Here is a 71,597-nt window from a genome sequence, read left to right as displayed (position 1 = left end):
GAATCAAAAAACCAAACTCGTTGCTGATGAGTTCATTCTGACTCAGAGTGACTGTATAGGACAGAGTAGAACTGCCCCACAGGGTTTCCAAGGAGCAGCTGGTAGATTGGAACTGCCTACCTTTTGGCTAACAGCTGAGTTCTTAACCACTGTGCCACCAGGGCTCCATGGCCTGTAAGAGTAAGCCTCAAATATTCCTATGCATATGATTCACCTGGGAGGTCTTGTTAACATGCAAAATATGATTAAGCAGGCCTAGGGCAGACCATTATTAACTTTTTTTTTTTTTTTTATAACTTTTATTAAGCTTCAAGTGAACGTTTACAAATCCAATCAGTCTGTCACATATAAGTTTACATACATCTCACTCCCTCCTCCCACTTGCTCTCCCCCTCTTGATTCAGCCCTTTCAGTCTCTCCTTTCTTGACAATTTTGCCGGCTTCCCTCTCTCTCTATCTTCCCATCCCCCCTCCAGACAAGAGTTGCCAACACAATCTCAAGTGTCCACCTGATATAATTAGCTCACTCTTCATCAGCGTCTCTTTCCCACTCCCTGACCAGTCCCTTTCATGTCTGATGAGTTGTCTTTGGGGATGGTTCCTGTCCTGTGCCAACAGAAGGTCTGGGGAGCATGGCCCCCGGGATTCCTCTAGTCTCAGTCAGACCATTAAGTTTGGTCTTTTTATGAGAATTTGGGGTCTGTATCCCACCGATCTCCTGCTCCCTCAGGGGTCCTCTGCTGTGCTCCCTGTCAGGGCAGTCATCGATTGTGGCCGGGCACCAACTAGTTCTTCTGGTCTCAGGATGATGTAGGTCTCTGGTTCATGTGGCCCTTTCTGTCTCTTGGGCTCTTAGTTGTCGTGTGGCCTTGGTGTTCTTCATTTTCCTTTGCTCCAGGTGGGTTGAGACCAATTGATGCATCTTAGACGGCCGCTTGTTAGCATTTAAGACCCCAGACGCCACATTTCAAAGTGGGATGCAGAATGATTTCATAATAGAATTATTTTGCCAACTGACTTAGAATTCCCCGCAAACCATGTTCCCCAGACCCCTGCGCTTGCTCCGCTGACCTCTGAAGCATTCATTTTATCCCAGAAACTTCTTTGCTTTTGGTCCAGTCCAATTGAGCTGACCTTCCATGTATTGAGTGTTGTCTTTCCCTTCACCTAAAGCAGTTCTTATCTACTGATTAATCAATAAAAAACCCTCTCCCACCCTCCCTCTCTCCCCCCCTCGTAACCACAAAAGTATGTGTTCTTCTCAGGTTTACTATTTCTCAAGATTTTATAATAGTGGTCTTATACAATATTTGTCCTTTTGCCTCTGACTAATTTCGCTCAGCATAATGCCTTCCAGGTTCCTCCATGTTATGAAATGTTTCACAGATTCGTCACCATTCTTTATCGATGCGTAGTATTCCATTGTGTGAATATACCACAATTTATTTAACCATTCATCCGTTGATGGACACCTTGGTTGCTTCCAGCTTTTTGCTATTGTAAACAGAGCTGCAATAAACATGGATGTGCATATATCTGTTTGTATGAAGGCTCTTGTATCTCTAGGGTATATTCCCAGGAGTGGGATTTCTGGGTTGTATGGTAGTTCTATTTCTAACTGTTTAAGATAACGCCAGATAGATTTCCAAAGTGGTTGTACCATTTTACATTCCCACCAGCAGTGTATAAAAGTTCCAGTCTCTCCGCAGCCTCTCCAACAATTATTATTTTGTGTTTTTTGGATTAATGCCAGCCTTGCTGGTGTGAGATGAAATCTCATCGTAGTTTTAATTTGCATTTCTCTAATGGCTAATGATTAAGAGCATTTTCTCATGTATCTGTTGGCTGCCTGAATATCTTCTTTAGTGAAATGTGTGTTCATATCCTTTGCCCACTTCTTGATTGGCTTGTCTTTTTGTGGTTGAGTTTTGACAGAATCACGTAGATTTTAGAGATCAGACGCTGGTCGGAGATGTCATAGCTGAAAATTCTTTCCCAATCTGTAGGTGGTCTTTTTACTCTTTTGGAGAAGTCTTTAGATGAGCATAGGTGTTTGATTTTTAGGAGCTCCCAGTTATTGGGTTTCTCTTCATCATTTTTGGTAATGTTTTGTATTCTGTTTATACCTTGTATTAGGGCTCCTAGGGTTGTCCCTATTTTTTCTTCCATGATCTTTATCGTTTTAGTCTTTATGTTTAGGTCTTTGATCCACTTGGAGTTAGTTTTTGTGCATGGTGTGAGGTATGGGTCCTGTTTCCTTTTTTTGCAAATGGATATCCAGTTATGCCAGCACCATTTGTTAAAAAGGCTATCTTTTCCCCAATTAATTGACACTGGTCCTTTGTCAAATATCAGCTGCTCATACGTGGATGGATCTATGTCTGGGTTCTCAATTCTGTTCCATTGGTCTATGTGCCTGTTGTTGTACCAGTACCAGGCTGTTTTGACTACTGTGGCTGTATAATAGGTTCTGAAGTCAGGTAAAGTGAGGCCTCCCACTTTCTTCTTCTTTTTCAGTAGTGCTTTGCTTATCCGGGGCTTCTTTCCCTTCCATATGAAATTGGTGATTTGTTTCTCTATCCCCTTAAAATATGACATTGGAATTTGGATCGGAAGTGCGTTAAATGTATAGATGGCTTTTGGTAGAATAGATATTTTTACTATGTTAAGTCTTCCTATCCATGAGCAGGGTATGTTTTTCCACTTAAGTATGTCCTTTTGAATTTCTTGTAGTAGAGCTTTGTAGTTTTCTTTGTATAGGTCTTTTACATCCTTCGTAAGATTTATTCCTAAGTATCTTATCTTCTTGGGGGCTACTGTGAATGGTATTGATTTGGTGATTTCCTCTTCGGTGTTCTTTTTGTTGATGTAGAGGAATCCAAGTGATTTTTGTATGTTTATTTTATAACCTGAGACTCTGCCAAACTCTTCTATTAGTTTCAGTAGTTTTCTGCAGGATTCCTTAGGGTTTTCTGTGTATATAATCATGTCATCTGCAAATAGTGATAACTTTACTTCTTCCTTGCCAATCCGGATACCTTTTATTTCTTTGTCTAGCCTAATTGCCCTGGCTAGGACTTCCAGCACGATGTTGAATAAGAGCGGTGATAAAGGGCATCCTTGTCTGGTTCCCGTTCTCAAGGGAAATGCTTTCAGGTTCTCTCCATTTAGAGTGATATTGGCTGTTGGCTTTGCATAGATGCCCTTTATTATGTTGAGGAATTTTCCTTCAATTCCTATTTTGGTAAGAGTTTTTATCATAAACGGGTGTTGGACTTTGTCAAATGCCTTTTCTGCATCAATTGATAAGATCATGTGGTTTTTGTCTTTTGTTTTATTTATGTGATGGATTACATTAATGGTTTTTCTGATATTAAACCAGCCTTGCATACCTGGTATAAATCCCACTTGATCAGGGTGAATTATTTTTTTGATGTGTTGTTGGATTCTATTGGCTAGAATTTTGTTGAGGATTTTTGCATCAATGTTCATGAGGGATATAGGTCTATAATTTTCTTTTTTTGTAATGTCTTTACCTGGTTTTGGTATCAAGGAGATGGTGGCTTCATAGAATGAGTTGGGTAGTATTCCGTCATTTTCTATGCTTTGGAATACCTTCAGAAGTAGTGGTGTTAACTCTTCTCTGAAAGTTTGGTAGAACTCTGCAGTGAAGCCGTCCGGGCCAGGGTTTTTTTTTGTTGGGAGTTTTTTGATTACCGTTTCAATCTCTTTTTTTGTTATGGGTCTATTTAGTTGTTCTACTTCTGAATGTGTTAGTTTAGGTAGGTAGTGTTTTTCCAGGAATTCAACCATTTCTCCTAGGTATTCAAAATTGTTAGAGTACAATTTTTCATAATAATCTGAAATGATTCTTTTAATTTCGTTTGGTTCTGTTGTGATGTGGTCCTTCTTGTTTCTTATTCGGGTTATTTGTTTCCTTTCCTGTATTTCTTTAGTCAGTCTAGCCAATGGTTTATCAATTTTGTTAATTTTTTCAAAGAACCAGCTTTTGGCTTTGTTAATTCTTTCAATTGTTTTTCTGTTCTCTAATTCATTTAGTTCAGCTCTAATTTTTATTATTTGTTTTCTTCTGGAGCCTGATGGATTCTTTTGTTGCTCAATTTCTATTTGTTCAAGTTGTAGGGACAGTTCTCTGATTTTGGCTCTTTCTTCTTTTTGTATGTGTGCATTTATCGATATAAATTGGCCTCTGAGCACTGCTTTTGCTGTGTCCCAGGGGTTTTGATAGGAAGTATTTTCATTCTCGTTGCTTTCTATGAATTTCCTTATTCCCTCCTTGATGTCTTCTATAACCCAGTCTTTTTTCAGGAGGGTATTGTTCATTTTCCAAGTATTTGATTTCTTTTCCCTAGTTTTTCTGTTATTGATCTCTAGTTTTATTGCCTTGTGGTCTGAGAAGATGCTTTGTAATATTTCGATGTTTTGGAGACTGCAAAGGGTTGTTTTATGACCTAATATGTGGTCTATTCTAGAGAATGTTCCATGTGCGCTAGAAAAAAAGTATATTTTGCAGCAGTTGGGTGGAGAGTTCTGTATAAGTCAATGAGGTCAAGTTAGTTGATTGTTGTAATTAGGTCTTCCGTGTCTCTATTGAGCTTCTTACTGGATGTCCTGTCCTTCTCCGAAAGTGGTGTGTTGAAGTCTCCTTTTTTTATCTATCTCACTTTTCAATTCTGTTAAAATTTGATTTATGTATCTTGCAGCCCTGTCATTGGGTGCATATATATTTAATATGGTTATGTCTTCCTGATCAATTGTCCCTTTTATCATTATATAGTGTCCTTCTTTATCCTTTGTGGTGGATTTAAGTCTAAAGTCTATTTTGTCAGAAATTAATATTGCTACTCCTCTTCTTTTTTGCTTATTGTTTGCTTGATATACTTTTTTCCATCCTTTGAGTTTTAGTTTGTGTCTCTAAGTCTAAGGTGTGTCTCTTGTAGGCAGCATATAGATGGATCGTGTTTCTTTATCCAGTCTGTGACTCTCTGTCTCTTTATTGGTGCATTTAGTCCATTTACATTCAGGGTAATTATAGATAAATAAGTTTTTAGTTCTGTCATTTTGATGCCTTTTTATGTGTGTTGTTGACAATTTCATTTTTCCACTTACTTTTTTGTGCTGAGGCGTTTTTCTTAGTAAATTGTGAGATCCTCATTTTCATAGTGCTTGACTTTATGTTAGTTGAGTCGTTACGTTTTTCTTGGCTTTTATCTTGAGTTATAGAGTTGTTATACCTTTTTGTGGTTACCTTATTATTTACCCCTATTTTTCTAAGTAAAAACCTAACTCGTATTGTTCTATATCGCCTTGTATCACTCTCCATATGGCAGTTCAATGCCTCCTGTATTTAGTCCCTCTTTTTGATTATTGTGATCTTTTACCTATTGACTTCCACAATGCCCTGTTATGTGTATTTTTTTTTTAATTAATCTTAATTTGTTTGTTTTTGTGATTTCCCTATTTGAGTTGATATCAGGATGTTCTGTTTTGTAACCTTGTGTTGTGCTGATATCTGATATTATTGGTTCTCTGACCAAACAATATCCTTTAGTATTTCTTGTAGCTTTGGTTTGGTTTTTGTAAATTCTCTAAACTGGTGTTTGTCTGTAAATATCTTAATTTCGCCTTCATACTTCAGAGAGAGTTTTGCTGGATATATGATCCTTGGCTGGTAGTTTTTCTCCTTCAGTGTTCTGTATACGTTGTCCCATTCCCTTCTTGCCTGCATGGTTTCTGCTGAGTAGTCTGAACTTATTCTTATTCTCCCTTGAAGGAAACTTTTCTTTTCTCCCTGGCTGCTTTTAAGATTTTCTGTTTATCTTTGGTTTTGGTGAGTTTGATGACAATATGTCTTGGTGTTTTTCTTTTTGGATCAATCTTAAATGGGGTTCGATGAGCATCTTGGATAGATATCCTTTCGTTTTTCATGATGTCAGGGAAGTTTTCTGTCAGGAGTTCTTCAACTATTTTCTCTGGGTTTTCTGTCTCCCCTCCCTGTTCTGGGACTCCAGTCACATGCAGGTTATCCTTCTTGATAGAGTCCCACATGATTCTTAGGGTTTCTTCATTTTTTTTAATTCTTTTATCTGATTTTTTTTCAGCTATGTTGGTGTTGATTCCCTGGTCCTCCAGATGTCCCAGTCTGCATTCTAATTGCTCGAGTCTGCTCCTCTGACTTCCTATTGCGTTGTCTAATTCTGTAATTTTATTGTTAATCTTTTGGATTTCTACATGTTGTCTCTCTATGGATTCTTGCAACTTATTAATTTTTCCACTATGTTCTTGAATAATCTTTTTGAGTTCTTCAACAGTTTTATCGGTGTGTTCCTTGGCTTTTTGTGCAGTTATCCTAATTTCATTTGTGATATCTTTAAGCATTCTGTAAATTAGTTTTTTATATTCTGTATCTGATAATTCCAAGATTGTATCTTCATTTGGGAAAGATTTTGATTCTTTTGTTTGGGGGGTTGGAGAAGCTGTCATGGTCTGCTTCTTTAAGTGGTTTGATATGGATTGTTGTCTCCGAGCCATCACTGGGAAACTAGTTTTTCCAGAAAATCCGCTAAAAAAAAAATGCAGTCAGATCCCTATCAGAGTTCTCCCTCTGGCTCAGGCTATTCGGATGTTAATGAAGCCACCTGTGGAGGGTGGGGGAGGGAACAGAGAGATAGCAGAGTAGCACCTCAGAATATAGCCAGAGTTGCTTGTCTTGCCTGGAATGACTATTATATCTGAGATTCCCGCGGGCGCGTCGCCTATGTGTGCTGGCTGTGTGGAGATTGCCCCCGGGGGGTCTGGCCCGCTGGAGTCACGGTCAGATCCTCAGCTTCCAGCCCCATGCCCAGCGTCAAGGCTCCCCTACTGGGACGGTGCACTCTTGACTCCAAAATCAGTCGCTGCCTCCCGGGGACTTCTCGTCCCTCCAGCCGCGTGGCCGTGCCGCCCCTGACAACCAGTTGGGCCGCCTCCCGGGGTTAGTTCAGATGGGTGGAGCAGCTCCCCGTGCTTGTGCCGTGACCGAGGGTCCCGGCTGGGACGCTGTTCTCCCCACTCCAATACTAGTCGCTGCCTCACGGGGACTTCTCCTACCGGCTGCGTCCCACGCCGCCCGCGCGACCCGGCTGGGCGCCTTCCCGGGGTTAGTTCAGGGGGGTGGAGCAGCTCTCCGTGTTTATGCCGTACCTGCGTCCAGTCCAAATCCCGGCGGGACGGTTCTCCGGCTGGGACGCTGCTCTTCCTGCTCCAAGACCAGTCACTGCCTCCCGGGGACTTCTCCTACCGGCTGCGTCCCATGCCGCCCGCGGAACCGGCTGGTCCCCCTCCCGGGGTTAGTTCAGGGGGGTGGAGCAGCTCTCTGTGCTTGTGCGGTACCTGACTGGTACGCTGGCTCCAGGCTCTGGAAACAATCGCTGCTTCCCCGTATTAGTTCGTTCTCCGTCTCTAAATCTGTGTTTGTTGTTCAGGGTTCGTAGATTGTTATGTATGTGATCGATTCACTTGTTTTTCCGTGTCTTTGTTGTAAGAGGGATCCGAGGTAGCGTCTGCCTAGTCCGCCATCTTGGCTCCGCCTCCCCATTATTAACTTTTTAACAAGCTCCCAGGTGATATCTCCACTACTGGTCTGAGGATCATACTTTGAATAGTAAAGGTAGCAGACCCTGATAATTTCCTTGGCACAGCTGAAATTTTACCTGCAACAACTATCTATAGTATTCTGTTTGTAACACATATTCTTTTGATTACTGATCATGATAAATATTTATTGAGCACTTACTTTGTGCTAGGCAATATAATACTCTTCACACATAGTACTATCTTATTTATTTCTTACAATAAGTGAGTAAATGAGGTATTAAAAACGACATCCAACTTATAAATGAGGACCCTGAGACACAGACAAATTACTCAGGCTGGTTCAAAGGTAATAAATTCTCTTGTTTAAATGACAGGTTATTAGGATGCCTTTACCTTCCAAAGACTCAGAGAAGATATGTCAACTGACAGAGTCTGGCAAGTGAGAATAGCTTAAAAATGGAAGTCCCCCCATGGACAAGAAATGAAAATAAGCAAATTTTTATGTACTTACACTTATCTATGAATGACAATTTAAAGTAGATTCCGTGAGTATTGGTTTTATAGGATACTTTTATTACTGTCTGAAATCCTAGTGCTAGGGAATTCATCCAATGCTCAGGTTTATTATTTTGGAATAAAATATAATGAGAGAAGATCAACACAATGACGGAAATTAGAGATGATCTTAAAATTCGTTTTAAAAAAGACCCACTGTACACCTGGAAAATTTATCTGAAATTGTCAACTCTGAGACACATTTTGATGAGTCCATTAAAAATTAAAGATAAAGAAAAAAAATTCTTTGGTCTACAGACACAACAACGCCCCTCCAACAAACAAACAAAAACAGCAACAACAAAAAAGAAAGTCTGGCATTATACTTCTTGACTGCAACATATAGAACAAATAAAAGCAGAGCAATGTTTTTAAAAGAAACTCAAGGAAAGAAAGTATGATCTGAAATTTTATATCCAACTAGCTTGTCTTTGAACATCAAGGATAGAGAAAATTAATGTTGAACAGTAAAAAAAAGACCTGGAATATTTTACCTGTACACCTTTCCTGAGTAATCATGGTAAGGAACAAGTTTCATTCAAACAAAAGGTGACTGGGGAAGCTTTGGCAAAAGGACTGCTGGTGAATAATAAATATATTTGTTATCTAAGATTTAAAAATCTGAAGCAAGGGTAGAAGAATATTAAGCAAATATTATATATTCTTACAGGTGGAAAAAATGCAAATAAAAATGAAAGGAGGAGAGAGAGGAAAAAGTAAAAATTAGTTCATTGATTGCCATATATGTAATAGGCAGAAATCAAAAGATATTTAAAACCGACAAGCAAAATAGAAGACTAAAATAATCAAAAGGAGAAATAAAGCTTATCATAAAAGGTGTTAATATAAAGATATCAAATAGAATAAAAATATGAGCCACCTGTTTGTGGTTCTCTAGAGAAGCAAAACCAGTGAAGTGTGTGCATATACATATATGTGTGTATGTATGTATGTATACACACACACCCACATAGATCTCAAGGAAATGGCTAACATGCTTGTAGAAACTGGCAAGTCCCAAGTCTGTGGGTTGGGCATTGGGCTGGAGGCTTCTCCTGACTCACGTAGCTGTGGAGGTTGATGAAGCCAAGATTGGCAGTCAGATGGCAGGCCACTGGCTCACAGGCTGCAGAGGCCAACAAATTCCAAGATCAGCCAGTAAGCTGTTAGCTCAAGTCCCAAGAACCAGAAGTCAGATGATGATGGGCTGTATGCAGGATCCAGAGCAAGAACCTTGCTGGAGCATCCATTTATATACTGGAGGCTGCCTACACCCCCAAGAAAACTCCCTTTCAACTGACTGGCTGCTCATAATAGATCTCATCATAGAGTTGACACCATTACATCACTGAAATTTTATATCCAACTAGCTTGTCTTTCAATATCAAATTACATCATAACCGCCGAACCCCTGAGACTCATGGCCCAGCCAAGTTGACACACAACCATCACAGTCCATCCTTGTCACCTTAGCACCTATACACATCTCCTTAAACCATACATATAGTCTCTAAATAAAGATAAAGTCATACTTGCACATCACATAATGCAACTAACACATGTACAACCCAAAATCTGCTAGCTCCGCTTACATCTTATATTTTATAAGAAAACAAAAACATTTGATGCACACGTACAAGGAAGAAATACTCATAACAATTACAGCCCTCATTTCTACAACTGGTTACGTGGTCATGGCTGATATTTAGAACTACCTTCTTCTACCACTCATTCCATATTCCCCTTACCCTCAGCAATGCCTCAGCTGGTCACGGTTCTTTGCCTGGTAGAGGACCCAAACCTTCATTCCTGAGGGGTCTGGGACATTAGTAGTCATGTCAGTATTGGGTTGCTGTAGTTTTCCACTGACTTTAATCACAGGGCATGGTAGTGCTAAGAGACACCGTAAGGGATAGCCTGTATTCCAGACATACTCTTCTTTATCTCCATTACGAATATCAATCCAACTTCCTCTTGGTAATCAGGATCAATCACACCAGCCAATATGGTTAACTCTCTTCTTTTCCTGTTGATCCAGAGGCATGAGGAGCCCAAAGTAGCCAGGTGGCATTCTGAACTTCCAGTTCAATGGAATCAGTGATATGTCTCCAGGTGGGAGCATTCCTCCCTTTGGAACTAAGACCTCTAGACCTGCAGTGCATAGGGTTGTGGGGAGAGAAAACAAAAATCTTGTGAGTCACTATTAGTGTCACTAGGGGTAATAGTGAATGCTATCACTCCCATCTCCACTCCTTGAACCTTGGACCCATGAGTGCTGGTTATGGGAGAAACAGTGCCATATATTGGACATGTTTAGAGCATATACAGCCTCCTGGAGAAGGCCGGAGAATATTGCCTCAATCCTTCAAGGTATTACCACGTAGTTGGTGCCATAAAATTGTGTCATTAGAACTCCATTCCATTATCCTATCAAATCAGCTGCTTCAGGATGGTGGGAACATGGTAAGACCAGTGAATTCTATGAGCATGGGCCCATTGCCATACTTTATCTGCTGTGGAGTGAATCCCTTATCAGAGGCAATGCTGTGTGGAATACCATGATGATGGATAGGGCATTCTGTGAGTTCATGGATAATAATTTTGGCAGAAGCATTGTGTGTAGGGAAGCCAAATCCGTATCCAGAGTAAGCATCTATCCCAGTAAGAACAAAACATTACCGTTTCCATGATGGAAGCGCTCCAATATAATCAACCTGCCACCAGGTTGCTGAGTGATCTTCTCGAGGAATGGTGCCGTATCAGGGGCTCAGTGTTGGTCTCTGTTGCTGGCAGACTGGGCACTCAGCAGTGGCTGTATCCAAGTCAGCCCTGGTAAGTGGAAGTCCATGTTGCTGAACTCATGCATAACTTCCATCCCTGCCACCATGGCCACTTTGCTCATGAGCCCATCGGGGAATGACAAGAGTGGCTGGGAAAAGAGGATGACTGGTTTTCAAAGAACATGTCATCCTAGCCACCTGATTATTAAAATCCTCCTCTGCCAAGGGCATGAGATACAAATATTTTCACTTCTGTGGCCCATTTGGAAAGGTCCATCCACATGTCTCTTCCCCATACCTCCTTGTTATCAATTTTCCAATTATGTTCCAAGTCCTTGAACATCCTGCCAAACCACTGGCCACAGCTCATGAATCAGTATACAATTACACACGGCCATTTCTCCTTCCAAGCCCAGTGAACAACCAGGTGCATTGCTCAAAGTTCTGCCCATTGGGGGGATTTCCCTTCAACACTGTCCTTCAGGGAGGTCCCTGAAAGGGGCTGCAGTGCTGCCCTGTCCACTTTCCACTGCTGCCTGCATTATTATGCAGACTGATCTGTAAACCAGGCATGCATTTTCTTTTCCTCAGTCAGCTGATCATAAGGAACTCCCCATGTAGCCATAGGTGTAGGCTGGGACAGGGCAGGTAGTGTGACAAGAATGGAGACCATGGGCATTTGGGCTACTTCTTCATGCAACTTACTTGTGCCTTCAGGTCCTGCCTGGTGGGCCTGATCCTGTATATACCTGTCACGGATTGAACAGTGTCCCCATGATGCCCAGTATTATGTGGTTGTCCACCATTTTGTGATCTGATGTGATTATCCTATGTGCTGTAAATTCTAACCTCTTTGATGTTAATGAGGCAGGATCAGGGGCAGTTATGTTAATGAGGCAGGATTCAACCTACTGGATTAGGATGTATCCTGAGTTAATCTCTTTTGAGATATAAAAGAATTGAGCAGAGAGGAGAGGGACCTCATATCACCAAGAAAGAAGAGCCAGGAGTGCGGTGTGTCCTTTGGACCCGGGATCCCTGAGCTAAGAACGTCCTAGATCAGGGGAAGATTGACGACAAGGACGTCACCCCAGAGCCAACACAGAGAGAAAGCCTTCCCCTGGAGTTGGTGCCATGAATTCAGACTTCTAGCCTCCTAGTCTGTGAGAGAATAAATTTCTGTTTGTTAAAGCCATCAACTTGTGGTATTTCTATTACAACAGCACTAACTAGATAACTCAGACAATACCACTTCCATTTAATGATGGAGTGCTGTTGTGAATGTCCTACTTTAAGGCTCTGTAGGTCAGGCATTACTCAGTTCACAATGGGCATATTAAGCCACATGGTGACTTTGTGGCCCATGGTTAAACATTCAGTCTCTACTAAGATCTAGTAACAAACCAAAAGCTGTTTCTCAAAAGGAGAGTGGTTACCTGCAGAGGATGGCAGGGCTTTGCTCCAAAATCCAAAGCATCTAGGCTGTCATTCACCAATAGCGGCCTGTCAAAGACTTCAAACAGCCTCTCCAGTGGCCACTGACACTGGATCAGCTGGATCAAATGGCCCAGGTGCCAGAGCAGCTTATAAGGCAGCCTGAACCTGTTACAGAGCCTTCTTTTGTTCTGGGCCCCACTCAAAACCAGCAGCTTTTCAAGTCACTTGATAAATAGGCCAGAGTAGCACACCCAAGTGAAGGATACGCTGCCTCCAAAATCCAAAGAAGCCCACCAGGCATTGTACTTCCTTTTTAGTTGTAGGAGGGGCCAGATGCAAGAATGGATCCTTCACTTTACAAGGAATATCTGTGTATGCACCACACCACTGAACCCCTAGAAATTTCACTGAGGTAGAAGGTGCCTGAATTTTTGCTGGGTTAATTTCCCACCATTTAGTATGCAAATATCTTACCAATAAATCTAGAGTCATTGATACTTCTTTCTTACTATGTCCAGTCAGCATAATATCATCAATGTAATGGACCAGTGTGATGTCTTGCGGAAGGGAAAGGTGGTCAAGGTCCCTGCTAATTAAATTATGACATAGAGCTGGAGAGTTGATATACTTTGAGGAAGGACAATGAAGGTGTATTGCTGGCCTTGCCAGCTGAGGCAAACTGTGCTTGGTGGTCCTTTGAAACAGGTATAGAGAAAAAGGCATTACCCAGGTACCAGGAGATGTATTAATTTCCTAAAGTAATGAAACCACGTCTGGAACAGCAGCTGCAATTACAGTCAGCACCTGGTTAAGTTTTATATAATCCACTGACATTTTCCAAGATCTATCCATTTCTTCCACAAGTCAAATAGGTGAGTTGAATGGGGATGGGGTGGGAATTACCACCCATGAATCCTTCAAGTCTTTGATGGTGGCAGTAATCTCTGCAATTCCTCCAGGAATGTGGTAGTGCTTTTGGCTTACTATTTTCTTAGGTACGGGCAGTTCTAATGGTGTCCACTTGGTTTTCTGTACCATAATAGCCCTTACTCCACATGGCAGGGATCCATTGTGGGGGTTCTGCCAGTTGCTGAGTATATCTATTCCAATAATGCATTCTGAACTGGGGAAATCACTACAGGATGGGTATGGTGGCCTACTGTGAGATGGACATACACTAAGACTGTTAATAACCTGACCTCCATATGCCCCCACTCTGGGTGGTGGGCCACAGTGATGTTTTGTGTGTCCTGGAATTAGTGTCAGTTCAGAGCCAGTGTCCAATAATCCCCCAAAAGTCTAATTATTTCCTTTTCCCCAATGAACAGTCACACCCATAAAAGGCTGTAGATTCCTTTGGGGAAGGCTGGGAGAACGATTAACAGTATACATTTTTGGAAGTGTAGTGGGGTCCTTCCTCATGGGCTCCTGGCCTCCTCTTCATTCAAAAAGTTGTAAATCTCTAAACTTGATCAAGTCTGGGAACTGACTGAAGGTCTGTGACTCTCTGTTCTAGTGATTCAAGTTAGACTGCCGTTTTCTTCACCTAGAATTCTTCTCCTTATACAGATCAAGTAAATATTTGGTAGATTTCCCATCTATGTCACTCCTAGTGACACCATGACTAAGTAACCAACACCAAAGGTCCTTAGGAGTCAGACTATTCTTATTACTGTTTTGGCTCTGCTGTCCGTTATGGTAACCATGTTCACCCTTTCTTCATCAATTGAGTGCGGTCATTTGGCCCTTACCACCACAGGGTCCAATCAGCCCCATTGTAGTTCGGTGTCTTAATTCAGTTAGGGCAGCTCCCACTTTCAAATCTGACTTACATAAAATAGCAATCATTGCTATCTTCACAATTTTTTTCTTCACCATTTTGGTAAAAGTTGTGTCCTCTGGGCACTCTATGTGTGGGTATGTGGGTACTAACCTGATAAATCTACTCTAGCTTGCCAATTTCCCTAAGCATCTGCATACCTTCTTCTGCAGTATACCAGGGTAGGTCTGGTAATTCAACTTGATTTAATGTAAGGCACTGCATAATCCATGCTTCAGCAAACCAACCAAATAAACTATTAGATCTTTTCCTAACCTCTCCAGCTGAAACACTGAATGATGGATCTATGCTTAGTGGGCCCATATCAATAAACTCACAGAGAGAGGGAGAGAGAGAGAGAGAGAGAGAGAGAGAGAGAGAGAGAGAGAGAGAGAGAGATTCAATAATTTATCTTAAACGAATGGGTCACGTGGTTGTAGAGGCTGGAAAGTCCCAAGTTTGTGGATCAGGTGTCACGCTGGAGGATTCTCCTGACTCATGACTCTTATAGCTGCAGGGGCTGAGGAACCCAAGAGAGTGAGACAGCAGGACAGTGTGAGAAATAACCAGTTTCCACCGAGTTGAGTCAATTCTGATTTATGGGGACCCAGGGAAACCCTGGTGGCATAGTGGTTATGTGCTACGGCTGCTAACCAAAGGGTTGGCAGTTTGAATCCACAAGGCGCTCCTTGGAAACTCTGTGGGGCAGTTCTACTCTGTCTTATAGGGTCGCTATGAGTCGGAATTGACTCAACAGCACTGGGTTTTTTTTTTTTTTTTTGGTATGTGTGTTAGGGTAGAACTGTGTTTCATAGGGTTTTCAATGGCTGATTTTTTTGGAGGTAGATTGCCAGGCCTTTCTTCCCAGGCACCACTGGGTAGGCTCAAACCTCCAACTTTTCAGTTAGCAGCTGAGCATGTTAGCCATTTATACCACCATACCTCCTGGGAAACCTCAATAATACTTGGAGCAAGGGACTTTTAAGAACTGGAGGTCTTGCATTAACTACTGTATATAATGAGCTAATAAACATGGATGACATATGTGTTCCTAAGGCTAGATTTTTTATCTATTTTTAAATGTTTAAACCCCTACATTGGCATATAGTGTGGAGAGATGAAAAAGAGAGATTTGAACTTTTTTCTGAAGATTAAAAAGCCAGGTCAATATTTCTCAGTTTTTGTTAGCGTTAGTATGTTGACCGCTGAGTCAATACTCCATTTTTATCTCCAAGGTCAAAAATTTCTGCTCAATTTTTGAAATATACCATTTTAATCTAATTTTTCTGCTTGATCTATTCCTTTTCAGGTTACAGCAGTTTTGTTCAATGATTAGTTTCATGTAATCCCAAGAATTCTTCCATATTATGCAGGCTATGAAGTTCTAAGCACAAGGACTATCCTAGAATAATGACTACAAGTCTGGGAGAACCAAAGATGTGGAAACTCTTGCTTCCACATATAATACCTTTTCTCTGTATCATTATTCTGTTATCTTGGTTCCTTGCCCTTTTTGGAGTTCTTCTTACTCTTGGAACTCTTTTGTCATGGAAATGGGTGTGGTAAGGTGAGTTTAAGGCAATTTCCTATTTGTGAAGGTCTGCCACTGCTATTAATGCCTCAGCAGGAGCTAGGCTGAATCCAAGAAAAGTGGTCCATCTATTCCCATCAGCACTATCTCAATTGAGCTGTCTCATCTCATCCTGGGGTTAGTCAAGTAGCATTCTAATTGTCTTCTGCATTTGATTCCCTTTTCCTATCAATATTTTATATTGTTGTTTAGGTATATGATCTGGTCTATTCTCTGAATTATCCTATAGGCAACAGGAAACCACAGGTTTTAAAGTTCAAACTTCTGAGCATGGCAGTTTCTGAGGCTAACAGATGCCTCTATTAGATGCTAAGCCTGGTCAATTGAACTTAAATCCACCTAGTGACTGGGAATGTGCTGGGTCAGCCTGAGGAGGGCATGGACCTTTCAGAAAGGCAACAGCGGCCTCTCACCATTCAGATCACTAGTAATTGTATGTCTCCACTGAGAATTTGAGAAACTGACAGCATGCAGCATTGTATCCTGATTTTTCATATTTCTATATCCTTTGTCATTCAAACAAGGAAATTTATACCCCTTGTCTATTGGATTCTTGCTCTTGACTTCATTCCTGTCCCATGATGATGTTCCTGTAGTCATGTATTTTAAAATATGAGTCCATGTATCCATCTAGCCTCATTTTAAGTACCCTGCACTCTAGTTTCTCTGGTTTATTCTCTGTTCAGGGACTATTTTGTTTTTTCATACTTTTGTGCTGAGGTCCATGACTTTTCAACAGTTTGAAAAGTTTATCTCCTGCTCCATTGGTCTTCCCTGCATCCCTTTCTCTGTTCAAATCACTCTTCATAACATAGTGTCTTAAGAAATATTTAATAAATGAAGCCCAGGATGAATCCCCAGGCAAAGCTGAGAAACTGAATTGTAAAGCTGATTTTGAGATATTAAGGCGGCGTAGTGGTGAAGAGCTATGGTTGCTAACCAAAAGGTCAGAAGTTAGAATCCACCAGGTGTTCCTTGGAAACCCTATGGAGCAATTCTACTCTGTCCTATAGGGTCGCTATGAGTTGGAATCAATTTGACAACTTTTTTTTTTTTTTTTAAATTAGCACGACTGGTTCTATAACAAAGCATAATGAATTATGATTGCCTGAATTGAAATCATGACTTTCTGGCTGCCTAGCTTTGAGACTGCCTATGTACTTCTGTTTCATCTGTAAAATGTAGATGTAATGGGACCTACTTCATAGGACTGTGAGAATTGAATGAGATAAACTTGGAAAGAAATTTAGCAGGGTGCCCAGCACATAGACAAATCTAACCAATGTTGGGCTTTCGCAAATCTACCCAATGTTGGGCTTTTTGTTTTTATTTCAGAAAGCACTCTATATGCTTATTCTAACTCCTAAGTGTCCCTGAGGACGAGAAAACAAAGACTCTTCAGCCATTAAGCACCTGACTCTTCCCGCAATCTGGAAGGCCTCAGAGGCCAGGACAAAAACTAGTCTCTGGAGGAGTTACAATCTTTGGCTGTTGGGCAGAGGCCAAGGAAAGCAGGGGTGTCTAGGGAGAAGGCAGGAAGACAGAGTATCTAATGGGGAAAAAGGGCCCACAGTGGGAGGTCTTTGACAATGACAATACTCTTCTCCTTGGATCTATGTTGCTCATCTTTGATCTCAAATTGACTCAATTCCTGCTTATCCTAAAGGATTCTGTCTAAACACTCTTTTGAGTGAAAGAAATGTGAGCTACCAGGCATAGATGCACCAGAGAAAGTTGAATAAAGAAAACTCTGGGGATGTAGGTAAGCTCCCTGGAGACCAGGCGTTGGGCTGATAGAATCTCAAGGCCAGGGTCACCAAGGGAGAAGGATATAAACTCCCACCTCACAATAAGACCTTTTTCTGAAAATGATGGGAAGAAGGGGGAGGTAGGAGAGAGAACATGCAACACATTTTGGTTCACTCTTTGGTTTAAAGCAGAGAGAGAAAGGGGTAAGTTCAGCCTTGGGATGGTGGAGAGACAGTTCTCAGAGTCTGAGGAGGGCTGTAAGAAAAGAAACCAAGCAATAGGGCTGATTTGGGAGTATGTTTGGCTGGGTGGGGGAGGTACTCAGGTAGGAGCACAGGGTTTTCTTAACTGTGAAACGAAAGGCTCTTTTCACATGAGTTATTCTATAGCGCCTTTAGACAATTTAATTTGAATTATGTATTCCTGGATATTTTAAATGGGAATGAAAAATCCTCACAAATTCTATTGACTTAGTTATTGAAGTTATTTGTCTAAATTTGTTTTCAGTAATTGACCTTCCAGATCTCCATGTAAAAGTCTCTGAAGCAGTAAAAAACCAAAAAGCCCCATTGTCATTGAGTTGATTCAGACTCATAGTGACACTACAGGCCAGAGTAGAACTTCCCCACAGGGTTTCCAAGGAGCGCCTGATGGATTTGAACTGCCGACATTTTTTGGTTACTCTTGCAGCTCTGGTAGCACAGTGGTTAAGTAAAGACAGAAGCAAGTGCTGGGATGGAAACGGGTCTTAGGAGAGCTTGGCCAGAGCGTTCTGAACTGTGCATCTCAACAGCCAGGAAGCAAGGTGCTGTATCTTGATCTAGATAGTGGCTACAACTACATGTATTAACTTGATAAAAAATTATCAAACTAAACCTGAAATTTGTGCATTTTACAGTACGTACGCTGCACTTCAGCAAAAATGTTTTAAAAAAGTTTACTAAAAAATGAGAGAAGGGGCAGTAATGTTGGATGTTATAGAGAGGCCAAGTAAAACATAAAGAAGTCATTGAATTTATTGTCAATGGAGATCAGTGTTGATCTTAGCAAGAAAAATTTCAGTAGCAATAGGTTGAACAGTGAATAAAAAGGAAGGTGGATTGATGCAGGGCATCTGGAGAGGAAGATTCTGGATCACAGGTGAACGGGAGAGGAGGCATTCTGGTTCCTCAGGCTCTTCTGCTCTTTGAGCACTGATGCTTAACCTTGGGTTTTAAACATCCAGAAGACATAAAGCAGTCTTAAGAATATTCTAGTTTTTATTTTTCACTCTTCACAATTATTCTTCTTCAACAACTTTTCCCTAGTATTCTCATGATCTATCACTGAAGATGTCTCACTCAGTGGCATTACATAGCAAGGTTCTTCTATTTTGACTGTGATGCGGAGTTCACTACCTCATTCGGTCGGTTCCACTATAAGGCACTGCTCATGTTTAGGGTTTCTCTTTGTTTTTGTTCTTGTTTCAATAACAACCACAGTTTTCAACCATGTCCCAAGAAATCTGACTTTTAGAAAACTCCTTAGACTCAAGGCTGCTGTTGGTACCTAGCTGTGGAGTCAGTCAGTGCTAAGCTTTCCAAGAAGTAAACAGGAGGGACAAAGATATGTCACATGGTTACAATTGGGAACCAGGAGAATGCTTATCTAGTGCTTGGCTAACAGAGAAAATGTCTACTGCAGCAGATGGAATCGTGAAGCCAAAACTCTATCAATCTGATTTACTCAATTATTCAGAAAGGGATCAGGCCTCTGATGAGAAATTAAAAAAGGGTAAGTAGAGACAGTGTCCAAAGGTAAGGATAAAGGAACTTCTCCAACTGGAAGCCCCTTAGTGAGGGGTACAGGAAGTGATAGCTAAGGGCAGGCTAGTCTTGGGGCTTGGCAAATAAGCATCTTTCGTTTATGATTGTCTGAACACCTAAAAAACAGTTCTTGGGCTATAAATGACTACTGCAATGTCAAAACAAGTCACACAATTGATGTGCTCCCTCAGGCTAAAGAAGTCTTTAGGGATGCAACACTAAGGCAATGAGGTTTTGAGGAAAGAGATGCTCAATTGTACCTACTATGGTGTGGTCTACTCCCTGGAGCCTTGATTCCAGGTCCAGTGGCCAGTGCCCTTCCCCAGGAACTGAAATGATTTGATAGTTACAGAAAAAACACTTAAAATAGAATGAATGGGCAGACAGAGTTTGTCTCTCAACTTTCCACTCTTAGCTTCTAATACTTAATTGTTGAATGAAACAAAGAATCTTGCTGTGTATAGCCACTGGCTGAGACATCTTCAGTTATAGATCATGGGAGGATAATGGAAAAGCTTCACATAAGCAGAGGTGAGCTTCGTTTTTTATACTTGGCCTCCATGTTACACTGACTCATGAATATACTATTTGGGTCAATCTAGAATTACAGGCTTAAGTAGGCAAAATAGTCTAATATTTTATTAGCTAGATTTTATTAATCACCTATATAACTAGCATGTGCTAAGCACTTTTACATAGATTCTCATTTAAATCTAAAAACATCCCTATGAAGTTGTTGCTAGATGCTGTCGAGTTGGTTCCAACCATAGCAACTCCATGCACAACAGAAAGAAACACAGCCCAGTTCTGTGCCATCCCCACAACTGTTGCTATGTTTGAACCCATTGTTGCAGCCACTGTGTCAATCCATCTCATTGAGGGTTTCCTCTTCTTCACTGACCCTCTACTTTGCCAAGCACGATGTCCTTCTCCAGGGACTGGTCCCTCCTGATAATATGTCCAAAGTATGTGAGACTGAGTCTCACCATCGTTGCTTCCAAGGAGCATTCTGACTGTATTTCCTTCCAGACAGACTTGTTTGTCCAACTGGCAGTTCATGGTATATTCAGTATTCTTTGCCAACATCATAATTCAAAGGCATCAATTCTTCTTTGGTCTTCCTTATTCATTGTCCAGCCTTCACGTGCATATGAAAATACCATGGCTTGGGTCAGGCTCACTTTGTCCTCAAAGTGACATCTTTGCTGTTCAACACTTCAAAGAGGTCTTTTGCAGCAGATTTGCCCAATGCAATACATCGTTTGACTTTTTGACTGCTGTTTCCATGGGCGTTGATTGTGGATCCAAGTAAAATGAAATCCCTGACAACTTCAATCTTTTCTCCGTTTATCATGATGTTACTTACTAGTCTAGTTGTGAGAATTTTTGTTTTATGTTGGTCCAGTAGTGAGGATTTTTGTTTTCTTTACGTTGAGGTGTAATCCATACTTGGATCTTCATCATTAAGTGCTTCAAGTCACCTTCACTTTCAGCAAGCAAGGCTGTGTCATCTGCATATCTCCAGTTGTTAATAACTCTTCCTCCAATCCTGATGGAGAAGCTCCCTATGAAGTAGTGACTACTATCCTGACCTTACCAATAAGCAAATTAAGGTTTAGAGAATTTAAATAATTTGACCAAAGAAAAACCGCAAATGACAGAGTAGGGTTTTCAGTCTAGAGCGTGTGAGTCTAGAACCAGTGTTCTTAGCCATTTGTCATCCCGCTTCCTGACGATACAGGACCAACAAATTTTGAGTGGGGTACACAGACATATATGTAGGATTTCTATGCTGTATTCTGAGGAAAGAGAAACTAGGTGGTCTTTAAAGCAGTTAACCCAGTGTTCCCAAGACTGAGTGAAATCACTAAAAGAAGGGCCTTGCAAGAAGTATTCTCAGATGGCTGGGGAAATATGCACGCACCCAAACATCAAATGAAATGATAGAAACCATCCATCCCAAGAGGAAAGTAACTGAAGGGATATTTCAAATGTACTACCTACTTGTTGGGCGATTTTGGAAATCCTGGTGGTGTAGTCATTAAGAGCTGCGGCTGCTAACCAAAAGGTCAGCAGTTTGAATTTGCCAGGTACTCCTTGGAAACCCTGTGGGGCAGTTCTACTCTGTCCTATAGGGTCGCTATGATTTGGAATCGACTTGAGGGCAATGGCTTTTTTTGTTGTTGTTGGTTATGTGATTTTTGACAAATATTTAATCTGATTTTAATTATACCAACTGCCTTGCATGGAAGGAATTTTTGTCTTATTTTACAAACAAGAAAAATACTTATATTATGAATACAACCTTTCAGCATACATACTACATTCACTAAAGAGTACTTTCTAAAGGATAAAGCTTCCTTGCTGACTAGAATGTCTTGGTAGTTTATCATGAAGAGGGAGTTAGACATACTGAACAATCACAGAAATGTACTGGATAGTTTATAAGGTAGCCCCAAAGTTTTACTTCTAGTTATTTAATCTACTAATTAAACCTAGATCATAGGAATTCCAGGCTGAAATGATCAGAAGGTAGAGATCATAAGTATCTCCAGATAGAGTTTATCTCCTATAGAAAGTGATGTCATCCTCTAAAAACCTTATTTTCCTGACTCCATTAATCCATTTCTTCAACCAGAAGGATGCTTCATTTATGTTTGTCTAGGCATTGTTTTGAGAATACACAATGTGACATGTTTGGCCTCAAGAAGTTTGTTTCATTCAACAATTATTAAGTATTAGGAGCTGAGAATATAAAGATGAAAGACAAACTCTCTTCTCTGACTGTCCATTCATTCTGTGATAACTGTTTAAAATAATGAATACAAACGTCTTCTTCTATGGACTTGAACAACACAACTATGGATCAAGAGACACACACGAGTGCACACAATAAACTCACAGGCAGAGTGGGGGAGAGGTGGCACTTATCATACTGTATTGGAATTGAGAATTTACGTCCCTCAGAGCTCAGCATGGGAGGTGCGGTAGAAGCTTAGATGACTAGTACCTCACTTAGCCTGGGGATGGGATGGGGGATAAGATAGAGCAGAGTTTTCCCATGAGGTGATCCTTGAAAGGTTAATAGAAATTTGTAAGGCAAAGATGGAGGAAGATGAAAGATGGAGCGGAGTAACTTTGTCAGATATCAGTTTTCTGATCCCATGGTCCACTTAGCTGAGACTATTACTGGACTCTCTCAATACCATAGCTAAGAACAAGTCTTACTGGATTGCATTCTTTCTTTTTTTTTAACATCACTTTATGCATTAATAGGTTACCAGTGTCATCTATGATGCTGGGGCTACACTACAACCACACAACAGAACCCCCTGCCAGCTTCTTCCTTGTGGGTATTCCGGGGTTGCAGTCCTCACATCTTTGGCTGGCTATCTCACTGAGTGCCATGTACAGCACGGCCCTGTTGGGAAACATCCTCATCATGACTGTAATCTGGGTGGATTCCACTCTACAAGAGCCTATGTACTGGTTCCTGTATGTTCTGGCTGCTGTGGACATTGTTATGGCCTCCTCTGTAGTACCCAAGATGGTGAGCATCTTCTGCTCAGGAAATAGCTCCATCAGCTTTAATGCTTGTTTCACTCAGATGTATTTTGCTCACATGGCCACAGCTGTGGAGACAGGGCTGCTGCCGGCCATGGCTTTTGACCGCTATATAGCTATCTGCAAGCCCCTACATTACAAGAGAATTCTCACACCTCCAGTGATGCTGGGAATAAGCATGGTCATCATTATCAGAGCCATCATATTCATGACTCCACTGAGTTGGATGGTGAGTCATGGACCTTTCTGTGGCTCCCATGTGATCCTCCATTCCTACTGTGAGCACATAGCTGTGGCCAAGTTAGCATGTGCTGACCCCATGCCCAGCAGTCTCTATAGTCTGATTGGTTCTTCCATTATTGTGGGCTCTGATGCAGCCTTCATTGCTGCCTCCTATAACCTGATTCTCCGGGCTGTATTTAGTCTCTCCTCGAAGAATGCTCAGTTGAAAGCATTAAGCACATGTGGTTCCCACATGGGGGTTATGGCTCTGTACTACCTACCTTGGATGGCATCCATCTATGTGGCCTGGCTAGGGAAAGACAGAGTGCCCCTGCACACTCAAGTGCTGCTAGCTGACCTGTACCTGGTCATCCCACCCACCTTAAACCCCATCATCTATGGCTTGAGGACTAAACAAATGAGGGAGCGAATATGGGGTTTGCTGATGCACTGCCTTTTAGACCATTCCAACCTGGGCTGATGAATCCAAAATCTGTTCAGACTTTGAGCATTCCAGTCAGCTTTAAAGATGCCTTAGGGGTCTGTGGAACTGTTTGGTTCACTTAAGACATATAGGAATTCTAAGAGGAATCTCTTAAGGGTAATCTTGTATAACTTTTCAGTTTCTAGCAAGAGTGTGAATGAAATGATTCTAAATTTTTAACATCATTTTTTAATGGTTTTAACCAACTAGTGTCTGAATAAGAGAAAGGTCTGAGCAAAGAATGTAGATTTGGGGTTTTTCTTTCCTTAGCTTCTGACCCATATTTCCAACCTAATATTCTATCAGTCCCTCTGCAGAAGGAAACAATTGTTTGGTTGCCCCACATCTGGCTGCTTTCCTCAGAACTGCCCTTTTCTTCATGGAATTACAGAGAAGCTGTTACTATAGGACCCTGCTCACTGGCCCACTGCATCCACTCAGTTTGGGTCCTTCATGGACTCCAGTTTATCTGAGATATAAACTTGGGATCACTGATGATGGCCACTTTACAGTACGGGGACTTCGAAAAAGAAACCTGGTCCACAGCAAGAGAAGCTGATTAGCAAGATGGATGAAGGGATTTTGAGTTCTGCCTTGGATTCCAATTCATTCTGAACAGCCAGGTATATCCTGTCATTAAGTTTTGTACGATACCCCTATATTCTTTTAACTCACCCCAGTATCGCCAGGCTACTAGGAGTTAGTTTATTAGTCATCAGCCTTTTGATTTTAAGCAACAGAAGCTAAATCAATACGAGTTTAGTTTTGGATCTTTCCCTTTGTTTCCTATTCCTGCTCTGTGTAACTCAACCTTAAAACAGAAAAGAGAGGAAACGAGTATCACACAGGTCTTTCTTCTTGTGGACACATCTAAGATGGAGTTGCCTGGGATGAAAAGGTAAATAGGAAACAATGTAAATGATGAAGGTGAAATGGTATTACTCTTCTTTTAGTCACCAGATATTTGTTTTCTGTTTTCATTTCCCCCTTTCAGAAAGTCTTAAATCGAGTGGCAGGTATACGTTAAAAGAAAAAAATCACCTATGTGAGAGATAAATATATTCAACACTGGTACATTCTAAAATTTTAATAAAAAATAATTTTTTAAGAATGTTAAAATTCAAAGTGCAAGGAAAAACTGCATTGATTTGAGGCTTAATATTTCCTTTCTACTGATGAGGGAAACAAGGTTAATTCACAGAAGGTATTGAAAATTAAATGAAATAATGGATGGAAAGCACTTGATGTGATATCTGACATATTGTATGCATTAAAAAAAATCCAACTAGTGATAAATTTCTAATTTCATAATTTTAAAGGGTTGCTTCCAGATACTAGTAAAACTGCAGTCTTGTGCAGATCGGTAGTCATGTGATAATATTTCCAAATAAATCTGCTGTTTAACAAGTCAGCATCTATACCTTTTGCTATCATTGTACTTGTTTACCTGCCACGAATGTATTATCTCTATTCCTGAATACTAGCAGAGTAGGAATCAGCCTCTAAAAACCAGATAACGATGCACTGAGGTCTCACATAGCTGCAAAAAGGAACTCTACTCGCTTGCAACGTCCTAACATAAAACAAAATGAGAGCATGAGGTGGTTAAGTAGATTTGATAAGATTCCCATTTTGAAAACTCACTTTCTTTTTTCATAATCCTGAGAATTGACTATGTCCATTAAATCAAAGAATATTAGATGCATTAAAGAATGTGATGTACTGGAACACAGGTACTGTCCAGTCTCCACTCCAAACAGACATTTCTTTCCAGCATTTCCAGCAGGGGGCCTGCTCTGCTGCCTTGGTTTCACTCACACTGGTACTCCCTGCATCTAGCTGGTGCCCACTGTTGGTACTCAAATATTTACTGAACTACATGCTTCCCAAAGTGTCCTGGTTTCCTGCAATGGCTACCCCAAAGAAAAAATCCTGTGCTTCAAATGAGGCCCTGGTCCTATCACACAAAGCAGTGTGTGCTTATTTAACAAATATCTGGTAGCCACAGTAGACTCTCAATATTTGGATTTTTAAGAGATTATAACCAATCCTGCCTGAAAAAAAATGGTGGCTTGATTTCCTGTGGAGATTTGTTGGCCCTAGAATTTGCCTGTTTCCTTCTCTTGCGGAACTCATGCATTTTACCTTTTTGGTATCTTCTCCCCTACAAGGCTCAGGCATTGTACTTTTTGGTTTCTCTGCTATTAAAAAAAGGATGGGAGAAAGATGTGGCAGTCTGCTTCTGTAAAGATTACAGCCTTAGAAACCCTATGGGGCAGTTCTATTCTGTCCTATATGGTCGCTATGAGCTGGAACCAACTCGACGCCACACAACAACAACAAAACAAGGATGGGCAAAGCCTGTCCCTGCCTTGCAGTGAATGATCACCCTCATCAAGTCAGAGGTGTCATCTTAGACATGACAGGAGCAGAGCAGATGTTCTACCCTTGACATGGCTGCCTCTTCCCTTTCTGGGCCACTTTCGAGGGTCACAGTAAAATAAATTATCCATTGAATATGTTTTTGAATAGGATTATAATTAGTTACCTCCTGTTTTTCATGCCCCTATGAGGCAAGAAAAAATTATTTTTGTTTTGATTCTAGGCATATGAACGCAAGTTCTCCCATTTAACCAATATTTAGCAACAACATATATATACTTCAGCAAGTATATATACACATATATACCATGTTAAACTGGGGCTATAATGGTGAATCAGACAAACAAGGTCCTTGTCTTCATGGGGTTCTTAGAAGAAAACTGTGAGCAACACCCTAGAGCAAAACGTTTTCATACTCTTAAGAACTTTAATCTTGCCTACAGGTCTTAAAAAATTACCGTGAAATAAACGTGGCTTTGTTTAAACTCGTAATACTTCTAGCAAGTAATCCTACAGCAACTGAATCAGATTATGTCAACAAACAAACCAAAAAACAACCAACCAACCAACCAAACAACAACAAAAAAATAGTACATTACAAATGAGGCCATTCCACTCTTTAATTATTCCAGGTTTGAATGCATTTATCACCAAATAACCCTTTTTCTGTTAACCATCCAAGATTTGTTTTAATTAAACCATAGTAAACAAAGATTGATTTAGCCCCTAGACTCTTTTACTATTTGTCCATAGTCATAACCAGAACTGCTTCCTAAGGATCTATTTCTCAGTTCTATAAAGACTCCTCCAGAGAACACACACACACAAAGACATATATAGTCCCTCTAATGTAGCTCAGGAAACCCTGGTGGCATAGTGGTTAAGTGCTACGGCTGCTAACCAAAGGGTCCACAGTTCGAATTCGCCAGGCGCTCCTTGGAAACTCTGTGGGGCAGCTCTACTCTGTCCTGTAGGGTCGTTATGAGTCGGAATCGACTCAACGGCACTGGGTTTGGTTTTTGGTAATGTAGCTCACCGCTTTCCAAGATCAAGTCCGTGAGACTTACCAGCTCATTTCCCTCCAAGCAGCTGACAGAAACTTCTCCCTTTTACTGGCAATGCTGGAAGAGCAACTTGGAAGCATGTGTCTAGGTAGAATGAGTTTATTGGCTCCTTTTTGGTTTATTTTACCTCCTTCATATGTGCACAGCCAAACAACTAAAGGTGAAAACCATTTCTGCTATCCCTTATTACAGATAATTTAAAGCTATTTTACTTTTGTGCATGCCTAACCTAGTATCTTGGAGCCCTCGTGGCACAATGGTTAAGTGCTCAGCTGCTAACCAAAAGGTTGGCAGTTTGACTCCACCAGCTGCTCCTTGGAAACCCTATGGGGCAGTTCTACTCTGTCCTATAGGGTTGCTATGAGTCGGAATCAATTTGAGGGTACCAGGTTTTTGGGTTTAACCTAGTATCTACTTTGCTATCCAATCCTAACCCACCAACCACTATCTTCAAGCTTAAACTACATGAGAGGTTGTATTATACAGTATCATGGTGACAGTATGTAATGGTCACACACTGAACCCTCACACAATAAGCAAAGCCAATAATTATTGAGTGCTTGCCTCGAAGTTTGTTTCTAGCCATGGTCATTCCCACATCACACTCTTAAGATCTGAGTGAACTGTTTTTGTACAACCTTCCCTACCACACACAGCAATCATCCTGTGGTCAACATCACAGATATGTAGTCTTAATCCGCTTTCATTATAATATATGGCTCCAAAAACTTATTTTTTACACCTAGTCCTGGTCTTTCTCCTGACACTTCCCTCCTCCTGTCAGAGATTTGGAGAAGAGAAAGGCAGAGAAAATACTATGTAGTTGCCAGAACCATGGAGATTCCCTTGCTGAACTCAAAAGATCCAAGCCTTTGCCAAATTGGCCTGAGCTTGAGTCTTCCTTCCTATTCATTTGTTTTCTTCTTCCCATTTTACTATTTTTGTTCTCCACCCTGAGGTTACATTCTAATCCAAAGACAAACACATATAATCACATGTACAATATACTACTGTAGCCCAGGGTTTGCCACTGGTATGGGTACCTTTTTGTCTAAAGGGCTCTGGACTGTCAGGAGAGGCCCTAGGGAACAAAGGCACTGCTGTGAAGATGCTGACTCTACAATGGGGAGATGGGAAGGTTACCACATTCAAAATCCATGGTTTGCCTTCCTCTATCCCTGAGAAAGGAACAGAAGTATAGGATGAATCTGTGATCCTCACAACAACCCTGTGAGGTAGGGGAGTATGCAGTTATTATATTCATTTTTCCAATGAGGAAACCTAATAGCTTTCAAACAGGAAATGCTTGAGACCCAAAAGTGATGAATGATATTCAGATATGTGACCTAAGAAGAGAATCTGCCAATCTTATTTCATCTGAATGTGGAGAATGCTTTAAAATCATCTTCTTGAACAGCTTTGTGAAAAATAACTTGCTGCATTAAGGCCATTTCAGTTTCCTCATCCATGAAGAAAAAATAAAAACTAAGGCTCACAGGTTTTCTAATCCGGCCACTCACAGAAAGAGACGGGAATAGGAAACAGGTTTCCTTAGAGCCTGACATAAAATGATTTGTCCAGCTGGTGCTCAGAGAGTGGCCTGGAGAAGTCCTGGATTCTTTGCTGCATTGCGTTTCTGTAGTCAGGAAGTCAGAGAGCGAGGGTCAGGTATGGTTTGGTCAGGAGCAGCAAAACCCAGGTGAAGCAGCATCCTCTGGTATCAGCACAGCAGCCAGCTCTGAATATAAGCAATATTCCTTTAGCTTGTTGGTAAAAAAAAATCCTATCTCAAGGGTTTCCTGGAGATTGTATCCACTTCATCATCCTCACTGACTAATTATGGCACTGGATAGGGACCAGGCGAGAGGGGCATGAACTACAGAACGGACAAATCCCTGATCCTTATACCAACAAGTTATCTTAGAACTGCCCTGATCCACATCATCAGCCACAATCTGTTTACACTAGTAGTTTAGTGACAGACTTTGTCCTAAAAGCAAGAGACTGCTGGGTTACGCAGAGGAATCCCTGGATTCCAGGCTCAGCTCAGTTCGAGGGGACACTTATCAGTGGCAGGGTTCTCCAAGACCCTGCAGGCCAGGCAACGTGGCAAGGTCTCTGGCTAGGATGGTCAATGTCTTAATCCTCTCCGTCCAGGTTGCAGATGGCCAGAGGAGCGGTGTTGTTGGCTCCAATACTGTAGCAAGGACTAAAGTAGGGCAGGAGGCGCCCAGGGAACGGGTAGTGGGGGAAAGTGAAAATGTGGGAGCCATTGTCAGTCACATTGTAGAAGGAGATATCATGGGCCTCATAATCCAGGAAGACCCCCACCCGGCGTGGAGGTATGGACAGGGACAGGAGGGGGTATTCATCGGTGCCTGCCCGGTACTCATTTCCCTTCCTCAGCCTTATCACCCAGAATCCATAGTGGGGGGATAAATAGACCACTTCCTTGCGGTCTACGTTTTCCTTACACACTCCTAGGCCCCATTCCGACCGGTTTCCCACCTCCACCTCCCAGTAGTGCTGGCCTGAGGAGATGCACTGGCTGCCCAGGACGATATTGTAGCGGTAAAATCTCTCAGGATTGTCAGGCAGTTTCTGCTTGGTGTCTCCATAACGCACGCTTTTTCTGTCCTCGGACACAATGAGGCGGGAGTAAGCAGTGTCTGGATCCAGGCATACATCAGCTAGGGAAAAAGATCCTGGTTGGTAAGACTGATAAAGAGCTAGAGGGCATGGGCTAGATCTCTCAGATAAATACAGCCACCGATTTCTCAATGATGGGTAGGGTGTGGCCACATGGGGCATCCTGTGGACACCAAACCATTTTATCCAGGAGGGGCCCCTTCCATTGCCCATCACCATCTCTCCCAGCATCCATTACCTGCATACGTCTTTAGGATCTCTCTTAGTCCCAGTACACGGCACTCCGTCTTCAGCTCCAGGGAGACTGGTTCTGGCCGCTGCAGGCTCCAGGACTTGCACCTGGTAGAGGAAGGGTAGGGCTTGAGGCCTGAGGTCCTGGCTCTGCCACTTGGGCCTTCCTTTAGTATAGGGAAGAGGGGCTTGGCCAGCGACATGATCAGGGAGGTACTCCTCCCCAGCAATACAAGGCAAAACGGTCTGAGCCTCAGACCATTTGTAGCACAGATGTGAGGACATGTGCATGCACGCGACACGGGAAGGGTTAGAGGTGCGTTTGGCATTGGGAGGAGGCGTGACACAAAGGACAAAGGCTGAGACCCAAAACTTAGAGCACAAATGGAGACATCTGCCATCCTTTTCTCCCCTTAGACGATATAATTGAAACTACATATTTTATAACTTTACCTGTAATTCTTACTGGTAATATCTGAAATGAATTTGGTCAAATATAAAGAAGAAAAAGGAAAGATGAACAAAGTTTCTTTACCTCCCACTATATCAGAGAGGGTCGCTATGAGTCAGGGTTGATTTGATGGCAACAGGTTTCTTTCTTTTTCTTTTTTAATGTAAGAGAACGAAGATTGTGGAACTGTGCCTGCTTTTCTATAGAAAGACTGGGTCTATATTCCCTCCCTATTCCTGGTCCTAGCCAAGCACCACTATACCTTATAGGGCTGCCTAGAGGCTCCAATGATGGGAACATACCTGTTTAAGATTTCCTGAATACCCTAGAAGGAGAAAAAAATGCATCGCATGAGTATGTGCTGTTCCTCAGAGGGACCAGACACTGAGCTCTGGGAGGGCCTTACTTTAAGTGAGAAAGAAGCAGACATCAACGCTAGAGAAAAGGTGTGCAGAGGAGAACCCTGAGGGAGGGCAGCTGAGCAGGCTATTTTGCTGGACTGGAAGCTTTTAGCTTCCATTTCAAGACTCTCAGGCCACAGGGGAGAGACTGGTATGATAGAAGAGCTGCCTGAGTACTGCACCACTTACTAGGATAGAATGGGCCAGATCATCCACCCAAATAGACATAGGGGAGCAGCAGGTATTAGCTGGGGATCTATGGGACCCACATCTCATGGAGCACAGCACTGAAAGGTCCTACTGAAAACTAGCTAATCCTCTCTCCTGAAATCCAAAGCCATTTTCAGCTCTCAGTCAGGGCTCCCAGGAAAACCTGCTACTCACCTGAAGCATCCAGCGGACAGGTCTCTGAGACCTCTCTTCTAGCTCTGCAATCATCCTCCATAGCACCCGGCTCTGCTGGACTAGCTTATCATGATTCAGCTCTAGTTTCTGCATCGTTTCTCGCTCCTCCTGCTCAAGGCTGGCCAGGGCTGCAGCTGCCTCCACCTCTAGCCGTTGACTTGGCATCTGTTTTTGCTTCAGTAATCGCTGGTATTTCTCAAACTCCCAAATGATACTCTTTTTTCGTGTTTCCACTTGTATCTGCAGAGCCAACATCAGGAAATCAACACTGATATTGCTAGTGTCAGAGTCACGTGCATACACACATACTCTGGAATGTTTTGGTACCAACAATGCACCAGGCACTGTAGAGGCAAACATAAAGGACACTGCTTTCCTAGCCTTCTGTTCCCACAGCAACAATGCAAGCTTCTGGGTCCCCATTATTACTTTTTTTGATTTCTGTAGGATCCAGCCAGGATATTACTTTGGTACTGTATGCTGTAGACTATTTTCCATTTTCAGAATAATCACCAGACATGTCACATTTAATCCTCTAAGGCAGTTGTAGCTTTATACCATTAGGTGGTTTTGCTTCTTGATGGTATTATATCAATTCGATGTGCTGTTTTAGATCAGTTCAATGTTACTTCCTATTAAGAAAAAGTTCTGATGGTTTTGTAGTTATGGGCCTCAAATTTATTTCAGAGGTGATTTTCCAATGCTGTTTTAATAACTGAACTCTTACCAAATATGGACTAGTTTGGAAAAGTGGAACAGGAACTATGCTTTACTAAGCATTACACAAGACACACTATCAGCTAACATATGTGGGGCATGTATTTTTCCTTCCTCACATACGAGGACATAAAACCAGAGGCTATCCCTAAACCATCACCAAGAAACTGTAACTTAGAGGTTATGTGGTCTAAAGCCACACACCTGGAAAAGGTGGTATTCAAACCCTGGGTTCTCTAATTCCAAACCACATATTCTGTCTCACAGAGATGAGGGAGCCACCATGAGTTAGCGCTGCTACAACACAAGGATGACATAAACTCCTTTCCCCAGAGAGCAACCTGCCTTCCAGTTGGCAGTTCGTTTCCTCTCGCCAACTTCCAGCTTCCATGCGTCTTCTTGCTCTTTCCTCAGATGTTCCAGGGACTCATGGAGTTTCCACTGCAAGAGAGAAAAACCTCATGAGGCCACCTTCTGAGCATTGGTGGGTAAGATGAAAACCAGTGTCTCTCAGGCAATGCGGCAGAAGGAAAGCTGGGAGAAAAGAAGTACCACAGAGGGAGGATCCCTACTCAGATGACATGCAGGGGAGCTCTCGGAGTTAAGAACAACTTCTCAAAGTCTCTAAGTTTCTGAAAAGTAGAAGGGCCATTTCCAACCTTGCCAGAAAAGTACTTTGGACTTTTCTATCCATGCTTTTTAAAATCCTTATCTGCCTCATTATCCCAATGTATCCTAAAACCTTGTTATTCAACATGTGGTCCAAGCGTGTTAGGCAGCATCAACATCTCCTGGGAGCTTATTAGAACTGAAGAATCTCGGTCCTCACCCCAGACCACTGAATCAGAATCTGAATTCTAGCAATATCCCAAGGGGTTCATATATAAATTAACGGCCAAGAAGCATTTTCCCAGAATACTAACGCAAGAGATTACTATCGGAAAGCATTAAGGACTCTGATAGTATTACCCATTTTATTACTTACCAAGTACCAGGCATGGAAACCCTGGTGGCATAGTGGTTAAGTGCTATGGCTGCTAACCAAGAGGTCAGCAGTTCGAATCCACCAGGCACTCTTCGGAAACTCTATGGTGCAGTTCTACTCTGTCCTATAGGGTCGCTATGAGTCGGAATCGATTCAATGGCAGTGGGTACCAGGCATAGTTTTTAGCACTTAGCAAGCATTTAACACTCAGAATCCTGCGATACTGATATCACCCTCATTTTACAGATAAGAAAACTGAGGTTTAGAGAATGACCTACCCAAAGTCATTCAATTAGTAAATGGTTGGGCTGGGATTTGAACCTAGTTCTTAAGCATTATGCTACAGTGAAAACTGTGAGAGCTGGAACTCCACAGGACCTTGTTTTTTGGGTCTTGCAAGTCCCGCGTTTGACAGGGAGCAGTCTTACCACTTTTCTATCACTCTCTATTAGTGGAAAATATTTTAGTTTTCCTTCTTTGACAAGTTTCTCCCTTATGCAGACTCCGGCTTTCAAAGGTTTTACTGTAGATCTCCTTATCTCAATACTCTCAAAATAAGTAAATACTTCTTTATTAGTGGATTTTATTTTGTAGGGCATTTTTAGGTTTGCAGAGAAACTGCACAGAAACTACGGAGTTACCTATACCCCTTCCCCTGCCCCAGTTTCCTCTTTATTAACATTTTGCATTAGTGTGGTAATTTGTTACAATTGATGGCCAATATTGATACATTATTATTAATTAATGTCCACAGTTTACATTAAGCTTCACTTTTTGTGTTGCACTGTTCTATAGGTTTTTTTTTTAATTTTTATTGAGCTTTAAGTGAACGTTTACAAATCAAGTCAGTCTGTCACATATAAGCTTATATACACCTTACTCCATACTCCCACTTACTCTCCCTCTAATGAGTCAGCCCACTCCCTCCTTCCAATCTCTCCTTTCGTGACCATTTTGCCAGTTTCTAACCCTCTGTACCCTCCTATCTCCCCTCCAGACAGGAGATGCCAACATAGGCTCAAGTGTCCACCTGATACAAGTAGCTCACTCTTCGTCAGCATCTCTCTCCAACCCATTGTCCAGTCCCTTCCATGTCTGATGAGTTGTCTTCGGGAATGGTTCCTGTCCTGGGTCAACAGAAGGTTTGGGGACCATGACCACCGGGATTCCTCTAGTCTCAGTCAGACCATTAAGTCTGGTCTTTTTATGAGAATTTGGGGTCTGCATCCCACTGATCTTCTGCTCCCTCAGGGGTTCTCTGTTGTGCTCCCTGTCAGGGCAGTCATCGGTTGTGGCCGGGCACCATCTAGTTCTTCTGGTCTCAGGATGATGTAAGTCTCTGGTTCATGTGGCCCCTTCTGTCTCTTGGGCTCATAGTTAGCAAGTGACCTTGGTGTTCTTCATTCTCCTTTGATCCAGGTGGGTTGAGACCAATTGATGCATCTTAGATGGCCACTTGTTAGCATTTAAGACCCCAGACGCCACATTTCAAAGTGGGATGCAGAATGTTTTCATACTAGAATTATTTTGCCAATTGACTTAGAAGTCCCCTTGAGCCATAGTCCCCAAACCCCCGCCGTTGCTCCGCTGACCTCTGAAGCATTCAGCTTATCCTGGAAACTTCTTTGCTTTTGGTCCAGTCCAGTTGAGCTGACCTTCCTTGTATTGAGTATTGTCCTTCCCTTCACCTAAAGTAGTTCTTATCTACTAACTAATCAGTAAATAACCCTCTCCCACCCTCCCTCCCTCCCCCCCCCACAACCACAAAAGTATGTGTTCTTCTCAGATTATACTATTTCTCAAGATCTTATAATAGAGGTCTTATACAATATTTGTCCTTTTGCATCTGACCAATTTCACTCAGCATAATGCCTTCCAGGTTCCTCCATGTTATGAAATGTTTCACAGATTCGTCACTGTTCTTTATCGATGCGTAGTATTCCATTGTGTGAATATACCATAATTTATTTAACCACTCATCTGTTGATGGACACCTTGGTTGCTTCCAGCTTTTTGCTATTGTAAACAGAGCTGCAATAAACATGGGTGTGCAAATATCTGTTCGTGTAAAGGCTCTTATTTCTCTAGGGTATATCCCGAGGAGTGGGATTTCTGGGTTTTATGGTAGTTCTATTTCTAACTTTTTAAGAAAATGCCAGATAGATTTCCAAAGTGGTTGTACCATTTTACATTCCCACCAGCAGTGCATAAGAGTTTCAATCTCTCTGCAGCCTCTCTAACATTTATTGTGTTTTTTGGATTAATGCCAGCCTTGTTGGAGTGAGATGGAATCTCATCGTAGTTTTAATTTGCATTTCTCTAATGGCTAATGATCGAGAACATTTTCTCATGTATCTGTTAGCTGCCTGAATATCTTCTTTAGTGAAGGGCGTGTTCATATCCTTTGCCCACTTTTTGATTGGGTTGTCTTTTTGTGGTTGAGTTTTAACAGAATCATAGATTTTAGAGATCGGCGCTGGTTGGAGATGTCATAGCTGAAAATTCTTTCCCAATCTGTAGGTGGTCTTTTTACTCTTTTGGTGAGGTCTTTAGATGAGCATAGGTGCTTGATTTTTAGGAGCTCCCAGTTATCCAGTTTCTCTTTGTCATTTTTGGTAATGTTTTGTATTCTGTTTATGCCTTGTATTAGGGCTGCTAAGGTTGTCCCTATTTTTTCTTCCATGATCTTTATCGTTTTAGTCTTTATGTTTAGGTGTTTGATCCACTTGGAGTTAGTTTTTGTGCATGGTGTGAGGTATGGGTCCTGTTTCATTTTTTTGCAAATGGATATCCAGGTATGCCAGCACCATTTGTTAAAAAGACTATCTTTTCCCCAATTAACTGACACTGGGCCTTTGTCAAATATCAGCTGCTCATATATGGATGCACTTATATCTGGGTTCTCAATTCTGTTTCATTGGTCTATGTGCCTGTTGTTGTACCAGTACCAGGCTGTTTTGACTACTGTGGCTGTATAATATGTTCTAAAATCAGGTAGAGTGAGGCCTCCCACTTCCTTCTTTTTCAGTAATGCTTTACTTATCCAGGGCTTCTTTCCCTTCCATATGAAGTTGGTGATTTTTTCTCCAACACAATAAAAAATGTCAGTGGAATTTGGATCGGAAGTGCATTGTATGTATAAAAGGCTTTTGGTAGAATAGACATTTTTACTATGTTAAGTCTTCCTATCCGTGAGCAAGGTATGTTTTTCCACTTAACTATGTCCTATTTAATTTCTTGTAGTAGAGCTTTGTAGTTTTCTTTGTATAGGTCTTTTACATCCTTGGTAAGATTTATTCCTAAGCATTTTATCTTCTTGGGTGCTACCGTGAATGGTATTGATTTGGTTATTTCCTCTTCGATGTTCTTTTTGTTGATGTAGAGGAATCCAAGTGATTTTCGTATGTTTATCTTATAACCTGAGACTCTGCCAAACTCTTCTATTAGTTTCAGTAGTTTTCTGCAGGATTCCTTAGGGTTTTCTGTGTATAAGACCATGTCATCTGCAAATAGAGATAATTATTACTTCCTCCTTGACAATCCGGATGCCCTTTATTTCTTTGTCTAGCCTAATTGCTCTGGCTAGGACTTCTAGCACAATGTTGAACAACAGCAGTGATAAAGGGCATCCTTGTCTGGTTCCCATTCTCAAGAGAAATGCTTTCAAGCTCTCTCCATTTAGAGTGATGTTGGCTGTTGGCTTTGTATAGATTGCCCTTTATTATGTTGAGGAATTTTCCTTCAATTCCTATTTTGGTGAGAGTTTTTATCATAAATGGCTGTTGGACTTTGTCAAATGCCTTTTCTGCATCAATTGATAAGACCGTGTGGCTTTTGTGTTTTGTTTTATTTATATGGTGGATTACATTAATGGTTTTTCTAATATTAAACCAGCCTTGCATACCTGGTATAAATCCCACTTGGTCGTGGTGGATTATTTTTTTGATATGTTGTTGAATTCTATTTGCCAGAATTTGGTTGAGGATTTTTGCATCTATGTTCATGAGGGATATAGGTCTGTAATTTTCTTTTTTTGTGATGTCTTTACCTGGTTTTGGTATCAGGGAAATGGTGGCTTCATAGAATGAGTTAGGTAGTATTCCGTCATTTTCTATGCTTTGAAATACCTTTAGTAGTAGTGGTGTTAACTCTTCTCTGAATGTTTGGTAGAACTGTGCAGTATAGCCGTCTGGGCCACGGCTTTTTTTTGTTGGGAGTTTTTTGATTACCATTTCAATCTCTTTTTTTGTTATGGGTCTATTTAGTTGTTCTACTTCTGATTGTGTTAGTTTAGGTAGGTAGTATTTTTTTAGAATTCATCCATTTCTTCTAGGTTTGCAAATTTGTTAGAGTACAATTTTTCATAATAATCTCATATGATTCTTTTAATCTCAGTTGGGTCTGTTGTGATGTGGCCCATCTCGTTTCTTATTCGGGCTATTTGTTTCCTTTCCTGTATTTCTTTAGTCAGTCTGGCCAATGGTTTATCAATTTTGTTAATTTTTCCAAAGAACCAGCTTTTGGCTTTGTTAATTCTTTCAATCGTTTTTCTGTTCTCTAATTCATTTAGTTCAGCTCTAATTTTTATGATTTGTTTTCTTCTGGTGCCTGATGGATTCTTTTGCTGCTCACGTCCTATTTGTTCAAGGTGTAGGGACAGTTCTCTGATTTTGGCTCTTTCTTCTTTTTGTATGTGTGCATTTATTGATATAAATTGACCTCTGAGCACTGCTTTTGCTGTGTCCCAGAGGTTTTGACAGGAAGGGCTTTCATTCTCATTGCATTCTATGAATTTCTTTATTCCCTCCTTAATGTCTTCTATAACCCAGTCTTTTTTCAGAAGGGTATTGTTCAGTTTCCAAGTATTTGATTTCTTTTCCCTAATTTTTCTGTTATTGATTTCCACTTTTATGGCCTTGTGGTCTGAGAAGATGCTTTGTAATATTTCGGTGTTTTGGATTCTGCAAAGGTTTGTTTTATGACCTAATATGTGGTCTATTCTAGAGAATGTTCCATGTGCACTAGAAAAAAAAGTATATTTTGCAGCAGTTGGGTGGAGAGTTCTGTATAAGTCAATGAGGTCAAGTTGGTTGACTGTTGTAATTAGGTCTTCCGTGTCTCTATTGAGCTTCTTACTGGATGTCCTGTTCTTCTCCGAAAGTGGTGTGTTGAAGTCTCCATAATTGTGGAGATGTCTATCTCACTTTTCAGTTCCGTTAAAATTTGATTTATGTATCTTGCAGCCCTGTCATTGGGTGCATAAATATTTAATATGGTTATGTCTTCCTGATCAATTGTCCCTTTTATCATTATGTAGTGTCCTTCTTTATCCTTTGTGGTGGATTTAAGTCTAAAGTCTATTTTGTCAGAAATTAATATTGCTACTCCTCTTCTTTTTTGCTTATTGTTTGCTTGATATATTTTTTTCCATCCTTTGAGTTTTAGTTTGTTTGTGTCTGTAAGTCTAAGGTGTGTCTCTTGTAGGCAGCATATAGACGGATCGTGTTTCTTTATCCAGTCTGAGACTCTCTGTCTCTTTATTGGTGCATTTAGTCCATTTACATTCAGTGTAATTATAGATAAGTATGTGTTTAGTGTTGTCATTTTGATGCCTTTTTATGCGTGTTGTTGACAATTTCATTTTTCCACTTACTTTTTTGTGCTGAGACGTTTTTCTTTGTGAATTGTGTGTTCCTCATTTTCATAGTATTTGACTTTATGTTTGCTGAGTCGTTACGTTTTTCTTGGGTTTTATTTTGAGTTATGGAGTTGTTATACGTCTTTGTGGTTACATTAATATTTACCCCTATTTTTCTAAGTAAAAACCTAACTTGTATTGTCCTATATCGCCTTGTATCCCCCTCCATATGGCAGTTCTATGTCACCTTTATTTAATCCCTCTTTTTGATTATTGTGATCTTTTACATATTGACTTCAATGATTCCGTGTTTTGAGCGTTTTTTTTTTTTTAATTAATCTTAATTTGTTTTTGTGATTTCCCTGTTTGAGTTGATATCAGGATATTCTGTTCTGTGACCTTATGTTGTGCTGGTATCTGATATTATTGGTTTTCTGACCAATTTCCTTTAGTATTTCTTGTAGCTTTGGTTTGGTTTTTGCAAATTCTCTAAGGTTGTGTTTATCTGTAAATGTTTTAACTTTGCCTTCATATTTGAGAGAGAGTTTTGCTGGATATATGATCCTTGCCTGGCAGTTTTTCTCATTCAGTGCTCTGTATATGTCATCCCATTGCCATCTTGACTGCATGGTTTCTGCTGAGTAGTCTGAACTTATTCTTATTGATTCTCCTTTGTAGGAGACCTTTCTTTTATCCCTGGCTGCTTTTAAAATTTTCTGTTTATCTTTGGTTTTGGCAAGTTTGATGATAATATGTCTTAGTGATTTTCTTTTTGGATCTTATATGGGGTTCGGTGAGCATCTTGGATAGATATCCTTTCGTCTTTCATGATGTCAGGGAAGTTTTCTGCCAACAGATCTTCAACTATTCTCTCTGTATTTTCTGTTATCCCTCCCTGTTCTGGGACTCCAATCACACGCAAGTTATTCTTCTTGATAGAGTCCCACATGATTCTTAGGGTTTCTTCATTTTTTTTAATTCTTTCATCTGATTTTTTTTAGCTATATTGGTGTCAATTCCCTTGTCCTCCAGATCCTCCACTCTGCATTCCAATTGCTCGAGTCTGCTCCTCTGACTTCCTATTGCGTTGTCTAATTCTGTAATTTTATTGTTAATCTTTTGGATTTCTAAATGCTGTTTCTCTATGGATTCTTGCAGCTTATTAATTTTTCCACTATGTTCTTGAATAATCTTTTTGAGTTCTTCAACTGCTTTATCAGTGTGTTCCTTGGCTTTTTCTGTAGATTGCCTTATTTCATTTCTGAGGTCATCCCTGATGTCTTGAAGCATTCTGTAAATTAGTTTTTTATATTCTGCATCTGGCAATTAGAGGATTGTATCTTCATTTGGGAAAGATTTTGATTCTTTAGTTTGGGGAGTTGTAGAAGCAGTCATGGTCTGCTTCTTTATGTGGTTTGATATCGACTGCTGTCTCCGAGCCATCTATAAGATATTGTAGTGATTTATTGTATATTTGCTCACTGAGTCTTACCTTGTTTTGTTTTCTTGCAGTATACATAGATGGGCTACTAGATTGTGCTGTCTTGATTGCTGTAGCCCTTGAATCACTTATGTCCTCTTACCAGCTGGTTTGGGCTGTTACCAGATATATAAGCCTAAGAGTCCATTCACTATTCTTGAGTAGAATCTGATTTTGGGTCATCAAGTGTGTGGTGCAGGCTGTCACCTATCCACCTAGAGAAGTAGTGGTGATAGTTGTGTGCACCAGATTCTAGTAGCAGCAGGATTTCACACTCCGAGGGGGCAGGATGCTGACAGGCTTCCCCCAAGTGTCAGTGAGGTAGGTGTGTCTCTATTCCTAAAGCACTTTGGTGGGTGGGCTCTGCAGCTGTACCTTAGGCCCCCAATGCAAGTACCTCTACAGATTGGTAGGTGTCAGCCTCCTTAGACCCCTAAGTCAGGAGGCTAGGTGGTCTGGGGGGAGTCTCAGCCCTCAGTTCTCTGTTGTGGGTCAGTGAGGGCTCTGTTGAATACACAGAGATATCAGACCTGGGAAACTTGTCCTTCCAGTAATCTGCTAAAACAATTACAGTCAGATCCCTATCAGAAATGCCTTTGTATTATAACAGCCACCTTGTTCCCTGTAAGGATGAAAGCCCAAGACTGTGGATCACATATGTTTGGCTGGAGCTGGTTCTGTGTTTTTAGTCCAATCAGGGAAGGATTTTTGGTCCCTGGGTTTTTTGTAGTTGCTTCTCTCAGGCCAGGAGAATGGGCTAGGAAAGGACCAAAAAAAAAAAAAAAAAAGAAAGAAAGAAAGAAAGAAAAACCACAGCGCACTTCACTCTCTGGCTCAGGAAATTCCAATGTTAATGAAGCCACCTGGGAAGGGGAGGGGAGGGGTCAGATAAATAGGAGAGAGTAGCACCCCGGAATATAGACAAAGTTACTTATCTTGCTTGGGATGACTGTTTTATCTGAGACTCCCGAGGGGCGTGTTGACTGTGTGCCCTGGCTGGGTAGAGATTGCCCCCGAGGGTCAGGCCCGTGTCCTATGCTTGTGCTGTCTCAGAAGCCGTGGTCAGTTCCTCCGCTCCCAGTCTAAAGCCCAGCGCCAAGATTTCCCGGCTGGGACGCCGCACTCCAGGCTCCAAAACCAGTTGCTGCCTCCTGGTGACTTCTCCTCCTGTCAGCTGCGTTGCTGTGCTGCCTGCGTGCACTGGCTGGGCTTTCCCCGAGGTCACTTCTGGGGGCTAGGGCTGCATCCCGTGTTTGCGCCGTCTCAGGATGCTGTGCTCAGTTCCCCTGCGCCCAGTCCAAAGCCCGGCGCCAAGGTTTCCTGACTGGGACGCTGGCTCCGGGCTCTGAAAACCGTTGCTGCTTCCCCGTGGTTGTTCATTCTCAGTCTCTGTCACTCAGGTCAACTCTTTAGATTTGTGTTTGATGGTCAGGGTTCGTAGATTGTCATGTATGTGATTGATTCACTTGTTTTTCCGAGTCTTTGTTGCAAGAGGGATCCAAGGCAGCTTCTACCTAGTCAGCCATCTTGGCCCTGCCTCCCGTTCTATAGGTTTTGACATATGCATGTCATGTAACCACCATTACAGTATATCATAGTTTCACCACCTAAAAATGTCCTGTGCTCCACCTTTTCATCCTTCCACCCCCTTCACCTGGCAATCACTGATCTCTTTATTGTGTCTCTAGTTTTGTCTTTTCCAGAATGCCAGAAACAGTGAAACCCATGAAAGCCAAAATCTGTGTAACGCGGAAACCTGTCAGAGAAGGAAAACTCAAATATTTTCCACTAACAGTGAGCAATACAAGAGTAGCAAGACTGGACACTGTCAAAGGTGGAAAACTTGCAAGACCCAGAAAAAACAAGGTAGTCTCTCACAGGTTTCATTATAATTGGAATCATACAGTATGTCTAGCCTCTTCAGACTGGCTTCTTCACTTAGAATATGCGTTAAAGTTTTCTCCATGTCTTTTCATGGCTTGATAGCTCATTTCTTTTTACTGCTAAGTGAGAGTCCCTTATATGGTTAAGAGCTCAGCTGCTGACCAAAAGGTTGGCAGTTTGAATCCATCAGCTGCACCCTGGCAACCCTACAGAGTAGTTCTACTCTGTCCTATAGGGTTGCTTTGAGTTGGAATCAATCTGACAGCAATGAATTTGTTTTTTTGGTTTATTCCCTTATATGGATGTACCACAGTTTATATGGATGTACCACAGTTTATCCATTTACCTATTGAAGGACATCTTTGTTACTCTCAATTTTTGGCAATTATGAATAAAGCTGCTATAAACATTCATTTGCAGGTTTCTGTGTGGACATAAGTTTTCAACTTGGGTAAAAACCTAGGAGTACAATTGCTGGATCTTATGGTAAGGGTACACTTAACTTTGTAAGAAACTGCCAAATGCCTTACAAAGCCTTACAAAGTACACGTATTGTTTTGATTTCCCATGAGCTCCCGTTGCTCCAGGATTTAACTGTCAGTGTTTTGGATTTTAGCCATTCTAATAGGTGTGTGGTGATATCTCATTGCTGTTTTAATCTTCATTTCCATAAATACATAAGATGTTGAGCATCTTTTTATGTGCTTATTTACTACCTGTATGTCTTCTTTGGAAACCCTGGTGGCATAGTGGTTAAGTGCTACGGCTGCTAACCAATGGGCTGGCAGTTCGAATCCGCCAGGTGCTCCTTGGAAACTCTATGGGGCAGTTCTACTCTGGCCTATAGGGTTGCTGAGTCAGAATCGACTCGATGGCACTGGGTTTGGTTTTGGTTTGGTTTATGTCTTCTTTGGTGAGGTGTCTGTTCAGATCTTTTGCTCAGTTTGTAACTGCATTGTTTACTTACTGTTGAGTTTTAAGTCTTCTTTGTATATTTTGGATACAAGTCCTTCATCAGACATGTTTTGCAAATATTCTCTCCCAGTATGTGGCTTGCCTTTTCTTTTTCTTAACAGTGTCTTTCACAGAGCATTAGTCTTTAGTTAGCTAAAAGGTGACCTCATAGTTTCAGCTCAGTGTTCAAAGAGTATCTCAGGGTGATATCTCAGGGAATCCTCTAGTCTCAACTGGTCCAGTAAGTCTGTATTTTTTAAGAATTTGAGTTTTGCTCCACATTTTTCTCTCATTCTATCAATATCCATCTATTGTGCCCTGATCAGAACAGTCAGTAGTGGTAGCCAGGCTTTATCTAGTTCTTCTGGTCTCAGGGTACACAAGGCTGTGGTTCACATAGACTATTAGTCCCATAGACTAATTTCTTCTCTGAGTTTTTGGTTTCCTTCTTTCTCTTTTGCTCTGAATGAGTAGAGATCAATACAATAGTTGTATCTTAGACGGCCGCTTGCAAGCTTTTTAGATGCAGACACTACTCACCAAACTAGGATGTAGAACTTAAACTTTATGAACTGTATTATGCCAATTGATTGAATTGTCCCACGGACTATGGTTCTAAGATGTTAAACCCAGAAAACCAGTCCAACGAGGTGTTTGGTTCATGTCTAAGAAGTAGCCATCACTGTGGCCCATATGTGCTTTATTATATATATGGATACGTATGTATGCACATACATGCATATACATATATGCGCACATATATATGCAGATATACATACCTATACACATATATGCACACACACATACATACGAAACCACATGTATAATTTTTGGTTGTTGTTGCTGTTGTTACAAAATCATATATGTTACAGCATTTACCAAAAATGCCCTTTTTCTTGTGTATTTCTTGGTGACATCACTTACCTTGGTCAAGCTGTGCACATTTCACCAACATTCAGTGTTACCTTTCCCATCACCGAAGATAACAAGTGTCTACTATCTAGAATGTGATTCCCCCTCTCCTCTGCCTTATCCCTGGTAACCCCACCCCTAGTAACAACCACCTATTCTTGTCTTTTTTAAAAAAGTAATATCATACAAAATTTGTCCTTTTGTGATTGACTTATTTCACTCAACATGTCTTCCAGATTCATCCTTGCTGTTTTGAGGACTCATCATTATTCTTTATGGCTGCGTAGTATTCAACTGTATGTATGTACCACATTTCATTTATCCATTCATCCCTTGATGGGCACTTATGGTACTTCCATTTTTTGCTCCTGTGAATAGTGCTGCCATGAACATAAGTGTGCATATGCATGCTCGTGTTTCTTCCATTAGATCTCTAGGGTATATACCTAGGAGCGGGACTGCTAGATCATAAGGTAGTTCTATTTCTAGTTTTTTGAAGAAGTGCCATACTGTTTTCCATAACCTGCTGCCGTTGAGATGATTTAGACTCATAGTGACCTGACAGGACAGAGTAGAACTGTCCCATAGGGTTTCCAAGGCTGTCATCTCTACGGAAGCAGACTGCCACATGTTTCTCCTGCAGAGTGGCTGGTGGTTCAAACCGCCAACCTTTACGTTAGCAGCCAAGTGCTTAACCACCGTGCCACCAGGGCTTTTCCTATTTTCCATAGGGGTTGTGTAATTTTATAATCCCACCAGCAGTGGACAAGAGTTCCAATATCCCCACATCCTTGCCAGTATTTGTTTTCTGTTTTTAAATCAGTGTGCCATTTTAGCCGGCATAAGATGATATCTCATTTTAGTTTTGATTTGCAGGTTTTTTTTTTTAATGGCTAATGGGAAACCCTGGTGGCATAGTGGTTAAGTGCTACGGCTGCTAACCAAGAGGTTGCAGTTTGAATCTGCCACGCGCTCCTTGAAACTCTATGGGGCAGTTCTACTCTAACCTATAGGGTTGCTATGAGTTGGAATCAACTCGACAGCAGTGGGTTTGGTTTTTTTGGTTAATGGCTAATGGGAAACCCTGGCAGTGTAGTGGTTAAGTGTTACAGCTACTAATCAAAAGGTCAGCAGTTCAAATCCACCATGCCCTCCTTGGCAGCTCTATGGGGCAGTTCTACTCTGACCTACAGGGTCGCTAAGAGTCAGAATCAACTCAATGGCAGCGGGTTTGGTTTCCGTTAATGGCTAATAATTTTGAACATCTTTTCATGTGTTTGTTGCCACTTGAATGTCCTTTTCGGTGAAGTGTCTGTTCATGTCCTTTGCTTACTTTTTAGTTTGGTTGTTTTTTTTGTTGTTGAGTTGTTAAAGTTGTCTACATATTTTAGAGATTAACCCTTACTGGACATGTCATTCCTGAAGATTTTTTCCCAGTGTGTAGTTTGTCTTTTTACTTTTTTGATAGTTTATTGATAAGCATAAGTATTTAATAGTCTTTAATTTTAATGAAGTTCAATTTATCAATTTTTTTTTTTTTTTTAACGGATCTTGCATTTGGTATTGTATTTAAAAAGTTATCACCAAACTCAAGGTCACCTAGATTTTCTTCTATGTTCTTATAGGAGTTTCATAGTTTTGTGTTTTATTTTTAGATCCATTGTCCATTTTGAGGTAATTTTTATAAAAGGTTCATATTTTTGTATGTGGATGTCTACTTGCTCAGCACCATTTGTTGAAAAGACTTCACTTTTTCTATTGAATTGCCTTTGACTCTTTGTCAAAGCTGACTATATTTGTGTGGGCCTATTTCTGAGCTCTCTATGCTGTTTCATTGATCTATTTTGCCTATTCCTTCACCAATACCATACTGTCTTGGTCACTGCAGCTTATAATAAGTCTTGAAGTCAGGTTGTAATAGTGCCCTAACTTTGTTCTTCTTCAGTATTATGTTGGCTATTCTAGGTCTTTTGTTTTTCCACATAAACACCAGAATCAGCTTGTCAAAATCCACAAAATAACCTGCTGAGATTTTGATTGGGATTGCATTGAATCTATAGATCAAGTCAGGGAGAACTGACATTTTAACAATACCGAGTCTTTCTATCCATGAACATGGAAAAACTATTCATTTATTTATATCTTCTTTGATTTCTTTCAACATTTTTGTTTTCCTTATATAGATCTTGTACATATTTTGTCAGTTTTGTTTTTTTAATGCTAATGTAAATGTTGTGATGTTTTTAATTTCAAAGTCCAATTGCTCATTACTGGCATATAGGAAACACTTTTGTATTCAATATACAAAATGATTTTTGTCTACTAACCTTGTATCCTGCAATCTTATTAGTTCCAGGAGGGTTTTTTCCCCCCTGTTGTTGATTCTTTGGGATTTTCTACATGGACAATCATACATCTGCAAAGAGTTTTATTTCTTCCTTCCCAATCTGAATACCTTTTATATCCTATTCTTGTCCTATTGCATTAGCTAGGACTTCCAGTATGATGTTGAATTGGAGTGGTCAAAGAGGACATCCTTGTCTTGTTCCTGATCTTGGGGAGAAAACTAGATGTTAAATATAATGTTTGCCATAGGTTTTTTGTAGATGTTCTTTATCAAGCTGAGGGAGTTCCCTTTTATTTTATTCCTAGTATTGAGAGTTTTGTTTGTTTTTATCATGAGTGGGTGTTTAAAACCAAAACCAAACCCATTGCTGTTGATTTTGACTCATAACGACCCTATAGGACAGAGCAGAATTGCCCCACAGGATTCCCAAGGTTGTAATCTTTATGGAAGCAGGCTGCTACATCTTTCTCCTACAGAGCAGTTGTTGGGTTTGAACCAATGACTTTTCAATTGGCAGCTGAGAGCCTAACCACTGTGCCACCAGGGCTTGAATGGCTATTTGATTTGTCAAATGCTTTTTCTGTATCTATTGATATGATCAAATGATTTTTCTTCTTTAGTCTGCTGTTGTGATGGATTACATTAAATTGATTTGCAAATGTTCAGCTATACTTGTATTCCTGAAAAAAATCTCACTTTGTCGTGGTATGTAATTCTTTTTACACATTGTTGGGGTTGATTTGCTAATAGTTTGTTGAGGATTCTTGCATGCATGTTCATGGGAGATATTAGCCTGAAATCTTCCTTTCTTTTAATGTCTTTTTCTGGTTTTGGTATTAAGGTAATGCTGATATCATAGCATGCTTCTATTTTTTGGAAGACATTATAGAGAACTTATATCATTTTTTTCCTTAAATGTTTGGTAGAATTCACAGTGAAATCATCAACAGGAGTCTGGTGCTTCCCGTTTTGAAAGGTTATTAATTGTTGATTCAATTTCTCAAATATATATATGTCTATTCAATTTATCTATTTCTCATTATTTAAGGTTTGGTATATTGTGTCTTTCAAGGTATTGGTCCATCTCACCCAAGTTATCAAATTGTGGGCATACAGTTCTTTTATTATCTTTTTAATGTCCTTGGGATCAGTTGTGATGGCTTCTCTTTCATTACTGGTATTAGTCATTTGTGTCTTCTCTATTTTTTTTCTCCCCTTGGTTATTCTGGCTAAAGGTTTATCAATTTTATTGATCTTTCCAAGGAACCAGCTTTTGATTTTATTGGTATTCTCTATTAATTTCCTGTTTTTGATCTCACAGACTTCTACTATAATTTTCATTGTTTTCTTCCATCTGCTTCCTTCAGCTTCAGTTTGCTTTTTTTTCTAGTTTCTCAAAATTGAATGTTATATTACTGATTTTAGATATTTCTTTTTTTCTATGTATTCAGTACTATAAATTTCCCTCTAAGCACTGCTTCTGCTGCATCCCACAGCTTTTGTTGTGTTTCCTTTTCTTTAGTTCAAAATATTTTTAAATTTCTCTTGAGATTTCTTTGATCCATGTATTGAGAAGTGTGTTAAGTAAGCACTTTTAATTTCTTAGAAATTCTCTTATAGGAAATAATAATTCAGGTGATTTGTCTTATACTCCCGTCTTCTAATGTCAACTCCAAAAAAGGACTAATATTACCACTAGATTACTGGATCACAGAATCACTTGGGTAATGGTTCTGATAAAGGCATGCCACTGTAGACATGTGAAGAAAGAGCAAGAAGAGATCTGGAAGATGATGAGGGTAGCTATAAAAATGGCCTTGGTATCTCAGGGAAAGATGTTCATTAGGTGATTCATGACTTGTAAGGAGCAGAAGGTGCTTAGAAGTGGACAAATCACTTGTCAAAAAAAAGGGGGCGCTTGAGAGAGATGACGGAATGCTAGCTGAAGAGTGAGATGACTAGCCTTTGATCTTCTTCTAACCAAAAATCAAACACTCAAACCTACTGCTGTAGCGACCCTACGGGACAGATTAGAACCACACCATAGGGTTTACAAGGCTATAATCTTTATGGAAGCAGACTGCCATATCTTTTTCCCACGGAGTAGCTGGTAGGTTTCAAGCTGCTAACCTTTCAGATAGCAGGTGAGCAGCTTAACCACGGCACCACCAGGGCTCCTTTCTTCTAGCCAACTTACCCTAATGTCAAGAGGAACCTTAGAACATTAAACTCACTCAATCCTGAGTGACTCACCTAAAGACCTTTCTAGCTGTAAAATAAGTTATTATGATTTCAAGTTTCTGAGCCTCAGTTTTGTTTATAAAATGTGTATTAAAGTGACTTACCCAATGTCAAATGACTACTTTGTAGCACTGCTAGGAAGAGTTTGTAGGTTCCAATACATGCAGCTTTGGCAACCTACAAAACAGCCTCATAGTCAAACTCATCCAAGGTACCAGAAACCCAGATGAAACCAAACTGGTCTCTTTTAAATTCCCAGTACTGAAATCATCTTTGGCTAGGCAGTGACCACAATGGATCCAGGGATGGAGTGTAGAAGAGGGAGTCAAAGGAGGTCACGGATACAAGGAAAAACATAGCTCAGTATGTCAGATCTCTGGGATATACGGGTATGAGAAGTCAAAAGATTTTAGTCTCTGTGATCCCTGGTCAAATCTTTGATCTAGAGACAACCAAGTGAGGGGCAGGGGAGAGGCTGGGGCATCCAGCCAAGCCTCCATCTCTCACCTTATACTCCCAGGCGACATCCTCCATGGGCACAACGCTGTGGGTCTTATGCTCTGGGGACTGGCTGCAGGCCTCACACATCATCAGGCCATCCTCTTTGCAGAACAACTTAAGCCATTCCCTGTGGAGCTCACACACATCACCTTTCAGTCCCATTCCTGGGTGAAGCCCTAGCAGACGGACTTTTTCCACAACATTGGCCAGCTGCCAATTAGGCCGCAGGTTCCCAGGCTGGACAGGAGCCCGGCAGAGTGGACAGGTGTAACCCCAGTTCTGGGATTCTCCTGGGACCTCCCAGAGTCCAGAGAGACAGCTGTGGCAGAAACTGTGACCACAGTCGATGTTCACAGGCTCCTTCAGGAACGTCATGCAGATGGGACAAGCCACTTCTTCCACAATGGCTTCCACCAAAGCTGCAGGATCCATGGTTCCTTCTCACAACCTCCTCAATAAAAGTAAAACCAGGGAGAGGTAGTGAAGGCTTGAGAAGAGGAAAAGAAAAACAAATAAGAGAAAAGGTAACAGAAGAACAGAAAGATCAGTAAAAAGAATAATGACTAAATAAACAACTTCCTTTGGGTCCTGTATTAATCTTATTTAATAAGCACTGGCCTTCTCAACTGAAGTTCTGACTGGGCCACGTGACTCATACCACAGAAGGAACATCTGGGGATATCTAAGTGAGTGGAAGTCAGGTGCTTTCAGTTTTCATTCATTTAGTCATCTCTGACCCTCCTCAGGGTTTGCTCTACCAGTTCATTCCACTCCACCTCAACTATGCTCTCCAAATGAGAACTGTCTCTCTTAAACTTGGATAGGGTCACATAAAATGTGGTGTTTCAGTGTCCTAAATAAGGTCTGAAATGCCTTCAGTCCCGCTTTATGGTATGTTAGTATGTCCATTTATATAATTCAAGGTGCAGAAAATATACAAAAAGCCTTATATATACAACTATAAGCACAATTTGTTTTCTTGTGTTACACACTGAAGTGTAAAATATAAGGTAAACAGTACTTTCCACATACTCTTCAAACTCCTGCCCACTTATCCAGCACTAATACACAGTTGTTATTTACATTATTCATCAAGATACCATGATACTCTCCCCAGCTTTCAGTGCTTGTTAGAGGCAGAGATGAAACACCACCCCTTACAAGAAAACAAAAACAAAACAAAGCACATCTGATGATAATCAAACCCATATTGATGAAGTCACTACTCTAGCAAGAAACCTGAGATTTCTGCCAAAGCCACATATAGGTATGGGTCTTGAATGGTCAATGGCAGGCTCTTGGCTCACCTATCAATATTTATTTATTCACTTTATAAGTCTGTCTTACCAGCTAGAGTCTGAATGGGTGATGCCATGTTGGCTTAAGCACTGCTATATCATTAGCACCTAGAACATTGCCTGAGGTGTAGTTAGTGCTGAATAAGTATTTGTTGACTGAATAAACCAGCTAGACATATGAAATAGGTCCTAAACCACAACATGCTTTTATAATTTCTGTTAGGTAATTGCGAGCAGTATTATATACTAATATCAATAGCTATCATTCCTTGATGAACACATGTTTTGAGCACTTTATGTGGATTAACTTATCTCACAACCCCAGGTAGAAACCACTATTCTTATTTTACAGATGCTTGGTCCTGGGCTCTACCATTTTATCTTCGGAAAATTACTTAACATCTCTAAGCTTCAAGGTATAATAAAAATTCATGAGGCGAGAGAAATCACTGTGGTTTAGGATAGTCCAGCAAGGTCTTTTGAAGGAGATGAGGCAGTAATTAGATCTTACAGAACTCTGTTGCAGGCCATCTGCAGGTCATACCTTCCCAACTGGTTTCTCTGTCCCTTGCTTTTCTTCTTCCTATTATCACTACCACACTGTGGGATCCAGTACCCTAGTTTTGCTAAATCACTACCTACTCAAGAGCCTACCCTGGCTCCCCAGTGCCCAACCCAAACTCCTCACAGTCTGTACCACAGGGGTCTTAAAAAAATCACTCTCCTTTCACACCCAAAATGGCACCTATACTCAGCCAAGCAAAGAGAGAAGATTCCACACTTTCTTGTATACTCCATGTTCATTCGTCCTCCCCTACTTGAGTTCTTGCTGTTCTCCCAGCTGGAAATGATCTCCTCTGCTGTCTGTCTTATCCCAGGTACACTGTTTTTGGTTTTATTTCCCAAGTCAAAATCTGCCTGCCTTGAGTGGGGCTCCTGCCTGTCCTGAAGCTAGAAGACTTTCCTTCTCTGGTCTTCTGCATCCTGCCCCAGGGTTGTTTTACAGTCCCCGACACAGAGACTGTGATTGCAGATGCCATGTTGGGTCCTCTACAAAGAGCTTTCAGTTCATTAAATCCAGAGAGCCCTGGATTTAAGAGATGGAGGCTGAGTACCTTTTCTGGGTGTCTGTTGCCTCTTCTCTAAAGCAAAGATGACAGATTAAGCACAAGTGAGTTCCCCTCCTGTGGCAGGGAGAATAATGCTTGCCACCCACCTTTCCCAAACATGTTCATATTCTAATTCCTGGAGCCTGAGAATGTATTATGTTACAGGGGAAAAGAGAACTAAGGTCGCACATTGAAGTCAGGTTGCTAATCAGCTGATCTTAAGATAGAGAGGCTACCCTAGATCAGCCAGGTGAGCTGATGCAATCACACGGGTCTTTAAAAGGAGGAGGTGGAGGAGGCAGAAGAATTCAGTCAGAGAAGGGCGTGATGGAAGAAGCAGGGTCAGAGTAATGTGATGTAAGAAGCACTTGATTTGCCACCACTGGCTTTGAAGATGGAGAAAGGGGCCACAGCCAAGGAATGCATGTGGCCCCTGGAAGCAGGAAAAGGCATAAAAACAGATTCTTCCTTGAAGCCTCCATAAGGAATGCAGCTCTGGATTTTGGTCCAGTGAAATCCGTGGTGAACTTCTAACACAGAGAACTGTAAGGTAATAAATTTGTGTTGTTGTAAAGCACCAAATCTGTGGCAATTTGTTATAGCAACAATAGGAAATACACCTCCCTTCTGAGACCCTCAATAAAATAATAGTAAAAGAACAGTAAAGCGAGTAGGAGGGATATCATCAGTGGATACATGATTTATCAACTTTCTGTTGAGAAATAAACTTGAGCAACAAAAAGAATAGTCTGGAAATGCAGAAAAGGACTATAGCAGAGGACATAGTGGATTTGCTGCTATAATCTGAGCGGCTCCATGCTCAGTAGCATAGAACAGTAGAAGAAAACTTCCAAGACCTGAAGACAGAGATGCAAGTCTGTGACAGGGAGTTCTGCACAAAGAAAAGACTCACACTTATACACACCACCACGTCAAAATAATGACAGAAGTTCCTAAACACCTCCAGAGAAAAACACAAGGGGAGAGTGGAACACACACACGTGCATCCACAAATCAGTCATCTAAAAAAGAATAGTCAGACTAGCATTTTCCTTTTATCAGCAATACCAAGTACTAGAAATAGAAAGCCAATGTAATAACCCCTTTAAAGTTGTGACTGAAAGTGACTTTCAACCCAGTATTATTTATCCAACCAAACTAACAATACCAAGCCAAAAACCTAACCCGTTGCTGTTGAGTTGACTCAGATTCATAGTGACCTTACAGGAGAGAACAGAACTGGCCTATAAGGTTTCCAAGGGGTGGCTGGTGGATTCAAACTGCTAACCTTTTGGTTAGCAGCCATACCTCTTAACCATTGTGATACCAGGGCTAACAATAAAAAGGTCAAAATGAAGACATTTTCACTGCAAGTACTTAAAAGTCCACCTTCAACATACTCCTTCAAAGGAAGTTACTTGAAGATGTACCTACTCCAGCAAAAGAAGGATGAAAACCAAGAAAGAAAAAGGCATGACAAACATAGCAAAACAAAACCCAGGAGGACAGTGCATAAGAAACCCCAGGGTGAAAATAAGAGGACAGACTTAAAACAAATGCTTCAAACTGGAAGAAGAAGTCAATGGATTCTCAGGATGTCTTCAAGAAAAGATTGGATTGGATTTCAAGTAAAAGAGAAAAGCTGGAAGGCATTAGTGACAAAGTGAAGAAAGCATGTTCCCAATCTCGATAAGACAAAAAAAAAAAAAGGAATGAGAATTAGAAAAGCATGGGGAAAAACAAATAAAATCAAGGTTCCACTGTAAACCAAACTAAAGCATGAAATGCAACAAGGGTTACAAGAAGGAAATAAAATTCCAGCAAATTAATTTGCTCTGCAGTGAACAATATTTTTATGGTCCTAAAGTAACCGCTAAGGAGCCCTGGTGGCACAGTGGCTAAGGGCTCAGCTGCTAACTGAAACTGCTGCCAGTTCGAACCCACCAGCTGCTCCTTGGGAGAAAGATATGGTAGTCTGTTTCCATAAAGATTACAGCCTTGGGAACCCTACAGGGCAGTTCTACTCTGTCCTATAAGGTCGCTATGAGTTGGAATTGACTCGACAGCAATGAGTTTGGTTTTTCAGTAAGGTACTCACTGCTTACTGGTTTTAGAATCAATCTATGGTCAAAAAAAGAGAAGAGTTTGCTTTTACATTGTCAGGGCTGATAAATGTTCCAGAACTTCCCTCCTCCCACTCTTCTAGACAACTATTTTGCCATTCTTCTCTATTCTCCAACCAATACCCTTCCCTCTGTCAGCAGGGTCAGGTGATGACCTTGCTACCCATTTCACAGAAACGATCAGAAGAGAATGGCCACTCTGTCTTCCCTTCAGATAGCATGGATGAACTTTATGTCAACTTTTTTTTAGACCAACTCCTCCACTTGTTCACTAAATCCTTTACTCTCTCACCTATTCAAAAACAGTTGTGTCCTATCCTTCCTGCATTTCAAGTCTCCCCGCCACTAGATAATTTCCATCAGATTTAAAAAATGCTGAAATAGTTCCCAACTTAAATAAAATTCTCTCTTGACTGCACAATCCTCTTTAGCTAGGATCTATTTCTCTGCTTCCCTTTACCATAAAGCTTTTGAAAGAGCTACCTATATTTACTATCTTCACTTTTTCTCCTTTCATCCTCTCTCAAATTCGTTTCAAGACTTTGCCCCATCATTACTCCATCACAGTCTTGTCAAGTTCACCAGTGAATACTGCTAAATCCAATGGTCAATTCTCAGCCCTTACCTTACTTGCCCTGTCAGCATCATCTGATGCATCATTCTTGGCTTCTGAGAAGCTTGTCTATTGGTTCTCCTACTACTCCCTGGCTGCTCCTTCTCAATTTCTTTGGCTGGTTCCATCCTCTCCCTTTGGACCTTTTCTCTATCTATCCTCCTTCTATGGATGATCCCATCCAGTCTCACAGCTTTAAATATCATCTACATGTTGATGACTTCCATATTTATGTCTCTAGCCTGGACCTCTCCTTTGAACTCCAGACTCATATATCCCCATACATACTTGACATCTTCACTTGTAGGTCTAATTGATATCACAAACCTAACATGTCCAAAGCAACTTCTGAGTTCCCTCCTTCTTCCTCCCCTCAGTCTTCCTACAACCTGACCTTCCTATAAAGATAACCTCACCATGACCCTGCTCTGTTCTTCTTCATAGCATTTAATATCATTTGCCATGTATTTGTTTATTGTCTTACTTCCCATATTAGAAGTTTCATGAGGATAGGGACATTGTCCATTTTGTTCACTACTTTATCTCCAATGCCTAGAACAATGCTTCAAATATTTGCTGAATACCTGAGAATTGAACTTCAGTGCTGAGGCCCAGATGGCAGTAGGTTGGAAGTGGAAGAAGTGTCAACATCCTCATCTAATAGTGGAGGCACCAAGAGCTACTGCCTAAAGTTGACAAGACAAGAAATGGAGGTTGGTATCTATTATTTATAGCTAGAAAAGGAAATCAACAGAACTAGAATAGCAAGCAAATATTGATGGTGGCAGTAGGAAAGTGAGGTAAAGAAATACTAAAACGATAAATCAAGAGATACAGTGGAAGCATATTATTTAGATTTGTTGTTGTTGTTAGCTACTCTGGAGTTGGCTGGACTCATGGGGACCCATGTGTTACAGAGCAGAACTGCTCCATAGGGTTTTCTTTGTGACAATCTTTATTGAAACACTTTGCCAGGCCTTTCTTCCTCGGAGCTGCTGGATAGGTTCAAATTGTCAACTTCTGGGTTAGCAGCAGATGGCAGACTGTTTGCACCACCCACTCTCCTTTATTTAGATTTAGGGTCATTAAAAAAAAGATGTAAATATGTGTAAATTAAAATGATGGTTTCTGCAAGAGGGATTTGGGGACAAGTGGCTATTGCTTTTCAATATAAGCCCTTTTTTATGCATAAATTACTTTAACCAAATTTAGAGAAATAAACGTTTAAGTGCCTCAGATAAATTACAGAATGCCTGAACGGAGTCTTCCACTGTGCCTTTCTTTGGCAGGGTGGGGAGCCGGTCCAGGAAAGACGTGAGAGTGGTGGGGCGGGGCAAAGGCTCCAGAAGGACCAGGGACCAGAGTGTGCATGAGTGTGCGTGTGTGTCTCTGTACGAGGGAAGGTTTGAAGGGGTAACCTTCAAGTTTCAGGAGCCGAGGAGGGTGGTAACCTCCCGCCACAGGCCGCAGGGCAGGGCCATTGGGCAGCTGGCGGGTCGGGGATGAGAAGGTGAACTTGCCGGGCCTCTGACTTACGCAGTACGGCTGTCTACCCACCTCCCTCCTCAGCCTGGACTAGCGATTCGCGGCGGAAACCGAAGGTGGAGACACCTGGTTCCCACGGCCGAATTCCGCAGGGTCGGGAGAGACAGGGCCCGTAAACGCAACACTTACCGGCCGGGCTCCGAAAGCCCAGCCACCAAGGCCGGGTCGCTTGCAGGCTCCTCGGCCCCTTTCGCAGAGCCCCGAGGCCCCGGAAACAATGAGCGGCGGGCAGAGCCCAGGCGGCGTATGTACCCGGTGGCTGCGTCTTTGTGGGAGCAGCCAATCAGAGATAGCGATCAGACCAACCCTAGCCAATCAGACGTGAGGACACGGGCTTGAAGTGGCAGTGTGTTTTCTCTGCTTCCTTAGTTTTTCCAACGTCTTTTCCCCACCCCGAGCCTCTTAACTGTAAAGGGGCCGAGGAGTTAAGAGTTGGGTGGTCGAAGGGTTGAGATTTCCGAATGAGGGCGTCTGGACCCTGCATTAGGAGGCACAAGCAGGCGCTCTAGCCGACGAACCGTTTGCTTCTCATGCTTGCTCTTTGGCTGACAAGTGTCTCCTTAGAAGCTAATCTTGTTCCTTCCAGGCAATAGCAGACCTAATGCTGTTCATTTGCCCGTTTTCCATGTGAAAGTCAGCACTCTATGAGGTCAGCCAGGTCTGGTTCTGTGTGACCCAACTTTCTCTTTAGTCTTTCTAGAAGACAAGGCTGAACCCCCCCCCCCGCCCCCCCAGGGTTCAAAGTATGGGAAGTTAATGCCTCTTTTCCCCCAGATAAAAGTAATCTCACTTCAGAGCAGCAAAGCTGCAGGTATTTGTTATCACTTACCTTAGGCAGAGGAAGGGAGTTAGGGGTGGAAGGGGAGGTGAGTCCATAAGCTCAGACCTACAGTTCTGTCCAGAGAGGGTGGAGTACCTTTCTGCATGTGCCCCTGTGTTCCTCTGTGGTCAGAAAGTAGGGGTTCACCGCAAGTGTGTATTAGGGTTTAAGTGTTTGGAAAGACTGAGAGGCAGGGAGCAGAGAAGAGGGAGCAACTCCAGAAGCAGAGAAAAGGAGCAGTAGCAACAAGACCCTCAAGAATGTGGTAGGACAGCTTCTATGTGAGAGGCCATGAATTGGAATATATGCGGCTGCTAAGCCAAAAGGTCGGAAGTTCAAATCCACCAGGTGCTCCTTGGAAACTCCATGGGACATTTCTACTCTGTCCTATAGGGTCGCTATGAGTTGGAATGGACTCGTGGCATCCAGTTTTGTTTTGTTTTGTTTTGATTTTATGTAGCTGCAACTGTTTTTGAATTATTTTCAGCAAAATTTTACTTGCCTGTGATAATTATGATACAGTCCGATAATTTCTGAATTCTGTTGGATCACCTTTCTCTGGAATGGTCACAAATATGGATCTCTTCCAGTCAGTGGGTCAGGTAGCTGTCTTCCACATTTCTTGGCATACCAAGTGCTTCCAGTGTTGAATCCGTTTTTTGAAACATCTGAATTGGTATCCCATCAATTCCTGTAGCTTTGTTTTTCACCAGTGCCTTCAGTGCAGCTTGGAGTTCTTTCAGTACCATCAGTTCTTGATCATACACTACCCCCCGAAATGGTTGAACGTCGACCAACTCTTCTTGGTACAGTGACTGTGTATTCCTTTCATCTTCTTTTGCTGCTTCATGCATCATTCAATATTTTACCATATATATGTATATGGAATTGACTCGACGGCATTGGGTTTATAGATATGGAAACCCTGATGGTGTAGTGGTTAAGAGTTTGACTGCTAACCAAAAGGTTGGCAGTTTGAATCCACCAGGCACTCCTTGGAAGCTCTATGGTGCAGTTCTATTCTATCCTATAGGGTCACTATGAGTTGGGATTGACTCAACGGCAACAAGTTTGGTTTGTTTTATATATATATGTATATATATATATATATATACATATATATATATTTGTTGTTGTTGTTGTATGCCTTTGAGTCTCTTTTGACTCATAAGTGACCTTACAGGACAGAGTAGAACTGCCCATAGGTTTTCCTAGGCTGTAATCTTTACTGGAGCAGATTGCCAGGTCTTTTCTACCTCAGAGCCACTGGTGGCTTTAAACTGCCAACCTTTTGTTCAGCAGCCAAGCCCTTAACCATTATGCCACAAGGGCTCCTTATATACATATAAGCTTTTATATGTATTTCTCACATGTTGTTGTTAGGTGATGTTTAGTCGATTTTGACTCATAGTGACCCCATGTGACAGAGTAGAACTGCCCATAGGGTTTTCTAGGCTATAATCTTTAGGGGAGCAGATCGGCAGGTCTTATCTCCCATGGAACTGCCAACCTTTTGGTTAGCAATCGAATGCTTAGCCACTGAGATACCAAGGCTCCGTTTATCTCAACTACATACATATATACCTCAGCAAGAAGAGGTCTTTGGGCTAAGGCAGGATTCAGGCATTACAGGGCTCTTGACTTGAAAACATCTTAAACCCTTAAAGTAAAACCTCAGATCTTGGTCTTTCCCTTAGAGGCTAACACTGGCTAGTCATTTTCCCATCTTAAATTATGCTTAGCTACTTTGTACAAACCATAGAGAAAGGCCTAATGAAATTAGCACCAGATAATAGCATGGTCCAAATTAATATGTGTTAGCAATTAAAAATTTCTGAAAATTAAACAAGATGAACTTTCTCCTATTACTAATTATCTTCAAAGATACTGAAGTGCCCAGGTAAATTTACTGAACCTTGTTTCCACAGAGAAACTAAAATATCTCTTGTTTCCCATTCCTTTTTGTTTTGCTCAATTGTAGCCAGAAAGGTCTTTCTTGGGTATCAGAATTGAACTTGAGTTTCTCTTTTAATTCTACCATCTTGCATCTGAATAGGTGTCAGTTTTTTTTTTTTCCCAACAAGTCCAGTGATGGATTAAGACCCAATGTTTCTTATTGGTCCACTTTGCAAAGTCTCAGAAAGTCCTTAAGGCAAGCTATAACATTGAAAGCAAATACTGATTAATAACATAAATTGAAAACACCACACCTCTAGAAAAGCAAAACCAGTAAAGAGTATGAATATATTTAGAGAGATCTATATTAAGGAAATGGCTCACATGGTTTTAGAGGCTGGATTGTCTGGAGTCCATGGGTAAGGCTGGTGGTTTCTCCTAATTCACGCAGCTGCAGGAAAATCTGTGGGTAATTTCTACTCTGTCCTATAGGGTCTCATATGAGTCAGAATAAACTCAATGGCACACAACAACAATGATATGGCAAAACATTGAATGATGCAGGAAGCATCAAAAGAAGATGAAAGGAATACAGTCACTGTACCAAAAAGAATTGGTCAACATTCAACCATTTCAGGAGGTGGATATGATCAGGAACTGATGGTGCTGAAAGAAGTCCAAGTTGCACTGAAGGCACTGTTGAAAAATAAAGCTACAGGAACTGATGGAATATCAATTCAGATGTTTCAGAAAATGGATGCAATGCTGGAAGCACGTACTATGCCAAGAAATGTGGAAGACAGCTACCTGACCCACTGACTGGAAGAGATCCATGTTTGTGCCCATTCCAGAGAAAGGTGATCCAACAGAATTCACAAATTATTGAAGAAATTAGCAGGTCAGACAGCAGAGCTCTTGCTCACAGGCTGGAAAGTCCAACGAATTCCAAGATCAGTGGGCAAGACAGCAGGTAAGCTGCTAGCTCAAGTCCCAAGAACCGAAGGTCAGATGAACAGGAGGCAGCTGCAGGATCCAGAGTGAGCAAAAGCCCATGAGCCATGCCAGAAAGTCCACCTATACTGGATGCAGGCCACACCCCCAAGGAAACTCCCTTTTAACGATTGGCTACTCACAGCAGATCCCATCATGGAGGTGATCACATTACATCAAATCTCATGGAAGTGATCATATTATCATACCACTACCAAAATACGTCATAACTGCCAAACCACTGAGAATAATGGCCAGACAGGTTGACACACAACCTTAATGATCATGCATCATAAGCTTATTTTAAGCAGAAAAAAGACTTATTAAAGGATATTAGGTAGTTCGTTGATGGTGAAGGTTGGAACATAATCAATTCATCCTGTAGGTCCAGTCCAGTGGAGATACCACTGAGCACAGTAAAAGGTCATACACCTACGGACACTAGAAGCCACCACTAGAATCTCTGCCATTGCAGTCTCCGGAAGATGAATTTTTCTATCACCACTCCTCATCAGAACAATACAGTGTGGTATCTACTGTTTTATGGTCAAAGCTTCTGGATCAGCTTCCTGCAGATATATATGATTGGCAAAACATAAGGCAAATACCTTCACCTCTGGTAGATTGTATCGTTGTATCCATCTATTTCATCTCTTCTTGTAAGAGGAATATACTTCGTAATTCATTGCCTTTTGATTTACAGTGTCTCCCTAAAAGTGGAATACTTCCTCGGTCCATCATCAGTTTTGGGAATGTGACCGTCCTGGGTTATTGGGATGGGATTGGAGGTGAAGTGTTTCAGTTCCAAACAGAAACTTTATGAGACATTGCATGCTTCACTACCTCTTGCTCTTTATTTTTTTTCCCCCTCTATGCCACAATAAAGATATGTCCCAAAGAGGGGCTCCTCCTTCGGCTTGGTCTCTGGATAAGAAGACACAGAGCAGAGTCCCAGCAATCTGCCTGCAATGAAGGACATGATATGTGAGTGAGAAATGCTTATTGTAAGTCCCTGTAATTTTGTAGTTTTTTTTTTTGTTGTTGTTGTTATGATGGCAAAGTTGATTAATTAGCCATGAAGAAGAGTTTCTAAACATAGGAAGATTATCAAAGTGCTAGGTGGCCGCAGTGAATGACAAATACCCACCACAAGCATCAACTCTACGTTCACAAAACTTAGAAAACATAAATAAGTCCTCAAAACAAAATGTGACCTCCACACAGTTCAATAATATTTCCTCGGCAGAAGAAAGGCTCAAAATGTGAACCTCCACATTTTCATGTTACCACCACTGGCTATAGAGGCCTTCAAGAGAAATAAAGTGCTATCTGGGGAATGGGGCAGAAATGAAAAAACAAAGGGAAAAAAGGAACAGTTGATGGTTTCAAGTTTTCAGAACTTCTCCTCTTTGTCAATCTGTGCCCGCTGTTTGTTTTCCAGAGTTTAGGGATAAAAACATGGGAGAATTGCTAATAAAAAGTTAGGAGTAACAATATGATTCCCACACAATGTGAGAAAAATATTCACCTATATAAATAGTCTCCTTTTGGTGGAAATGGCATATGAAATACTTCTGTTTTCTTGGGCAATTAAAAAATTTGCTGTCTGGTACAACTAGCTATTTCCTGAGGCATCGTTCTTCCCCTAAATGTTATTACATGCATATTACAAAGCCTCTGCATTTTCCTTTCCATCTCTTCTGTGTTTTCCCCTGTTTCATGCACCTCAGTGCATAACTGAGAGTATGCTTAGTTTAGGGATACAGCATCTACACTGTTTTGAGCAGGATATGTTATATTCAACATAAACAAATGCAAAGCAAAGTTTAGGGCCCAGTATTTTCAACAGTCCTTATTTCCTGCTCTTCTCTTTGTTATTCTCTGCATCTTCAACAGGATTCAATAGACTCCTTTGCTTTTTTTTTTTTTGCCAAAGTGGCTGCCACAGCTAACTTCTGTGCAAGAATTCCTAAGGTTTAGGAATCTGGCCTTCCAAGACAGGTTTCCTATTACTCTCAGCATTCACACAAGGTGGAAAATCATAGTCAACAAACCCAAGCTGCTTCAAGAGTCTAAACCTTATGGGTTCAGAGAGGCCTATCATTGGCTATCTGTCTTCTCAGATTCTTGCTTTTCTTCACTTAACTTTTACATTTTCTGGGACTTGTATAAATATTTTAACTCTTTTCTTGAATGATAAAACATGACTCTAACTTCTTTTAGTATTCTTTAATCTCACAAACAATGTTGAATTCTATGGAACAAAGGGGATGAGAGTTAGGTGGTCCTACTTAGGTTAGGAGTCAGGAAAGGTCTTTCTAAGAAAAGATATTTAAGCGGAGACCTGAAGTTAAGAACTGGATGGACAGGGAATAGAGTAGGTATTCTTACCACGGAGAAAAACAAAAGACAGCAGAAGGGCGAGAGAGAGAGAGCATGGCACATTGAAGTAATGGGTTAATTTCAGTGTGTTGGGCACTAAGAGTGCAGAAAGGGAGGTAGAATGTTGGAAATGGTGATGGAGAGGTAAGCAGGGACACTCATGAAGGACCTTATGATAGCTGGAGTAAAGACAGAGGAGATGGAGAAAAATTGACTAATTCACAAGAGATCTAGGAAGTAAAATAAAGAGGACTTGGTGACTGACTGGGTGTGGTGTGGGAAGGAGGTGAGAGAGAAAAATCAGGGATGATAACTTCCTGATTTCTGGCTTAGGTAACAGAATGATTTTCTGTGACAGAACAAGCCAAAAAACAGGGAACAGGGAATAGATTAGGGACCAGAGATCATGAACATAGTTGGTGGTGTTGATTTTGAGGTGCCTGAGGGACAGCTGGAGCCCTGGTGGTGCAGCGGTTAAGAGTTCAGGCTGCTAACCAAAGGTCACTGTTCAAATCCACCAGGTGCTCCTTGGAAACCCTATGGGGAAGCTCTGTTCTGTCCTACAGTATTGCTGTGAGTCGGAATTGATGGCTATGTTTGTTTGTTTGTTTTTGGTTGAGGACACGTAAGTGGTGATAGTCAATAGACATTAAGCATGTCTGGAGCTCAGGAGGTTGGTCTGGCCTGATTTGCTTGTTTGGCGCCACGGGCGTAGGTAAAATTACTCATGGGTACTGTATAGACGGGGAGGGACAGGATCTAGCCCTGAAGAACCCCACCAGTAACGTGAGAAGTAAAAGACACAGGGTACCTGTACGAACTTCGTACTGCCAGCATTAATTGTGTTCAAACTCTTCTAGTTTCGAAATAGAAATTTTAAAAACTTTCCTGGGAGCTTCAAGCAATGCCCATTTCTCTTCTCTGTACATACAAACTTCTTGAAAGAATTGTCTATGTTCATTTACCCCATAGCTTCCCAACCCACTCACTCCTCACTCAGCTACGTTTGGTGTGGCTCACCAATTCACCCCAACAGTTCTTCTCAAGGAAACCAGCCATTTTTTATTTCTAGTCCTTATAGTGCTTGACCTCTAAGGAGCTTTCTGCACTGTTGTCCATTCTTTCTTCCCAGCATGTTTTCTTCCTTTGTCTTGTAGCTGTCTCAGCTGGATTTCCTCCTACTTCATTGGCTCTTCCAGTTATTTTGACTAGTAATAATAAACACAAAAAAAATCACTGGAAAATGGCTAGTATCTCATTTTATTTTTCACATTAAACTGATGCTTAGGGTGGTTTTACTTTTAGTAAGTGGTTGGGCTGGGAGTTGGACTCAAGTGTTTCCTGGCTGAGCCCTACATTTAAGCTAGTATATTAAACTGTTATTTCTGGAGATAGAGGAGAGTTATGGTTAGCGGCCCAAGGAAGAAAGGGTTGGCTTAAGAGGGAGTGAGGAAGAGCTAAGGGGCAGCATGATGCAGTAGGAGGAACTCAGATTCAGAAATGAGATTCTTGGCCCTTGAGGCATCATCCTCAAAGCCGTTGCTCCGGGTCCAATACGAGGACTGCAACTTCTCACGTGACCACAAGGAGGCAGCATCAATTAGCGGGAGGCAGTCCCCGGAAACAAGTTTGGGTCCCGTTGAGCGGTGTATTTTGAGCTGGCGCCACAGTTTTCGGGAAACCCTGGTGGCGTAGTGGTTATGGGCTACGGTTGTTAACCATAAAGGTTGGCAATTCAAATCCACTAGACGCTCCTTGGAAGCCGTGTGGGGCAGTTCTACTCCGTCCTATAGGGTGGCTATGAGTCGACATCCACGCGACAGCAACGGACTTGGTTTTTTTTTTTTTTTAACGAGTGTTCGGGTCTGTAGCTCTTTTTACGCGCCCAAGTCTCCATTTCGGTAGCTCCTCTTTTCCAGCCCTGGTCATTCCTCTTAGCCTCTTCACCCCATGGCACTTGCCCTCTCCCTAGTCTTCTGAGCTGGCCTCAGAATAGTAACAGAACTCAGCTCCTTTGGGTAGGCAGCAGGGCTCAGCTTTCTGTAGGCGCCTGGGCTCCCAGGGAGCCCCGAGTTGCTCAGTCTTCATCGCTCCTCACGTTCCCTGGGGCCCCCAGACAGGCTATATATGTGAGGCGGCTTGAAGCTGGGGCACTGGTAGTGAGTGCTGCAGATTCAGCCTAGAGAACAAAGGCGAGGGGGAGGCTTGGTCCAGCGTTGGGGGAGTCTGTGGAGGCCGAGAAGGAAGGGCATGTTAAGTAAGGAAGGCGGTCTTCACTCAGACAGCCTGGCTGCCTGGAGAGGTAGAGTCTCCCAGCGAGCACCCTTCCCACCTTCTCAGATTAGAGTGGCCAGGGCCCAAAATTTGCTCAGCAATCTACTCAAGGAGGAATTTCTTCAAAACCTTGTGAGGTGCATTTCAAGCTTTGCCTATCCTCCTCCCAGGACAGCAGTCCCTGGTTCAAGCCTCCTACCCTTCAATGAAGGAACAAGGCAAGGGAAATGAATGTACCTAGAGAAGAATGTATGTGTGTGTGTGTGTGTGTGTGTTGTTGGTGGTGGGAATTGGTGATGAAAGAAACTGGAAAGCTAGAAAGTTAAATTGGGGGTCCAGTGAAGGGCCTTGACTTCTAGGCTACAGAATTCCGACTTAATCCTGAAGGCTATGGGAGCCACCTGTAACTTTCTAAACAGGAGCCTGACATGTCAGAAGGCTGACATGTCCAGTTTTACCATGTAAATGGCAGCAGTGTGGAAGGTGGATTGGAATAGACTGGGTTTGGTGGCAGCGAGGCCAGTTCGGGGAATGATATAATAAGGCTGGGAGCAAGGCAGGCGGTGTCAAATGAGAGGAAAGTCTATAATAAATTAGTTAGAAAAGCAAATTCACATGTGGGGGTGAAAGAGCAGAGAAATCAGGATAGAATTAGATGCCCTGACTTAGATGACTTGGGTGACTGGGTGGTACAGATTCACTGAGATCAAGAAGGGGCAGAGACCCAGGTTTGGAAAGGGTCCCATTTGTGGCAAGATGAGTGTGGGGCCTATAGCCTATCAAGGTACAAATATCAAGCAGGCAGTAGGTTATATCAGGAAAGAGGCTAAAAACAGAGTGGTCTATGTAGAGAAAGGTAGTGAGCCTGGGTGTTGGGTGATCACTAGGGAGAGAAGGTGGAGGACAGGATGTGTGTCTCTGGATGCCCAGTATTGTGGAGTGGCATGGAATGATTTTGTTTCATGTCTCAGCTGCAGCTGGTTTCAGTGTCACACCCAGCCATAACCTGGGTTTGACTGTTATGCGGGCCTTGAGACACCCCAAGGGCAGATCCTGTCCTAGTCTTTGTTGGGGACTGAAGATTGTAGGCTCTCCCCTCACCCCCCAGAATACCAGAACCGCTTTTCTCAAATTTCTGTGATAAAAAAACAAAACAAAACAAAAAAACACCTTGGGACAAGGGACATAACTGTTTATTACATAGATTTCCAGGCTCCCTCCCTTGGGAATTCTGATTTTTGGGGCCCAGACTAGGATCAAGGGGATGAAGTTTTCAACAACTGCCCCAGATGGTCCTTATCAAGAAAATTTGAGAAATGCTGCTAATGTCTAAACAAAAACCTGCCTCTTGAAATCCAGTCCCAGGCGGAGCCCCTACTTTAACTTTGTGCTAAATCAGATTACAGTGAGTCTTAAAGGCAGCCACGGACTGAGCCCCTATCTCTGGACCCAGACTAACCCTAACTCCAATATGTACCAGGAATGCTGAGTAAATGTGGAAGGTTCTGTGCCAGCCTAGCTACTCTGTTGCAGAAATGGCTGAGAGCAGTGCCCTGACCAGCAACATTAGCTCCGAAAACGAAGGACTGTTGTACAAGTTCTCCTTGTGCGTCCTTGCACACTGAGATTGATGGGACAATTATAAAATCTGCTGAAGCAGTGCTGGACACTTAGAGGGTAGAGGCAAATGCAGGGTGTACAGGCAGGTGTGTCCAAGGAGATTCAGAGCAGAGAGAGGCTAGGGTTCAGAATTATTAGAAGTACTCTATCCTTCTGTTTTGTATCATCACTTCTCCAGTGCCCTTACCTTATAGGTCCTCTCCCCTCTGAATCATGACTGAATGATATTCCTCCTTCTCTCTTTCATAGACACTGGATTCAGGATGCAGAAGCCCCAGCTCTTGTTCCCTGTCATGGCCACCCCAAATGGAACTCTAGTCCACCCAGAGTACTTTCTGCTGGTGGGCATCCCTGGCCTGGGGCCTAATGTACACTTTTGGCTGGCTTTCCCTCTGTGTTTGATGTATGCTTTGGCCAGCCTGGGAAACCTGGCCATCATCCTCATCATCCGTGTAGAAAGGTGCCTGCATGAGCCTATGTACCTCTTCCTGGCCATGCTTTCCACCATTGACCTAGTCCTTTCCTCCAGCACCATGCCCAAGATGGCTAGCCTTTTCCTAATGGGCATCCAGGAGATCGAGTTCAACGTTTGCCTGGCCCAGATGTTCCTTATCCATGCTTTGTCAGCCATGGAGTCAGCTGTCTTGTTGGCCATGGCTTTTGATCGCTTTGTGGCCATCTGCCATCCTCTGCACCATGCTTCTGTGCTCACAGGGCCCACTGTGGCCAAAATTGGGCTAGCTGCCCTAATCAGGGGATTTGTATTTTTCTTCCCACTGCCCTTTATCCTGAAGCGGTTGTCATACTGCCGAACACATACTGTCACACACTCCTTCTGTCTTCATCAAGATATTATGAAGCTGTCCTGTACTGACACCACAGTCAATGTAGTTTATGGACTCTTCATTATCCTCTCGATCATGGGCGTGGACTCCCTCTTCATTGGTTTTTCCTACATCCTCATCCTGCGGACTGTGTTGGCTCTGTCCTCTTGGGGAGCAGCACTCAAGGCTTTCAACACCTGCATCTCTCATCTCTGTGCTGTCCTGGTCTTCTATGTACCCCTCATTGGGCTCTCTGTGGTGCACAGACTGGGTGGTCCCACCTCCCTGCTCCATGTGGTTTTGGCTAATGTCTATCTATTGCTACCACCCGTGGTCAACCCCATTGTCTATGGAGCCAAGACCAAGGAGATCCGTTCACGGGTCTTCCATATGTTCTTGCAAGATGGCAGGTGAGCAGGATAACCTCCTCAGTGTCCTTAATTCCTACCAAAGATGGGAGGATTGGGATCCTGTGTAATGTCTTAGTGATTGGGGCATCTAACTGACTGGACTGTGTGCACCCAGTTATCTAAATAGATCTTGAGTTCCTGTCTCCAACCTGTGTCAATATAGAACAGTTTGGACATGCCATCCTGGAGAAAGATCTATGTATGGTGTCTGCATGTATCTCGACTTTCTGCTATGCTGGCCTCATTTTCTTTCTCTCCTTCAATGAGAAAATACACATAGCCATCTTTTTGTGTATAGAAGAGAAGGCTGTAAATGCCACAACTCATGATTTGTTCCAGCATGGATGTATGATTTTAATTATTCTTGCATTTATGTATCCATGACAGTGGATCTATCTTGGATGAAAGAGGTCAGCTATATGAAGCTTCTTGTTTAAATCTCAAAGTGGCTAAGCAGTCATAATTGGGAGCTAATAAAGGTATTTGAGTAATCATAATTGGAGGGAAGAAAGGAAGAGGTGACCAGAGAGAAAGAGAAAGTTTACATGAAGTGTTTAAAATTCTGTATTTGCGTCTATGTATATTTATATGGAACCCGCCAATGTATGTGAGTGTGCATCTATGTGGCTGTACTAGCAACTGTTTACCCATGAGGGTGCTGAATCTTCTAGGTATGGTTACGAATGTGTAGGTTTATATTTTTGTGTGTATATATAATTTTTAGTGTGCATGTATGCGTGGGGTAAGTGCCAGCTGTGTTTTGGCGAGCGTGTGGTAGCTGTATCCTGGCATGCACATGTTTAATGAGTAATGTCTCTGGTTGTGTATTTATCATATTTATGTGGCATCTGTTAGCTGGTATGTGATGTGCATCTATCTGAGTATGCTGATATCCTCATCTATACGGTGGATAATATCGTAACTTCCAGCTCTTGGAATCTGATAGGTCAAAAAAGGTTGCATAAAAGAATTATAGGTAAAAAACAATTGAGATTCATTTGAGGCAGAGGAAAGACTGCTAAAATAAGACTTATAAGGTTCAGATCCTGGAAATATCATAAAGCAGCATTACCTTATAATCTTTCTAGACCTCGTTTCCTTTCTGTAAAATGAGAAACTACAATACCAGTAATTTTGTAAACTTAAGTGTTGTGAATGTCCTTTGTAAACAGAAAAATGTTGTAAACAGGCAAGAAATTATCATTCCCAGTTGCCTCATTGCACAACTTTAAGAAACTCCATTCATATCATGGTCTATGTGTGTGGTGCTCCCCAGAACTGTGCAGCCCATCACCACTGTGGCCACCTGTAGCTGCCCTGATTTATTATTACTAGTGGATTAAAGCACCTCTTTATCTCATAATAAATTGTTTTCACAAAGCTTCAGTAAGGTTAATATGTATCACCCTCTGCTGGGATCTGATTTTAGAAATGAAATTCAAGCAAAACCCAGCATTGCCAATATGTTCTTTTAGGTATGGTCAATATCTACATGAGGAAAAAGACATCATGGGGTTGAAATGAGATGGGATCTAGGTTTGGATCACTAGCATTGATTTTTGGGCCAGTTACTTAACCTACTATGCCTCAGTAATTTTGGAAACTATAAACACTGTTTACAGAATGCTAAAACAGAAATATAATCAACACGCTGTTGGATGATTTTGGGGATTAAATCAAATAACTGTTGTGAAACTACATGAGAAATGGAAAATGATCAATAAAAGTTGGTGACAATCATTGTAAATAATAAAACTAACAAAATGAGATATGATTATCGCAATCTAGGGGATAGTATTCAAAATATAGAAGTCTTCTACCTTTCGTACCCCCCTTTGCCAAGGCTAGAAGCTATTTCCTTGTCTATATTGAAATGTCACTGGTTTTAAGCCTACTTGTGGTCTTCTTTCTCAGGAGATCCTGAAATATCTCTGAGTCTTCCAGAATATCTTTATTTTGATAGCTGCTGGTGACTATAGTAATTGTCGCCTCTCTGGAAAACGTGGATAACTGCCAAACTAGATCAAGAGCTTCCCCTAGGCTCCCAGAGTCTCTAAAACAAAACAAAACACAAAATAAAAACCAAAACCTGTTGCTGTCAATTCGATTCCTACTCACAGTGATCCTATAGGACAGAGTAGAACTGACCCATGAGGTTTCCAAGGTTATAATCTTTATGGAAACAGGTTGCCACATCTTTCTCCTGTGGAGCAGCTGGTGACTTCAAACTGCAGGCCTTTCAGTTAGCAATCAAGTGCTTGACCACCGCACCACCATGCTTCTTTCTCCACAGTCTCTAGGCTTCCCTTTATCATGGATTTTACTGTGTTATTCCTTTATCATGGATTTTAATATATTTCAATTGTATATCTATCCCTCTGTCATAGAGCTTAAACAGTTATAAGATAACTGTCTGTTTATCCCTCTGTCATAGAATTAAGTAGCTGTATAGTAGTTGTCTATCTCCCTTGAGGGGAGGGACCAAATATTATTCATCTCTATGTTCTCAGGACTTGACACTGAATGTCTGTTTGTCTGGGGCCACTCAGAGAGAGGAAGAAGATGAGTATTTTCTGGTTCACTTGAGATAAACAAATTCACTTTTATTCATCCCAACCACCCTCATCTCTTGTTCCTTTCTCTAAAAGGTACAGTCCTAAATTTGGCCTGTGTTGTTTTATGAAGTCTGCAAAGTGATTTTCGCAGGTATTAAGGATCCATTATCCCCCATGCTATGAGTTGGAATCAACTCAACGGCACTGGGGTTATCCCCCATGCACCTGTCAGTTTGTCATATTGTGGTGGCTTGTGTGTTGCTGTGATGCTGGAAGCTATGCCACTGGCATTTCAGATTATCAGCAGGGTCACCCAAGGTGGACAGGTTTCAGTGGAGCTTCCAGACTAAGACAGACTAGGAAGAAGAACCTGGCGGTCTACTTCTGAAAAAATTGGCCAGTGAAAGCCTTATGAATAGCAGGGGAATGTTGTCTGATATAGTGCAGGAAGATGAGCCCCTCAGGTTGGAAGGCACTGAAAATACTGCTGGAGAAGAATAACCTCCTCAAAGGAGAGTTGATCTTAATGACATGGATGGAGTAAAGCTTTTGGGACCTTCATTTGCTGAGGTGGCATGACTCAAAATGAGAAGAAACAGTTGCAAATATCCATTAATAATCAGAACATAGAATGTATGAATCAAGGAGAATTGGAAGTTGTTAAAAATGAAATGGAACACATAAAGATTGATATCCTAGGCATTCGTGAGCTGAGGTGGACTGGTATTGGCCATTTTGAATCAGACGATCATATGTTCTGCTATGCTGGAAATGACAAATTGAAGAGGAATGGTGTCACATTCATCATTGTCAAAAACAGTATTTCAAGATCTATCCTGAAGCACAATGTTTTCAGTGATAGGAAGGCCAGTTAATACAACTATTATTCAAATTTACACACCAACCACTAAAGCCAAAGATGAGGAAATTGAAGATTTTTACCAACTTCTGCAGTCTGAAATTGATCAAATATACAATCAAGTTGTATTGATAATTACTGGTGATTGAAATTTGAAAGTTGGAAAAAAAAAAGGATCAGTAGTTGAAATATATGGCCTTGGTGATAGAAACTACGCCAGAGATCGCATGATAGAATTTTGCAAGATGAATGACTTCTTCATTGCAAATACCTTTTTCCAACAACATAAATGGTGACTATATACATGGACCTTGCTGGATGGAAAACACAGGTATCAAATTGACTACATCTGTGGAAAGAGATGATGGAGAAGCTCAATATCATCAGTCAGAACAAGACCAGGGTGAACTATGGAACAGACCGTAAATTGCTCATATGCAAGTTCAAGTTGAAGCTGAAGAAAATTAGAACAAGTCCACAAGAACCAAAATATGACCTTGGGTATATACCACCCAATTTTGGAGACTGTCTAAAGAACAGACTTGATACATTAAACACTAATGACTAAAGACCAGATGATTTGTGGAATGAAGTCAAAGACATCAAAACATGAAGAAAACAAAAGGTCATTTAAAAGGCAGGAAATAAAGAAAAGACCAAAATGGATGTTAGGGGAGACTCTGAAACTTTCTTTTGAACGTAGAGGTGCTAAAGTGAATGGAAGAAATGATGAAGTAAAAAAGCTGAACAGAAGATTTCAAACGGTGGTTCAAGAAGACAAAGTAAATTATTATAATGAAATGTGCAAAGACCTGGAGTTAGAAAACCAAAAGGGAAGAACATACTCAGCATTCCTCAAGCTGAAAGAACTGAAGAAAAATTCAAGCTTTGAGTTGCAATATTGAAGGATTGATTCTATGGGGAAAATATTGAATGACACAGAAAGCATCAAGAGTAGATGGAAGGAATGCACAGAGTTACTGTACCAAAGAGAATTAATTGTTTGATGTTCAGTCCTTTCAGGAGGTAGCATATGATTAAGAACTGATGGTACTAAAGGAAGAAGTCCAAGCTGCACTGAAGGGAATGGTGAAAAACAAGGCTCCAGGAATTGATGGAATACCAAGTGAGATGTTTCAACTAACAGATGCAGTGGTGGAGGTGCTCACTCGTCTATGCCATGAAATTTGGAAGACAGCTAGCTGGCCAACTGACTGGAAGATCTCCATATTTGTGCCCATTCCAAAGAAAGGTGAGTCAATAGAATGCAGAAATTATTGAACAATATCATTAATTTCACACACAAGTAAAATTTTTCTGAAGATAATTCAAACGTGGATACAGCAGTATATTGACAGGAAACTACCAGAAATTCCAGCTGGGTTCAGAAAAGGACGTGGATCAAGATGTTGACCTGTGTTTTATTGACTAGGCA

General features: G+C 41.4%; 3 protein-coding genes across 6 annotated transcripts; 2 read left to right on the top strand and 1 right to left on the bottom strand.

Annotated features, from left to right (window-relative positions):
• Positions 1-22,212: 22,212 nt before the first annotated feature.
• Positions 22,213-24,109, top strand: LOC100670570 (olfactory receptor 52I1-like). The gene has a single exon (XM_023540586.2). It carries the CDS (start codon positions 22,625-22,627, stop codon positions 23,597-23,599), a length of 975 nt encoding a protein of 324 aa, XP_023396354.2. The 5' UTR covers positions 22,213-22,624; the 3' UTR covers positions 23,600-24,109.
• On the bottom strand, positions 24,001-55,786 carry TRIM68 (tripartite motif containing 68). Of its 4 annotated transcripts, XM_064288574.1 has the most exons (9): positions 55,662-55,786; positions 54,572-54,673; positions 48,851-49,331; positions 32,248-32,343; positions 31,165-31,425; positions 30,682-30,704; positions 29,936-30,036; positions 29,557-29,738; positions 24,001-29,257 (listed from the first exon to the last, which is right to left on the bottom strand). In XM_064288574.1, exons 3-9 carry the CDS (start codon positions 49,274-49,276, stop codon positions 29,180-29,182), a joined length of 1,167 nt encoding a protein of 388 aa, XP_064144644.1. In that variant the 5' UTR covers positions 49,277-49,331; positions 54,572-54,673; positions 55,662-55,786; the 3' UTR covers positions 24,001-29,179. The 4 variants fall into 4 exon arrangements, with proteins under 4 accessions (XP_064144644.1, XP_003421572.2, XP_023396356.1 ...); XM_003421524.4 differs by having other exon boundaries at positions 24,001-29,738; XM_023540588.2 differs by lacking the exon at positions 48,851-49,331 and having other exon boundaries at positions 24,001-29,738.
• A 9,383-nt stretch (positions 55,787-65,169) lies between these two features.
• LOC100667542 (olfactory receptor 51D1) lies at positions 65,170-66,752 on the top strand. The gene has a single exon (XM_003421525.4). The coding sequence runs from the start codon at positions 65,736-65,738 to the stop codon at positions 66,750-66,752; it is 1,017 nt and encodes a 338-aa protein (XP_003421573.3). The 5' UTR covers positions 65,170-65,735.
• The last annotated feature ends 4,845 nt before the right edge of the window (positions 66,753-71,597 follow it).

This window comes from Loxodonta africana, chromosome 7 (genome assembly GCF_030014295.1).
Source record: "Loxodonta africana isolate mLoxAfr1 chromosome 7, mLoxAfr1.hap2, whole genome shotgun sequence".
Lineage (NCBI taxonomy): Eukaryota > Metazoa > Chordata > Mammalia > Proboscidea > Elephantidae > Loxodonta > Loxodonta africana.
Note: the sequence above shows the minus strand (reverse complement) of the source record. Positions and strands in the feature narration are given on the sequence as shown.

What these genes read in the sequence shown, in the direction of transcription:
- LOC100670570 (XM_023540586.2), top strand. Translation starts at nt 22,625, where the DNA reads ATGATGCTGGGGCTACACTACAACCACACAACAGAACCCCCTGCCAGC.
- LOC100667542 (XM_003421525.4), top strand. Translation starts at nt 65,736, where the DNA reads ATGATATTCCTCCTTCTCTCTTTCATAGACACTGGATTCAGGATGCAG.
- TRIM68 (XM_003421524.4), bottom strand. Translation starts at nt 49,276, where the DNA reads ATGGATCCTGCAGCTTTGGTGGAAGCCATTGTGGAAGAAGTGGCTTGT. An exon ending in CTGTCCGCTGGATGCTTCAG is followed by an intron (nt 30,705 to 31,164) that starts GTGAGTAGCAGG and finishes TTCTCCTTCTAG; the next exon opens with GGTATTCAGGAAATCTTAAA. An exon ending in ATTCAGGAAATCTTAAACAG is followed by an intron (nt 30,037 to 30,681) that starts GTATGTTCCCAT and finishes TTCCTCTACCAG; the next exon opens with GTGCAAGTCCTGGAGCCTGC.